The 53,414-nt window shown below is 38.8% G+C and overlaps 6 protein-coding genes across 12 annotated transcripts in view; 4 read left to right on the forward strand and 2 right to left on the reverse strand.

The window, feature by feature from the left end:
- The window catches only part of tpo (thyroid peroxidase), a 15,023-nt gene extending 8,923 nt beyond the window's left edge, over positions 1 to 6,100 (forward strand). The window contains exons 7-12 of the mRNA XM_068339272.1: positions 380 to 638; positions 3,583 to 3,753; positions 4,522 to 4,759; positions 4,842 to 5,050; positions 5,162 to 5,335; positions 5,975 to 6,100. Coding sequence (XP_068195373.1) covers positions 380 to 638; positions 3,583 to 3,753; positions 4,522 to 4,759; positions 4,842 to 5,050; positions 5,162 to 5,335; positions 5,975 to 5,988 — 1,065 coding nt within the window. The 3' untranslated portion in view covers positions 5,989 to 6,100. The remainder of the gene's footprint in view (positions 1 to 379; positions 639 to 3,582; positions 3,754 to 4,521; positions 4,760 to 4,841; positions 5,051 to 5,161; positions 5,336 to 5,974) is intronic.
- A 2,389-nt stretch (positions 6,101 to 8,489) lies between these two features.
- On the reverse strand, positions 8,490 to 19,335 carry LOC137611059 (calpain-1 catalytic subunit-like). Its single transcript, XM_068339049.1, has 23 exons — positions 19,268 to 19,335; positions 18,890 to 18,919; positions 17,700 to 17,959; positions 16,953 to 17,022; positions 16,543 to 16,661; positions 16,308 to 16,441; positions 16,058 to 16,232; positions 14,795 to 14,869; positions 14,488 to 14,573; positions 13,325 to 13,399; positions 12,994 to 13,154; positions 12,558 to 12,724; positions 12,382 to 12,393; positions 11,554 to 11,762; positions 11,438 to 11,480; positions 11,266 to 11,334; positions 10,936 to 10,993; positions 10,782 to 10,843; positions 10,562 to 10,630; positions 10,397 to 10,475; positions 9,556 to 9,672; positions 9,312 to 9,364; positions 8,490 to 9,117 (listed from the first exon to the last, which is right to left on the reverse strand). The coding sequence occupies exons 3-23, from the start codon at positions 17,943 to 17,945 to the stop codon at positions 9,091 to 9,093; spliced, it is 2,106 nt and encodes a 701-aa protein (XP_068195150.1). The 5' UTR covers positions 17,946 to 17,959; positions 18,890 to 18,919; positions 19,268 to 19,335; the 3' UTR covers positions 8,490 to 9,090.
- A 1,801-nt stretch (positions 19,336 to 21,136) lies between these two features.
- Positions 21,137 to 35,547, reverse strand: LOC137610715 (calpain-1 catalytic subunit-like). Of its 7 annotated transcripts, none has more exons than XM_068338483.1 (23): positions 35,340 to 35,547; positions 35,193 to 35,223; positions 34,731 to 34,886; positions 32,717 to 32,786; positions 32,519 to 32,637; positions 31,793 to 31,926; positions 31,518 to 31,692; positions 30,948 to 31,022; positions 30,677 to 30,762; positions 30,118 to 30,192; positions 29,442 to 29,602; positions 27,607 to 27,764; positions 26,896 to 26,907; positions 26,586 to 26,794; positions 25,466 to 25,505; positions 25,243 to 25,302; positions 23,689 to 23,746; positions 23,519 to 23,580; positions 23,141 to 23,209; positions 22,922 to 23,000; positions 21,996 to 22,112; positions 21,794 to 21,846; positions 21,137 to 21,394 (listed from the first exon to the last, which is right to left on the reverse strand). In XM_068338483.1, the coding sequence occupies exons 1-23, from the start codon at positions 35,399 to 35,401 to the stop codon at positions 21,368 to 21,370; spliced, it is 2,088 nt and encodes a 695-aa protein (XP_068194584.1). In that variant the 5' UTR covers positions 35,402 to 35,547; the 3' UTR covers positions 21,137 to 21,367. The 7 variants fall into 7 exon arrangements, 4 of the variants coding, with proteins under 4 accessions (XP_068194584.1, XP_068194583.1, XP_068194585.1 ...); XM_068338482.1 differs by having other exon boundaries at positions 34,731 to 34,889; XM_068338484.1 differs by having other exon boundaries at positions 34,634 to 34,886; positions 35,193 to 35,350.
- A 1,433-nt stretch (positions 35,548 to 36,980) lies between these two features.
- Positions 36,981 to 40,720, forward strand: LOC137610717 (complement component C1q receptor). Its single transcript, XM_068338486.1, has 2 exons — positions 36,981 to 40,532; positions 40,615 to 40,720. Exon 1 carries the CDS (start codon positions 37,205 to 37,207, stop codon positions 38,909 to 38,911), a length of 1,707 nt encoding a protein of 568 aa, XP_068194587.1. The 5' UTR covers positions 36,981 to 37,204; the 3' UTR covers positions 38,912 to 40,532; positions 40,615 to 40,720.
- LOC137610718 (complement component C1q receptor-like) lies at positions 37,599 to 42,940 on the forward strand. Its single transcript, XM_068338488.1, has 2 exons — positions 37,599 to 37,679; positions 40,447 to 42,940. The coding sequence occupies exons 1-2, from the start codon at positions 37,644 to 37,646 to the stop codon at positions 41,629 to 41,631; spliced, it is 1,221 nt and encodes a 406-aa protein (XP_068194589.1). The 5' UTR covers positions 37,599 to 37,643; the 3' UTR covers positions 41,632 to 42,940.
- A 2,472-nt stretch (positions 42,941 to 45,412) lies between these two features.
- On the forward strand, positions 45,413 to 52,865 carry gnmt (glycine N-methyltransferase). The gene is made up of 6 exons (XM_068338535.1): positions 45,413 to 45,766; positions 47,607 to 47,734; positions 47,888 to 48,001; positions 48,146 to 48,288; positions 49,185 to 49,306; positions 50,152 to 52,865. The coding sequence occupies exons 1-6, from the start codon at positions 45,534 to 45,536 to the stop codon at positions 50,321 to 50,323; spliced, it is 912 nt and encodes a 303-aa protein (XP_068194636.1). The 5' UTR covers positions 45,413 to 45,533; the 3' UTR covers positions 50,324 to 52,865.
- The last annotated feature ends 549 nt before the right edge of the window (positions 52,866 to 53,414 follow it).

Genomic DNA, 53,414 nt, shown 5'->3' on the forward strand with positions numbered 1-53,414 from the left:
ATATGAGCTCAGTGTGTGTGTGTGTGTGTGTGTGTGTGTGTGTGTGTGTGTGTGTGTGTGTGTGTGTGTGTGTGTGTGTGTGTGTGTGTGTGTGTGTGTGTGTCTTTCTCCATTACTGCATATGTTTTTGTGACTTGTTGTAAGGACCAGGTGGTGAACACATACAGTGATCAGGACAGATGGAATTGTTTGCAGTGAACTGTGAGGGGAACAAATGTGAGGCATCAAACGTTCCAGCTTGGGATGTTACACAAAGAGTGGAACTCCTATGGGGATGTGGTTAAACACAATTGCTGCTAATAATGCGCAAAATCCTTAGAATTGAGATTTTATTTTATGCTTGTAGAATTTGTTTGTGATTCTCCGTTTTGACTTCCAGATCATAACAATGAGGGATTACGTCCCAAAGATTATCGGCCCGGAGTCTTTCGAGCGTTACATCGGACCGTACAGAGGATACGATCCAACGACGGACCCATCAGCCTCCAACGTGTTCGCCACCGCCGCGTTCAGGTTCGGCCACGCTACCATCTCCCCCATCCTCAGGAGGCTGAATGACAGCTTCCAGGAACACGAACGCTTCCCCCACCTGAGACTGCACCAGACTTTCTTCAGTCCTTGGAGAATAGTCAAAGAAGGTCAGCACAGTCCTGTGAAGCTGTCGATTGGAACTAATAAAATATCCTTCAAGCACACTAAACAGGGCATAACGAGTGAAGGAATGAAAAAAATAATAATTTAGGTCAGCCTCGGCACTGGATGTCTGTTTGTTAGTGTGATAATTAGGTGCAGGAAATTCAAATGATCCGTATAAGCTAGTCCACCATAAAGGCAGCATGAAATAGAAGCATGAAATCCTGCATCAGTGCATCATGTTTCCTACATGACTTACAAAGAGTACAGACCCAAGAGACTCATTACACATCCAACACATTCCATTTGCTAATAATACATTACTTATTTAGTATTTTATTAAGTAATTGTGTAGAATGCACTACAGTACTTCATTTGTCAAATGCAGATGCTGTGATGAAGGTGCTCCATCAGACCACACAACAACTTTCCTCAAACTGTGGCACTCTATGATTCATTCTTCATTGTCCATTTATTTTATTTTATTTATTTTTTTATGACTACTTCTTTAATTATTTTATCATATACATGTTGTTTCGTGAGAAACATAAAAGGACAACAGCTAACATTTGGTTACACAACCCTGTGTGGAAACGTAAATGCTAATCGGCCTATGTTGACATTATTGTGACCCTTATTCTGCACAGATTTCGGGGACTGCATCAGAAGAACATATAAACAACAAGAACAAATGTAAAATTTAGCAAATGGTACAAAAGTATAAAATCTTTTTAATAACTACATAAAAAACACTTCCTCGGATGTAGCTTTACTGTATAGCATGAGGATCTTCTGAAACTGACCTTAAATCTGAGATTATGACCAGATATAGACCAGCAGAATTTTATGACCCTGATACCTGTAGTATGGATGATATTCATATGAATAGATTTCAGTGATTGATGAAGTTTTATAAGTAACTAAACTAGTGCCCTTTAAGGCTTACTGACATTGGTCCATTGGTTCAATCATTTTAAATACCTATCTTGACATTAATTCACATAATACGTCAAATATCAGACTTGATTTTACTTGGTTTTCCTTTATTGTTCCATGAATCCTTCTGAAAGATTCATAAAAATCACAACATAAAGGATCAAGGATTTACATTGAGGAGATAGTTGGAAGGTCATTTTAGACCCATTTAGCTATATTAGTTTCCCCTGCCAGTGTCAATAGTGATTCTATAACTTCACGTTATGTAAGACAGTTTGAAAAATTTGAGATTAGTGCAGCTGAATGACTCGTCTCACCCCCAAAATCCGGGTCTTCCACATAGCCAGTGTCAAGCTTTCCAGACAGAGGTCTTTGACTGAACTGCTCATTCTGTGGGGCCAACGTCCCTCCTGAGAAACGTTTCCTTGATCCCATTCTGGTAACTGACATAAGATCAGGACTTAAGGTGAGGGTTGAAGTAAAGTGTAGACTCAGCTTCGCAGCACAGCCGCCACTTCATTACTGCAGCCACTTGCTCACATCAAAACTCAATCACACAATAAAGATCCAAATCCCAAAACACAGATACACTGAATTACTGTTAAAAATGTGTCAGTGTACTTCCTTATTACTAAAGCCCAATACAGTTCCCCCCCTTTCGCCCTAGCCTTCCTTCCAGTGAGGGGAATTGTTCTGTTTCTTAAGAGGTTGAAGCGGTAGAGGTTGTCTAACCCTCCAAATGAAGTGTTTTCAGATTGGAACACAGTATGAATCACAGATGGCTACCTTACTGGTGAAAGAAGTGCATACATGCAATGTAACCTTGCAAAAGAATTTCATATGAACATCTGATTAATGTTTTTGGATTGCTGTAACATGTACCTTATAAACATTAAATATCTATCCACATGATTTACCCACAGGAACCTCACATAGTTTCGTACAACGAAACTTGTATTTTATGCATGTAGTTTTCACCTATTCTTTTGTTCTGTCCTGTACATGAGGTCAAATTTGCCAGTAATCCATAATGATAACAACAGTTTGCATAAATATCTGTGACAAGTGTCTTATAATGTCACTTCTATGCTGGTGATACAACGAGAGGTGTCTTTTTCCCCTGATAAAACCACTGCCCCTCGTCGGGGGTAAGTCAAAAAGCAAGGGGCATTTGAAGACGAGGGTTGGGGTCATTTATATGGATGCCAGTATTATTCAAATGCCCCTTCCACCGGGCACAACACAGGACTCAACAGATCTGCTTCCCACACACCATAAGAAAGTCCCCAGAGGTCTGGTGCTGATTCCCAGACATGTAAAGGTGGCTTTGGCATCGAATGTGGGTCTACCTCATATTAGCAGGTGGTTTTCGTGTTGCGACTGATAGAGTTCACTCTTTCTTTGACAGAAATGTTGGTCTCACACACCAGCTGCAAATCACTTGAGTACACATGGCAGGTTTGAGTCTGAAGGCATTCGGTGAAACACCATTTTTTTATTCATAACATTGTTCACACGTAAAGTTCACATTAAAATGGATTAGCCCGCATCGTGCACCCCGTTGGCCTCCCATGAGGGTTTTCACCTTGCTGCAGTGAAACAGAAAGTCATTTTCAACAGTCTCACCTCTAACAGGAGCGTATCACTTTAATGCAACCATGAGTTGTTTTGTTGAGCAGCGCATTCATCCCCAACAGTCCAAAGCTCGGCCTGTTTGCTGAAATTAAATTGTTTGGCTGCCTTCAAGCTCGGGAGTAGCAGCAAATCCTAGTTTTGGAGGGAAACGTGTTGGAAGTCAAGACAGAAAGCAAAAGCATTGAGAAAAAACTGCTCTCACTCATGTTTTGGTGAGTGAGAGCAATGAAAAAAAAAGCTTCCTGGTGACGGTTTGTTTTTGACATCGAGCATCATGATATCAGAAATACAGGGATTTCAAAGTATTAGAACAATTTCTTTACAGGGATAGTTCGACTTGTGCTCTTTGATGATTCCTGCTACTCTGTCCTTGCCCAGGCGGTATTGAACCAGTCCTCAGAGGTTTAATTGGAACTGCAGCGACATCTCTTAGTGCAGACATGGTGCTGACAGATGAGCTGACAGAGAGACTGGTTGTCCTGAACGTACCTCATCATGTGGACCTGGCTTCACTGAACCTTCAGAGAGGACGGGATCATGGCCTCCCAGGTACGCGAAGCGCGGGAATGCAGCATATCCACCGCCTCGCAAAGCCTTGACATTCTATAATTTAATATGTTTTCAAAACTGCAATATGTATTTTACAGAGTTTGTTTCTACCAGTCTTATATTATCCTTATGATTCTACTTTCTTTCTCCCAGTACTGCTCATATAAATCAGTTTTTATGCAATCACATTTTCCACCTGTGCTGTTTCCCAGTGAAAACTCTGCCCTGAGGTTTCAGCAAGTGAATCCTTCTGCTCGGGTTTTGAGTTTGCAATACTGGTCAGACACTTGGAGACACCTTGAAACCGTAGCTTGAGAACTGCAGTACATACACAGTAATCAAGCTTTCCTGTGAATTGATTGGAGGCTGGATCATTTTGCTTACCAAGCTAAAGCTAACTAGCACTTACTACACTATTGTTTCAGATGTTAGATGTTGTGCTTTAAAGTTTGTATTTTAGAAACCAACTGCAACAAAGACAAAATGGATTTAGACAAAGAAATTAAAATTTCATTATTTGCACTGGTCCCTATGGCAACTGAGAAGGATCTTACATTGGAAATTAAATTTACAGATGCACTACATAAACATGTTGTTGAAATCTTTCTCAAATAAAAACAAAAGGAAGATGGATTTGTCTTCAAATGAGCATCTTTTGTTTGTTTGATCCGTGCTCCTGCTGCGGTTTGCCTCGGTGGAACTGATCTTGGAGATTTCACTCTTGATAAGACGACACGATGTGAATCATATTGCAAAATGACTTTTCAGGTTACAACCACTGGAGATCATTCTGTGGCCTGAAGACCATTAAGACGAGGGATGATTTCACAGATGCTGTGAGGGATTGCCAAGTTGCTGAGAAGATACTGGAACTATACAAACATCCTGATAATATTGATGTGTGGCTTGGAGGGCTTGTTGAAAACTTCTTGCCCGGCTCCCGAACTGGTCCCCTGTTTGCTTGTCTGATTGGAATGCAGATGAAAGTGCTCCGCGATGGTGATAGGTGCGTTATTGTTGACGGAACTTTAATGAAAGTTATCCATCAATATCACAATCGAGGCTTGTGATCCGGTGGTGTCTTTTAGGTTTTGGTGGGAGGCTGAAGGTGTCTTCACCCAGCAGCAGAAGGATGAACTTTTAAAGGCTTCTGTGTCTCGGATCATCTGCGACAACAGTGACATAAAGGAAGTCCCTCGGGATTCTTTCAGGTTCAGCAAACACCCCTCTGGCTACATCCCCTGTGATCAGACACCGTCCATTAATCTGGAAGCCTGGAGAGAGGAACGCAGTCGAGGTGAGCTTGAACCATTTAGGGGTTGTACTGGACTTTAGAACAATCATGTTCCCTTGAGTTTTACTGTCTCACTAAACATTAATGTGAAAAATCGTTATCTCTTTATTCTAGATTTAGAACAGTGTGGCACTCCAAGAGCGATAAAGAATGGGGATTTTATTTTGTCCTCTGCATCTGACAAACTGGTCGCTCACTATTCTTGTTACCATGGTTTCAAGTTAAAGGGTGCCACCACAATAGTCTGCGAAGGAAATCGATGGAGTGATCAACCCCCACAATGTGCAGGTATGCACATATTTTTGTAATACTTACAACATTTGTGTTACTATTTAATGAGGAGTCTGGGATGTTATGAAAGGATGATCCTTCTGGAAGCTGACATTCCTAAATGCATGCACTGCTGCATGCAGATTCATACAGATCTGTCTTTGAAAGATTTACTCATGATCCAGAACATGTGAACTCTTGAATATGTAGTCAGTATTGTAGAGTTCTATCTGACTGGAGCTTTACTGCTACCTGCTGGTACTACATGAGAAAGGAATTTAGTCCAACAAGAATTATACCTGGAAAAATGATTCCTTTAGAGTTTAAACCTGCCGGTGACTCAAATAAATTGTTGAGATATATTTTGTTTTGACTGAAAAGAGTTTGTTCTTTTTTTTTTTTCCTGATACGTTCACAAACATTTTTGGCTGTCATCCAAAAGATTGGTTGCATTATTGATCTATGAGGGCTGATTGGAATGATGACCCAAAGTTCAGGGACCGTAGCGTTATCTTACAACTGTTATAAGAAAAATAATTTTAAACACACAATTGAGATTTTGATTTCTCAGGATGGTGAGAGGTTCAGCTGCGCAGCTCGACTATCTTTGTCTTGTGAAAGGTGTGACATTAAAAATATCATCTTGTTTGTTTATAGGGAATCAACACTAAGCTCAAGAGAAGATCGAGAGATTTCTTCAGGCTCAGGGAAATATCACAAGCTTTACTTTGTTTCTTTATGTCTTTAATAATTTTGCTGATCTTTTTTAAAATGTATAAGACACTGAAATGAAAATATCTTTCTAATTATTTCATGATAATTACATAATGGTGTTATGATGCTCCTAAACTGCAAGTTGTTGTTAAATAAAACTCTTACATTTGGAAATTTAATAGTACATATATTAAATATAAGAAAAAAGTTGGAAATGTATAATTTTCGGGAAAATCATGTAAAATGTGTAATAATAATAATAATCAAGTTTTTTTCTCAGTCTATTACTCCTCTCTGTTTTAAACTTGTTTTGTTTTTCTGGTTTTCTTTTCCAAATGTAAATTTAAGTTTCAACACAAACAACTTTTTGATCACGTCATAGTATCAAATAAATTCAACAAAAATGCTAGAGCAACAGAAAAAAAAACCCTCTAACAAATTAATGACAGTGACTAATATCTCTAATCTGTCAACTGAACCCTTCAAATTAAATTGGAGGAAGGAAGATGTATTTTTCATTGCATTTAGTCAATAAATAAAATAAGGCACTCTTTTGATTTACTATGTCTTATCGTTTTATGACCCTATGTGGAAATCATGGGATGTGTGAACGGCCGTTTGGTCCATGATCGTCTACAGGGGTCTCCAAATTGAGACTGATGAGGAGGGTGGGGTCGCCTGGATCATGACCTACGTCTGCCTCCCAGTTCCTCTGACTGTGGCCTTTTTTTGACTCCCTATCGCCACCTGCAGGCTGCAGCTTCTTCTGTTAAAATTAATTTCTGTTTTGCCAAGTTTAACCTAAATAATTACTATTATTAGTGAATCCAGTTACATCTCCATCCTCCATCTGTATGTGGTTACCCGAGGCCATCAATTCTACATGTATCAACGATGATAAAACGATCTTGGAGGCCGAGTCTTCGATTCTCCAGATTCTCCCCACATGTAATGATTTCTCATCGGCCACAGGCTCAGTAAACACCTCGCTGTTGGGCGGCTGGGGGCTGCTGCTCAGGACTGGGTCACATGCAGAGAAAGAATTTCCCCGACATAACCTCACACAAATCAATTAAGGGTCGATGAGAAAGAAACATAATTACTGTAGATGTCACCCACACCGCTGCACCGAGTTCTTTTTCTGCTTTCACTTTTCCAAGTGATAGTGTTGCTTTTCAGGTGTTTCCAAGGTTTTAAGGATTTAGTCTGTGGTGTTTTTATGTTTTTAAGAGCATTTCAGTGGCAAAGAGAATAAATATCACCACTCTGTAATTACACAAAGTATTTATTTAGCATTCGCCACAAGAGGTGGTGCCATTTACTAATGCATTGTTCCACTTGGTGTCCAAATAATTGTATGAAACAAAAGTGCACATTATTAAAATACAACAGCAGATGGAACGACACTGCTAGTTGTTGACTGTTATAATAAACTGCAATCACCAGCAATCACTCACGGGCCAAAGGCATCCTTGATTTTCCTTACAGTGTTGACATGGCTTTTAAACAATCATACCACTCAACATGTGGGCATAGGATGCTAGATTACAGTTTAAGTATTGATCCAGGCCTTCAATCTGTACAGTGGAAATATACTCCTCATGATAACTCTAAATTCACGATTTAAAGCAAAAGAGAAAATTACAACTGAAGATAGATAATCTGCAGTAATATAATGTAACTTTTGCATCCTGACTTGCTTATACTGTCACTGCTAATGCTGATACGTAATTTGTTCAGTGAATATGGTCATTATCCTAGTTTAACATGCTAATACTTGTCATTACTACACGGAGTTGAGCTGAGAAAAATCTGGACTTTAAAATTCTGTTATGATGATGTTACTTTAATTTTGGTTTATTAAAATTTGTATTAAAAAAAACAGACTTTATTAAATGCAAAATGTAATGGTATTCCATCTAGTAATTCATCCATCCAATTTAATTTTGGAGAAAGGAATCAGACAGACCATAAGTATAGCAAACCTATTTAAAGCATGATAATATATCTACTTGAGCAGGCGAATTGGTTCCATGACTTTGTGTCACATGACAGGTTCTAGTTTATTTACTATTACTGTTTCGTAATGCATTTTAATTCACCATAAAACTGTGATATAAATTTGTCGTGAAATCTAAAAATCTAACAGTCATCAGGAACTGAAGTGCAAATGCTTGTGAACAGCCCTCCAAGAGTGAAACTTAAACATAGTAAAGTAAGGAAAGCTGAGCCTCTTGGGAAGGTGAAAGAAAAATGCAGGAACAACAATTATTTGAAATAGACAAATTGAAATGAAAAACATTTGTAAGTGGGTAAATGGTTGCTAGTATTTAAGCAGTTTGAGTGGTAAATCACACTAGAAAGTTGTTGTATGAAGTTACTACACTATCATTCTTTACCTACAACTAATATCAGATAATATAAATACAGCATATTCAAATACAGTTTAAATCCTGTAAATGTACAGAAAGTTACTTACAAAACTTTTATTCATTCTGTTGTAAATATACAAGAATGTTAACTGCATGTTATATCATATAAATATATTATTATATAGTGTACTTATAAAATACAGAAAGAAAAAAATATTTGCCTGTTAAGCTGCTGCCAGTTAATTAATGCAAAGTTAGTGTGAAATGTGTACAGTAAACAATACGTGTCATTAATTGTTTAATATAATGTTTGTATTCACAATAACCCAGGTTCCTGATACCATGGTTAGGATTTTTTAACTTTTACTTCAAGTCGTACATTTTCATTCAAATCTATGCTTATTTCTAAAAATATCTATGAAACCTCAGTGAGAATGAAAACAGTCCTGGCGCGCAGCCCTTCTCTGCGTCGTCATGAATACCTGAATGCCAACAGTAAACCCACACATTGTTGCTTTAGTATGCAGGTTCCTACAATTTGATCTCCCCATGTACCGGAAAAAGGGAACGTACCATGACAGCATGCAACCTATCGTGCCACATATTACCATATTTACTAAAAGAAACAAATTTTGCATTTGTATTCTCTGCCATCCTCTGCTGCTGCGGTTCATCTTCTCTCTTAAGTCATGTGTAGATTGAAAGGTAGAGCCACTGCAAATTAGAGAAGGATAGATTGAACTTGAAATGCAGAATAATTTCTTCAATTCACTGGGCTAATGTCATTTGAAGCAAGTCAGTTCTTGTATTAAAGTACTCTTTATTTCAAAACAGCAGCTGTGCAGTTTTGGATAGACTGAAACTATATATTCTGTTTAGATGTCAGTGAAGTCTGAAAGTCTCATTACCTCTGATTCACGAAGGGTCATGGAGTTTCCATCGGATATCCGTTTGAAGATTTCTATTGAGAGAAAGGAAAATTGTTATTTCCCTTCAGCCTTCAGCACGTCAAGACAGATGATCTGTGTTAACATGTCTCTGCAGGTGTCACCTGTTCATAACAGTGTTGTTCTTCTAGTCAAGTCCAATCAGCACTCTGTATATTCATTATATATGTTCCTAAAATGTTGTCTGCTGTCCACATTGACTTACGGGTCATGCATTTGAAGCGAAGGGCTAGACTAATGAAGGATTCCAACGTTATGAGTCCAGCTTCGTTACTGTAACGCAGTCCCATCAGATTCAGCACGCCATCGCTCACTCGCAGTCCTGACCAATAGAGATTTGGAAGATTAGCCAATACATTACATACTTGCCAAAAAAAAATAAAAAATCTCTTTAACAGCTTAATATTGTCTATTGCAGAATAAAAATCTGAAGACAAATAACACACAAAAAAAACTGCAAACAAACAGAGGACTGAAAAGCAGGCACAGTGTTGTAGGTGTGCTGAAGGAAAACTGGGCCCACACATTTACAACTGGCTCCTCCTAAATGACTCAGAAGAACATTTTAGTTGCTTTTAGAGTATTTCTAAAATCAAAACTGATGTATAAAAACAACATAAATTGTTTCCCAACTGTTTCCCTCTCTAATCAACCATTTATTTTGCAAATCCCGTGTGAATTCTGGATCAATCACAATAATCAGCACAGCGACAGAGCAGAATAGGTTGTATAAGTTACACAATAAATGAATATAGGTAGATCAAATTAGCGAGTGTGGGAGATAAATTGTTATTTTGAAATTATCTCCCTGTCAATTGTTTGCCTCAAGAGAAATGAGAGACAAAAAAAGGAATGACATTTATTTCCCTGAAAAGCTGCTAATATAAAGAGAAGAATGAATACAGGGCAGCTTCACCAGCGACACCCTAACACACTACTAAATGGTGTCACCCTGAAGACGGTCTAAATATTTTCTTGGGATATTCCTATGTATAATGATTTTAAATTGCATTAAGGGAAGTGGTGTTGAAGTGGTTGACATCTACCTGTAGCCATGATAGCTTTCCTGAGCGTCATCAGAGTCAGCGCTCCTGTTTTTGAAACATCTGTGCGGTAAAAAATGTCCTGGTTACAGAAAAGAAGCTTCATGTTAGCTCAACAAAGCAACGACCATCTCAGAACAGTTCTGACTTTCACTTGGTTCCTTTTACCTTATATGTGACTATCGTGTTCCACAAACGATAAAACTCCTCACCATCCAGTTTTCCAGTGATATTTGTCTAATTCTTTGTTAAGTTGATAAACCAGTACGTGTTTCTTCATGTCCTCTGAATGGATTTCAGTTTGTCAAACCATTAAAAGGGCAGGCAGGTTATGGCAGGTACTTTGCACTTAAAAACACTTCACATTGAATATCCAGTGGAAGGATACATCCATCAGCGCAACCATACTGCGACAGGCGTCGATGCTAAAGCGTCCAGGTGTGACCGCTCCTAAGCAAGACAAACAAAATTAAACTGGACTCGAAGTTTACCCTGACAGAAGATTAATTTTCCATTCGTCCAACAATCATGTCCAAACAAACCATTCATGATTTTGTCATTTAGGAGCTTCTGGAGCGCCTCAGCATCCACCTCCTCATACTAGAAGTGGAATGAGGACAAAAAAAAGATATGTTTGTTGTTTTATGTCAAATGCAAGGATTTAAATTTCCTAATCCTAAAACTCCTTTTTTATTTCAATAAAAGGTATAAATGTTTGTGATCAGTCCTAGAGCTTCATTAGAGCATCGATACCAATGTATATAATTCCAGGAAGTGATTAGCTTAGTTTAGCATTTTATGATACCCTACATTCTGTGAGAATATCAGGCTGACATATTATTTTAAAACCAACATAAGAAATTTAGATTAACCTTTTCAGTGAGCTGATGATACACATCTCTCTTATATTCATCATCTGGTCCATTTCTGACTTCTGTGGACTGAAAAAGATTATTTTATTTCACTTGACAGATGAAGTGATGCATGTGGCGATATTAGCAAATTAGCAATACTTAAATTAAGAAGACACACAATCATGCACACCTCTTCTTCTGTATGTCTGTAATTATTGGCACCGGAATTGTCACTGAAAAGAAAGACAAAGTCAGTGTGAGAACCGAAATAAATGTAAGATAATTAATAGGTTGTGGCTGACTCACTGGACGTGTATCTCTGCCTTGGAGAGGATGGTGAGGATGAACGAGGCCGTCTCATTTGGATCATAGGTGGATGGAACAATCAGGTATTCCCCAGCCTCTAGCTTTACCAGCTCCATCACCTCTCGTGCATTCATGTACATTTTAGATTGGGCAACAGACGTGTGGCTGTTGAAGAACGAGGCTGGGAGCTTCCCCTTGTGATCCCTGTACTGTAACACCCATACACACACACACACACACACACACACACACACACACACACACACACACACACACACACACACACACACACACACACACACACACACACACACACACACACATATATAAATATATACAGTATATACAGTATATATACACACAAACACAAACATTACATACAGTAATCCCTCGCTTATTCGTGCTTCAAGATGCACGGCTTCACTACACTGCCGATTTTTAGTAGGTAGTCATGTGATTCCGTACGCGCATTCTATTGGCTGACAGCATCAGCATTGGCTGTGTGCGCTGCCTTCTGTGACTCACGGAGGAGAACGCCCTTCCGGGTATTAAACAAACACTTTTCTTCATACAAAAGTCTTTTAAACAGTGTCATACAAGAGTGTAATTCAGGTAATACAGATATAAGGTGGTTTAATATCAGTATGGGGAGGGTTCATAAACATTTCAATTATCGTAAATAATAAAAGAAATAGTTTGTCGCTCTATCGCAGAATTTCGTTTTTCACGGGTGGTCCTAGAACGCATTAACCGTGAGTAACGAGGGATTAAGACAGACAGACAGACAGACAGAGGGACAGATGGGTGTTGGGTGAATATGTTACTTACCTCTCCAGTTAGCTTGAAGGAAATGAGAGGAAAACGTATGTTAGATTGGAAACAAAATTGAGCTTTAGTCGATGACAATGCAAATACAAAAAATAAAAATAAAAACATCGTAATGAAAACAGTATCATTTACTCAAATTTGCAATGGTTTAAGTACCAAATAACAATAATCGGTACCTCAAATATAGAGAATCCAATGTAGAGGTTTTTGACCAGACGTCTGTTCCTCTTGTCAGGTTTTTGCATGAGAGACACCAGCATGTTATATTTACCCTGAGCTGAAGAACATTCATCTTTTAAACGGTCGATCTTGACCCGATACTGTGGATTTTTCCAGAAGCTGTCTGGAAGTCAAAAAGGGGGAAAAAAAATTCACATGAAGATAATTTTTTTCATCTGTCTTTGCCACATGTCAATGTTCGTGAAATATTAAGGAATAACTGGAAAATAGAACTATTGATTTACAAAGTCCACCCTACAGGCTCCATGTACTGTTTATCAGGGGAAATCAGAAGGATTTTAAGTTCCAAAGATGACATGTATGACATGTATTTGCTATAAATGACATAGTAATTGCAGTTTGTTAATTCAAGTCCAGTTACCCGTACATTACCTTTGTTATTGATGCATCCTCCAGCACTGGTTCCTGCCACCCATCTGCCATCATAGAAGGAACTCTTCCAATGGCAAGAGCTGCCCCCATCAAGGAAGTCTGGACACAGGCAGCAGATGTCGAGATCTTCATAGAACTTACAGAAGTCGTCCATCGTCATCCTGTTATCATCGAAGTTTGAAAGCCGGTTTATGTAAAAATTCAAATTCATTCATTTTTCTTCATTAGAATGTAGAATGTAAAAACCAATAGAAATGAGTCAAACATTTTATCACTCAGAATCCATAGAAATATGGGGGTGGGGTGGGGGTGGGGGTTTCAACATGCTCACCAAAACTCTCCATCACTTCGCACAGAATGACACATCTCACGGTCCTGAGGACTCACAGTTTCCCACAAATAAGACCTTCAGATACAAATAATCACAAGAAGGAAAAGGTCAAACTTGATTTGACAGTACCGGTTTATAATGATAACCACTCCAACTTCTCCCAACCTATTTGTTGCTTAGATGCTTTTAATCACAAACTGGTTTTGGCAGTTTCCAGTCCAGGCCTGTAGGGGGTAATTACTGACACAAAATGGAGTGAAGAAACTAGTGAGGTAGTTCTGCTGCACACATGCAGATGACGGCCTCATCCTCCTCAAATGTCAACACACACATGTTGGAGTTGGAAAGACAAACAAGCCAAACTCTCCCTATGCCTGTCAACGCTGAGGTTCCAAGTGTTTATTGCCGCCGCACATTCAGGCAATTCAGGAAAATTTCTGATGGCAACCGTATGAACATATCCACAGAGAGTGATTAGGTTTGACACTAGATGACAAAATTCTAAGTATGTTCTGCTGTTGATATAATAGATTAATATGCTAATGTGATATATATTTAAAATCCTTATTTGTCTTACTGAACTGAAACAAAACTAAAATGGAAAATGTCATAAAGCTTTATCTTCATCCTAGACTGAAATGTGCCAAAACCAGTTTGCATTTGTTTAGATTATGTGATGTCAATGTATGAGAAACCAGCATAAACAGGATACATGTTTTTACCTCATGCTCCTACTTCAGAATTTTGTTTAAATTAGTGAAGAAATTCTTTGGTTGAGGTTAGAAGAGGTTTTCTGTTTCGGTCATTCAGCTAAATTGATAAACAACATTATACCAGAGTAGTTTGGCATTGACACTTGACTTTTTTTTTTTTTAAATACAAAACAAATTTTCAGTAAGTCCCATATGCCAAAGCCCGACTGGCCTTTCCCACTGGCTTAACAATAATTAGAGGTTTATTATTGCAACATAACCTAAGAATGCCAGGGCTCTTTCTGAGAGATATAATTGTTCAGTATACCAGTTCAAAAGGTCATCAAGAAGCACACAGAAAAAGAGAGTAATAATATGTCTCTGTTTGTAACAGGGAGAAGAACTCTCATGAATTAAATTTTAAATATAAATTACTATCAATTGTGTCAGAGGAATCGTTTTTGTCCTTACTGATCACTCCAGTCTCCGTTCCACTCGCCTCGGCCCCAAGGATTCCATAAACGCACCAAGCTTACCACCTCCCCATTGCTCAACATCTAGCCAAAAATAACCAGAGTAAAATATTTCCTTTTTTCTTATAAAACAATATTATTATGCACGTATTATCATGCAGTAGAAGCCAATGTAAGGCTCTCATCATCCTAAATGAGTCTTTTGCAGAGGTGAGCTTTGGTAGAAGCTTAGGAACCTCATTCTAGCTTTTACAAGCCCAATAATTCAATAATTGAACTGATCATGTTTTAATGGAATACTTCACCTGTTTTACACCTGTGACTGCGTAGGCATGACCTTCGACCACTCCATTTGATAGTACAGTATTTTCAGATGTCTCCTAGAAGATGTAGATAGAATGGATGGTGTCACAGGAGCCACAAACATATGTCATAATATACGTTGCCAAAAACATACAGACGATGAGCACTGACTTATTTCATTTTCTTTGTCATTTAATTCAACTGTTATGGTCATAATGAATAAATACTTCTCCCGAAGCAATATATAATACAATGCAAATGGAAAATATATAAGGGGATATTCATCAATGCAACAAAAATATTAATACTTCTTGACAATACATCAGTTTTAATACATCAGTTTTTATTTCCTGTATTAGATACCAAAGTTATCTTTACGACCTCAAACAGCAGAAAAGCAGTTAAGGTCATGTAGATTTTGTTTTATCATTAAGGGTTCTTAATGTCCAACTAGCTAACGTCATTACCTATAAATGTCCAGCAGTCTTTCACAGTCATTTGTGCACCTTGAACCCTACTCTAACAGAATGTTTTCATCTCACTAATTTCTCTTGACCTCACATTTTAACACTATGACAAGTGAAATGTTCTGAAAATGTACTTCCTTCAGTTAATATTATCCTTGAAACATCTGGAGTAACATGTTTGTTAAGCCCTGTGCCTCCTCCTCCTCCTCTTCCTCCTCAGCAGTAGCCCCCTCTCCCTCTCTCTGTCTGGGTGTGTTGTGCTGAATTACAGGGGTAACTTTGGGTGTGCAGGAGCTGCACCGCAGCTCCAATCGATCAACGCTCACCTCAACTACAAGACCCTGGCTTCAACCTCCATTCCCTGCCGGCTCGTAGACTCTGTGAAAGTCGGTCTAAGCTGGCCAACTCTGACCCTGGGTTTCTTGCCTTTTGAGTGAAAGATGAGTAACTCTCCTCTCCTGTGTCTGTGATCTGTGTCTGAGCGGTGCTCAGCCCAGACCTGGCTATGCCCTGGCTTCTTGCATCTCTCCTACTCCACTGTTCAGCACACTTCCCTCAATCTCTCGACTCAACTCACTTTTTCTGCCTGCCTCACCAAAAAAACTCCCTTTGCGTCTAGGACCTGCCTCAGTGTCTGTGTCTGCATACGGGTTCATGAACTAGCTCCAAACCGGACACTCTCAGCCTTTACTAAACACTTGCTGGTCTGTCAGACAAACATATTAAGTTTGTCTCAGATTGTAAAAGCAGAAATTAAAGGTTATTACGTGGGTTTTTTCATGTTGTTTTAGTGCTCACCCCCTGTGGAGTACCACAACTCATCAGTGACTTGGATTGACCAGCTCTGAACATCAGCTCCCACAGGTTTGAAGGAGGGTCTGACAGCTGGATACACATGTGAATGCCACCAGTGAAGTCCACCATCGCCTCTGCAGGGGTTCCGGCATTCATATCGGTGTAGGATCCACACACCCTGACACAAATCAGTGTGAAATTACTTCATACTAAGCATTTAGTTGTTAAAGAACAACCCATTTGTTTTCCATACTTTGCATAGGCTTTCTCCAGCAAAGCAGGCCAGAACTCCGTAGGATCTTTAGAATGAACAAAGATTAGTTCCCCATTGATCGTTGGCAGCTTGTCGTCAATGACAACGTCAACCCATCTTCCGAATCTCCAGAACTGAATTGTTGAGTAGGGAGAGAACAGGAGGATTCCTTACAAAATGATGTGTACATTTCTAGAATTTAGACTTTTGGGAAATATGTATGACTTTTCTTTACCCTAAAGTGAAACATCCCACAGTAGTCCTGATCAAATGTTTGCTCATGGGGTATAACCTGTGCAAGGATATCCCTCTGGAACGTCAGTGCTCCAATAGAGGCAAGAAACCAGCAGTCTCCTGGGCGACAAAATGGGCAATGAATTGTCAGACAGGAATACTAAGCAGGCAAGGGAGTTGAAGTGATTTATTGTTAACCCAAAGGTAAATTTGTTGTGCAGATGGGAGATTCAGCAACCCAAGTATTACAGCAATATAATTACAGGAGAGATGTGCCATGGCTGCAGGTACAAAGGAATCTATCTCTCTACGTGTTTCCTGCTTTAATACATTTTCAGACAATGGGCACATTGTCTGAAATTGCACCCAAAAATGCCTAGAAATTGTTGTAAATCAAATTGACATTCATACCAATCATGCCCTGACCAAAGTCAAACCTGGAAATCCCTTCAACAGTAAAAGACGGATTGGGAACAAGTTTCTGAAAGAGAGAAAAACAACATTACATGTTAAATGTTAACCTGTCAGACAGCAAAAAAGTAACGCAAAGTAAAAGTTTCTGCCTTGCTCTGCTAGATATGGGTGGTTGGTTGGTTCATTGGTTGGTTGATTGGTTGGGTGGTTGGTTGGTTGGTTGGTTGGTTGGTTGGTTGGTTGGTTGGTTGGTTGGTTGGGTGGTTGGTTGGTTGGTTGGTGTGAAATTGCCGCGAGTAATCCTAATAATATACATAATATATTTTGCATTGGTTCCCTCCCGAGATGATCGTCTGGTCTTATTATGGATGAATGAATGAACGAATGAATGAATGAATGAATGAATGAATGAATGAATGAATGAATGAATGAATGAATGAATGAATGAATGAATGAATGAATATTTGCATCATCCAAACACCACATAACAGAATTCAGCTTTCAACCATCTACAGTAGCAATTTTCACAAGGATCAGCATATTACAGCATAATACTCTAATGTTTGTCACTCTGATGGGTGTTATTATACTGATTATTGCAAATTTTCAAAGCCAAACATTTGCACTTGTTTTGTAATATGTCTATCATTTTGCTGTCATCAGTTTGCTCACACATATTTGTTGACCCATCAGTATTCTGATGACACGGGATCACTTCTGGAGATTTCAGCCCCAAGCACTCACCCCTGGTCTCCTCCACTCCACTCTTTGCAGTTCTTCGGGGCTCAGCACCCCCTGTCCGATGGACCTCTTGTCTGGAGGAAACATCTCGTCGATGTACCTTACCCTTTGGAAGAGACAGTACTGCTTCAGCTGTTGGAAGTCTTGATTTAGGAACCTGACGGGATTGGCCATAGTCCCAAAGCCATCAAATGAAGCCATCTTCTGACGCTCATTCATGATGCTGCTACAGACACCCGGTAGAGGCATTGTGGTCCTAAGCACTGCACAGGAGACCAAGGACTGTCATGTCAGTTTCTTTGTTTGATTTAATTCATTTTAAATTTCATAAATACTGAGACACGCACTTAATCCGTCCAGCTACACTTTCTTTCTTTTTCATTAGCAGTGGACTTTGGTTACATTCTTAACCTAAACAGCTGAAACAATATAATAATACACTAATAGTTTTCACCTGAGGTCTATATAGGAATATTTTTCTTCAACAGACGTTTTTTAAATTTTTATTCTGAATGAGGTCTTTAAATAATTGTCAAGGTATGTGGAGTCTATTTGGTGCAGCAAAATGGTCAGAATTATTTCTGTAAATCACTGGATGACACAGCAACACATCAAAAAAGCATCAAAAAGATCATTTCTCTAGTTACCACATTTAGCTTTGTCCAAAATATATAAGAAATATGTGCTGTTAATTTTTTGTGTCTGAATTTAGAAGTCAGTGCATGGCCATCTTATTATTGGAAGGGCCTGAAGTCTGTGTTTGTGTGAATGCCCCTTTTTGTGAGTGATATCATCAAATACAGAGTAGATATTTTAAATCCACAGTCATCCTACTGTGAGTACAGTAAGTTACTCTTCAAACCAATTTGTATTCTGTATTAATTTTGCAAGAAAACAGCAATGAACTGTACATATTTTGAAAATACTGAAATTGTAAGATGCACTACAAAACCGTAAAAATACATTTCAGTACTTTGCAGGTAAAACTTCTGACACTCATTTGAAATTGGCTTGGAAAAAGACATTGTTGTCAGTCGTGGCTGTAATGTCTGACTGTTACAGACAGCAGAGTATTTTTCACTCTCCAAATTCTAACAACATGCAGTCCATAGTTGAACCTGGAAACAGAGTCATGACATTATGGAAAGTTGCTAAACTATTTTGTTTTATACACATGAGGACCTTCGTCTTACCTTAACATCCAAAGAGACGAGCTGTTGAACCTGGCAGATCGGCACATGAGAGTAAGAGTTTCAGATCTGTTTTTATACCTGGATATGCCCAAAGGCTACTCCTGTTACCACTGCATCATGTGGAGTTCCTGCAAATTATATAACCTGGGAATTTGATTGGTACAACTAAGAGAGGTGGGGGGGGGGGGCATGCTGCTTACATAAGGACTGTTTCCAAATTATGTTACTGCAAATATTAAAAATCATCATTGTCTTAACAAATTCAGTAAAGTTTAAAAATTTAACAGGTGATCTCTTTTACTCCTCCTAACAGACAAACACCAACAAAACATTTCCTCCTGGTCTGAAAAGAAGGGAAATTGTTTCCACACAACTCACAGGTAAGATCCCACTGAAAAACTTGTGTTCAAGCTGCAAACACGTCTCTCACTCAGGGGTGTTGGCCGTCGCACAACTAACCACGAGGGCAACAAACACGACTACATAATGGAGAGCCAGCCTATTGGTGATGATGGAATATTATTTATTCAAGCAAATGGCAGGCGTGGTGTACCCACAGGTGCTTCTGTGACCTTGTACTGAAAAGCCTACAATGTTAAAATGAAGCTGACAGACACTGACGTGCAGACCCAGACACACAATGAAAGCAGATGTTCCAACAAGCCCAGCCTGAATGCATCAGATAGAGGACACACAGGGGTAATATGCAAACCGCCACCTTAGTGCAACCAGGAATGCATGAAATGCCAAAGGGGCGACAGAAGAAATGTCTGCACTTGTTTGATACAGCCTAGAGACATTCTGGAGTCAATATTTGTGAAATTATTTTTCAAAGAACATATCATGGTCTAGTGTTGTGAGGTGTTTAGTAGTTTTTGTCGTTTTTGAGGGTGACAGGCAGAAGCAAGGCTGGATCAATTATCAGATTAAAAAGTCAGCCAAAGACAAAAAACATCACCTGACATGAACCAAACCGGGAGAGAGAGAGAGCACTACTGAAGCTGGATGTTGTCAACGCTCAATAAATTACTGTGAACCAATTGAAAACAACAGCAGTTCTCCATCTGGAGTTAGAACAGCATTTCTGAAACATTTTATTAAAAGTCACATTAATTTTTTAGACCATATTGTCAACCTGTGTTTTAAATGTTTATACACGCATCAATCATGACATGTAGTGATGTCTTTGGCTGCTGTCAGATTTTTTTCATGCTTTTTATCCGATATGCATTTAATAAGAATTACAGATAAGAGAAAAACCTTTGCACCTCACCACATTGGTAAATTTCCCAGTTTGGGATCTTCCTTCCATGCAGTCTGAGACCGAGTTAGCTGGAACTTTGAGTTTGTTAGCACACTTTTCTGAGGCACTTGTTCTCTTTCATGTCTCCTTTGTGTCCCTATTAAGTCTCCTGGTCCTATTAGCCTTCTGTTTGTGTTTGACTTGCTGACTTCCTGCAATAATCTCCCTCATTTATTCTCTGAAATTCAATTTTATTGTCTCCTTTTTGTTTGTGCTTATGTTTGCATTTGTCCTAAGTCTCACATTGCTGAAATGTAATATTGGGACATTATATTTTATAAATGTCACAACAGTATTTTAAATCTGCCACACTAAAAGCTTAGCGGGCATCGCATCAGTGCAGTCGGGATGGTAACAACCTCGTCTGGTCATTCCAGCTGACTGCTGTTTATATCACAGGCTATCAGTGGAACTGATTAGACGCCTGAACAATGAGGCTCTCCGGTTCCTCACTGAGCTGTGTTCATCCAGCAGAGGGCATCTTAAATCATCCAAATGGATTTGTGAGTATGTGGCTGGAAACTAATTGTACAGCGATCCAGTCTGACATGGAAAAAGTTGCATCTATAATTATTAATTTGTTCCAATCTTCGACCTTTGAATTCTACATAATGAGTACTAATTTCAAAGAGGTTCCAGAGTTCAGTGACACAAATATATAACGTTTCTCATATACAACATTTTACATTGTTGAATAAATAATATTTACCATGAATTTGGCAAGAGTTTATTGTTGAGTAAACTTGCAGAAATGGTAAAACTGTCACTATGTAACATGTGATGTGGAACTTGGGGAATATTAACAAAGGTTGTAGTATACATAGACTAAAAATTCAGATTATGAACTGTTAGTAATAGTAAAGGTAATAACACATGAAACGGCAGCAAATAGGACAGAAATATAGAATAAAGACACTAATCAAACAATAACCACAGGAACATAATTTCATTTTGATGCCATTGTATTTATTTTTATGAAAATGTTGAAAAAAAAGTTTCAAACCAACAGTATACTTTGATTTTAAATTCAAAATTCATTCAAGCACAAAAGAAAGTCATAACAATGATTAAAAAACACAACACATGTTACAACCTAATGACTCCTATGCAGGACAAAACATCTTTCACTCTGCAAACCGTCCAGGAGCATTGTGTCGTACATCTGCCTTGTTGGTTTAAGTGTACATTGAAATGTATAGCCACTGAAAATAAAAAGGGACAGGAGTTATTTATATAATACAAACATCATGCTTCATCTTTTATAAAGAAAACAAAAACCTTTCAATCAGTTATTATAGTGGTATAGAAATGCATTGTGTAACTTGACTTTCTTCTACTGGTTCTGCTTGTTTCAGCTTAAGTCGTCTGCAGGTTTTGAGGTTGTGTTGAAAGATGACGCCCGTGTTGAGGCTATGTGTGTATGCAGCGCTGCTCAAGTTGTCTGCTTCTACTGACTTGTAAGCTTTTGCTCGATTTTAAAGTGCTACCAGAGACAATCAGAGGGCTTGTTGTGTGTGAGACAGTGAGACTGACCTCTGATGTGTGTAATGAAGTACAGTTTGCAAACATGAACTGCTGATGGGAAGAAAGTGTTCATTTACCTCGGCCTCATAAAGAGTCATGACTTTTCTATCAGACAGATGTTTGAAGATTTCTGCAACAAAGTGAAATCAAAAAGTGTCATAAATTTACGGGACTACAAAGATGCATTTTGATCAATCACTCAGCATGTGAGTGACAGACAGTTACATGTTAGAGGCAGTAGCGGTTTTGGTATTATTGCTGCTAAATGGCCTCCCTTACTGTGCATGCAGTCAAAACGAAGGATGAGCATGATGAAGCTCTCCAGCGTCATGTTTCCAGAGGAGGTGCCGTAACGCAGAGCCATCAGATTGAGCATTTCATCACTGATCGTCATTCCTGTTCAACACACACACACACACACACACAAACACACACACAAACACACACACAAAGTTTAGAAAATTAACATTTTGGTGTGATGTTAGAACTTTAATCAATTTATTCGTCAAAAAAAGGCAGGGTCAAAATCCAAGAAAAATCATAAGCTTCTAATTCTCACAATAGAGTCACAGGCTCGTCTCTCTCACGTGGTGGTCTGGTGACAACAATACAAAACGTGATGATCTGACCGAATGAACTCAAAAAGCACGGTTCAAATACTCAACTAACAACCTAAAAAAAGAACAGAAGAAATGCAGGAAGTTGCCAAAAAAAAAAAAAAACAGACACTGGTGTGACTTTGGACACATGACAAACACAGGGCTGCAAAAAGCAATCCGAGTCCAGAATGATCACACTCCAGCAGGTAGAGGGAGACAGAAACAACAGTCCAGACGAGGATCCCGACAAAACCATCTCTCTATTTTCTTGTATCGTCTCATCTGCAGCTGTTTATACGAATTGCGGGTCACGCTTCTGCTGAAGCCTGTCCGAGCCAGCTACGGCCGAGAGGCAGGTTACACCCCAGATAAGATTCCAGCTCATTGCAGGGCCACACAGACGACAAACAAACACTCACACTCGCAGCTACGGACGATTTGTTGTGACCTAAACTGACCTCGACTTCCATCTCCTGCGTGTTTTTGCAGGTGGAAGCCAGAGGAGAGTCCAGAGAGAATCCACACAGACACGGGGAGGAGATACCAACTCCACTCAGAAAGGAACTGAACCAACAACCTTCTTGCTAGGAGGCAACTTTGCAATACCTGAAGATGTGAATGCAGACCTCAACTGATTCAGGGATAGCCTTCCTGTTCGTGAAACATCAGCATGGTAGAAAATATCCTAAAAAAGAAAAAACTTCAAATAAAGTCTGGAAAAACATCAGTATTTATTTAGGTGGATTTATATGAATGACAGAATGAAGTCAGTACACTTTAATGTATTTAAAGTAAGTATAAAATATTTGCACCGGTTCCTTTTACCTTGTAGGAGATGATCTTATTCCACAAATAGACAAATTCCTCACCGTTTAGTTTTCCAGTGATTGATGTCTTTTTCAGGAACCATTAAGGTAAATACACAGGTGAACAGGAGTGTTTGTGTGTGTGTGTGTGTGTACTGTTGTTAACTTATGTGTTGTCTTTAGTCTTGACTTCTTTTGTCCTTTCTTCTTCGCTCATTCTTTTCTCTGTTTGTCTTTCTTTCAGACCGTAGCACTGACTTTCTCCAAAAATGTAATCTCTTTAGTTACAACACCTATTCTGCCTCAGTTGTTTACATTTGGGTCTTTTGTTTCCACCCATTTCCTATTTCTCACACAATAGTGACCCTAAATCAAAATGATTCTCACACCAGGATACATCCATCAGAGCAACCATGCTGCGACAGGCATCGATGCTGAAGCCTCCAGACTTTAAGTCTCCTAAAAGGAAACAGAAAAACCTCAATTATACGTAATTCATTCTAAACCCTGCGAACCAAAGGTACACGGTTCATCAGTGAAGGCTGTTGATATGATTAAAGTCCAAACCTTTCAGGATTTTGTCATTCAGAAGACCCTGGAGCTGCTCAGCATCCACTTCTCCAAACTGGAAAATGAAGCGACAAGAAGTGATGAAGAACTGATGAAGAACTGTGGCTGCATGAACAACTTGTCTGTCAGACACACACGTCGAGTTCTATTTTAGTTTTCCTATCAGCGTCCATCCAATGCGGTTAACATTTTGATTGTAAATACACATGTGAATATCTTTTTATCGATGAGTGTGTCGGCCATAAAATGAAGTGTGACCACACACACATTGTTGGCACTGTGCTATCTGGAGCAGCAGAAAGGAATTACTCCACTGATCAGCACAAAGCTGGCAGCGAGTCAAAGGCAGTGTTTTCCTGCTATTTAAAGGGTTCATGACTTACAGTGCTGTGAATAAGTATTTGCTTAATGACTTCTTCTGGGTTTGCTTGTTTCTCACATTTAAATGTCGCAGGTCAAAAATGGTAAAAAAATTTAAAAAAAAAATCTTTATTCTATTCAATGTAAAAATGTTATTTAAAATGCCGCTGAGTCTTTCCAGTCAATATGGAGGATGTTTGGCCCAGTTTCCTCCGCAAAGTTGTTATATTTCGGACAGATTGGTGGGTTTTGAACATGAGCTGCATGTTCTTTGTCATGCCACAGCATCTCAGATGGATTTTATTTTTATGTTTTTATTTTTTTACCCATTGGTGTTCTACTGCAGAAGTGTACTTGAGCTTTTGTGGTCACTCGGTTATTTATAAGTCATCATTTAATAAACTATTCTCTGTGTAAACTTGTTAAATTGTTTACTATTAAAAAAATTTTGTATGAAATATTTAAGTGTGACAAATAAGCAAAAAAAAAAAAGAGAGATATCAAGTAGGGGACAAATACTGTGTTTTTTTATGTTTGTATGTATGTATGTGTGTGTGTGTGTGTGTGTGTGTGTGTGTGTGTGTGTGTGTGTGTGTGTGTGTGTGTGTGTGTGCGTGTGTGCGTGCGTGCGTGCGTGCGTGTGTGCGTGTGTGTGAGAGAGAGAGAGAGTTGAAGCTATATGCTCTCCTGTCTAAGAGACACAGGTGTGTACAGTAATGAATAACAATAACACGACATTCACAGTTTTCTATACACAGCATGTTTCACCTCCTGCTCCTTGATTTTAATCATCTGGACACCTTTACTTATTTCACTGAAGTGTGCCATCAGTTAGTCGCCTCTGTCGAAGTACAAACATGCGGTGCCACGTGTAGAGACAGCTGGTTATCAAAGGAATGGGACACCCAATGCATAGCAATGGTAATGGGAGAATAAAGCCATTTTTTCTCATGCATGTTATGTTGTTCGAGTGAAGCTGTTAACTAAGTTTGATACACCTTTGTGCACCCACAATAAGAGTGTTAGATCCATATTGGATTAAGATTGAATATATGACCTGAAAATCATTCATTTCCCTGTAATCATCTTGCAAATCCAGACTTTACCTACTGTATGTGTCATCGCTACATATTTTAGCTGATAATAGCTATAATTACTCTCATATGTCCATGCCAATGAGATCAATATTACCTTGTCAGAGTGTTGATGGAAAAACCTTGTCTTGTTTTCATCATCCTTTTCATTTGTGGCCTTTTTAAGAAGTGAAAGAGAAATTAATTCATTTAACACTCAATAACGCTCCACTGCAAAATCATATTTCATCCAGACATGTAATAATCAAACATAGTAGAGACCGCAATGTCAGAATAACGTCAGCACCAACAGCACTGTGACACTGTAAAATCTTTCATACCTTTTCAATGGGCTCATGTTTATTGTCACCAGTGTTTTCACTGTGGGGAAGACCAGAGACTCATATTATTAGTTTGATTGGTCATTTGCTGACATAAAACACCATTAGGTGTGATATATGGCATGTAGAGTAGTATCGGTGCTGATAAAAAGTCATGTACCTGCTCCACATTTACTCAGTTGTGCCAGATCCTCAAGCAAAATTTAGCATACAACACACAAACTATTTAAACTTGGAGTTTTTAAAAGCAGCTTTTTCTACCACATTTAAACAGTTAGACAATGTGTAATTCATCAACAAAATGAAACAAAACTAACTAAATTAAATTACATTAATGCTGGTCACAGCTCTACTAGACACACCCAGGCCTGATTGCTACGAGGCCAACTCAATCATCACTGAGATAGAAGCATCTCACTGTCTTACAGCTCTCACCAGTAGAAAACTGTTAACCTAGAATAACATTAAACCTGATAAAGGACTGATAATTCATGAGTTCGAATAGAGTGTTCCCCTCTGCTTTAAACCAAATACAGCATTCTACCAAAACAACAGCATGGAGGTGTCAATGTCCTGTTATCTGGACACTTTGCTTCTTCAGGCCCTGGATATAATTCCGTCATACCATTATTCTATCCTTCAATTTTCAACCGCTAATCTTGTCATGAAGACAACAATGTAAGCAGGGATGTCCAGACTTCCCTCTCTCTAGACACCTCATCCAGCTCTTCTTAGGGAATCCTGAGGTGTTCCCAGGCCAGCTGGGAAATATACTCCCTCCAGCATGTCCTAAGTCCCCCCCAAGGCCTCTTCCTGACATGCCTGGAACACCTCCCCAGAGAGGCGTTAAGGAGACCATAGGTGACAGTAGGAACATACTGTAGATCAAGAGCTTTGTCTTTTGACTCAGCTCTTTCTTCACCATGACAGACCCATACAACGACTGCATCACTGCAGAAACTGCTCCAATCCGTCTGTCAATCTCACATTCTGTCCCTGGAGATACACCACAACAGACTGTCTTTATATGGGAGATGTTTGGTTGCAGTTAAGTTTGAACGTGCCTTTTGGAAACACGTTTGAAGTGTTCAAAAGACGTGGAGGGAGCGAGTGAGCATACTAGCCATGGGTCTCTGTTTTGGAGATGATGGTGAGGAGGAAGGAGGCCGTCTCGTTAGGATTGAAGGTGGATGGTACGATCAGGTATTCACCAGGCTTTAGCGAAAGAAACTCCATCACCTCTCGGGCATTCGTGAAGGTTTTAGTTTGGCTGACAGGTGCATGGCTCCGGAAGAAAGACGCTGGGAACTTCCCCTTGTGATTCCTGTCCTGTAATAAGAAATAAACATCTCTCTTCAGTTTGTATTGTTTTTCAGATAAGAGTGTGTTTTTGAATGGAGAGTGTTTGTGGTGAGGGATAAAACTCTTACTTCTTCTGTGACCTTGATGGGAATCAGTGGATGAGTTCATGTTAGAGACAAAAAGCATATTAGTTAGTATTAATATTTCAGTCAAAACAGTGTAGTCCTACTACGTGATTGTGGTTTCTTGCCTCAATCGTACTTTAACGATTAATATCTACTGCTCATTTCCTTAGATTGTTCTTTGGAAAGGTTGTACTTATTGGCAGTGGTTGGGGATTGGCTTATTTGGACTACAACACCACCAAGAACTGAGTTACCCTGACCTGTGTTACCTGATTGTAGTCTCACATACAAGTCTTGGGCCCTCTAGCTGCCCTGGTATAGCAGTGCCCACACATCCTTTCAGCATGATGCAGCACAGAGTAGTGATAGGACGTTCTAGCATCCCACACTGAGGTAGTTTGGGTACAGTCGTAGATATGGAACTCCATTGGTATTCTATTGAAACTGTCAGTATCTCAGCAATATGGAGGCTTTAGACTTTACTTCATCCCTCATGTAGGCATGAAGACAAGAAAGTAGTTGATACTGGTTTATTTTTTTGACTGGGACTGTATACTGGGATCCATTTGTTGTGTTCATCTCAAGGAAACAGAATCAATTTCATAGTCCAGAAATAGCAAATTAAACAAAGTTTGTTATGGTAAGTGTCTAAAATACAGGAAGTTTGAATGATAAACATTTCAGCACATTTATCCTGAGGAATGTTGCATTCACCTCGTACACAGAGAATCCAATGTGTCGATTTTGGAACAGTCCTCTGTGCCTCTTGTCAGGCTTTTGCATGAGAGAAAGTAGAACGTTTTTCTCACTGGGTTTCCCAGAATGTTCCCCTTCAATCTTGACTTGATACTGTGGATTAGTCCAGAAAGTGTCTGGAATGCAAAAAGAAAGCATGAACTAAATGAAACATATATGGTGAAAATAAATGAATAAATAAATACATGATAAAATACGTTTTTTTAATGAGAAACATATGGTGTTTACGCATGTGGTGTAAATACATTATGGAAATGGCACAAGAAAATGGTGCTGCAAAGAACTTGAGCAGCCTAAAATTCTGGAATGAGGTGTCATCAAGGACAATTTTAGTCTTAAATAATTTTCTAGTCTGTTCTTGTGTAGTGGGTTCTGAATTTTCTCCGATGAAGACAGTTTTTCATAGGTAAGTTCCTGCAAATAGCATTAACATCTTCATATGAATTCAAGATAAAATAAATTAAACTAAAATAAATTAATAAATTAAATGAAATAAATAAATAAAATAGAATAATAAGTAATCAATAATAAATTAATAAAAATAATAATAAATTAATTTAAAAATAAATTAAACTAAAATAAATAAACTAAATTAAACTAAAATTTATTAAACTAAATTAAACTAAATTCTTTTCCTGTTTATGGATATCTCAGTGGTAAAGGCAGGTGTTGTATGGGTGGGAAGAAAGGAATAACAAATCCAAATATCATTGTTGGTGGTTTCAGAGAAGCACGTGTGTGATTGTGCGCGCTGGAGATTTTTGAAGGGTACTCTATTCACATGTATTTAATGTTAGTACCCCTAAAGATTGTATTAATCATTAGTTATTAGTTTTACATTTTCCTGACAGGTTTAGACAAAAAATAACGGAACATGTTTTCAAGTTTAAAAGAAAGGATTATGATGTACTATTACCATACTAAATACTCCCTCCATTTAGACTTCTGAAGATAACATTTTTTAGATGACTGGGGTTTCCAAAAGCAAACGTTCTTGAATTCTTTAGAAAAGTCCATGTCCCATTTTTATGACAAATTAAAGCATAAAGTGATGGAAAGTGTTCATATTACATTTTATTTAGTAAAATGGGTGATTTTTCATGTAAAACTTGTCTACATAACATTTACATTCAGCTGACTGCAAGCAGTGAAGTTGTTTTGAAGCTGCGTTGCATCAGTTTTATTGCTCCTTTTACTTAATGGTGCAACTTAATTACAGGTTTGAGTACTAAATTCTAGATAAGGAATCATGTAAACCAATGTTACTGCTCCTCCTATCTTATCTTATCTAACACATTCATCAATGTTTGTTGTGATGTTGCCACATGACGTTTTCCTGTATCAGCTTCTCTGACTGCTGTGTTTGTGACCAAGCTGAACCTACAAGTATAAATGACCTGCTTGTTGTGACAGAATATAATTTTTAAAAGATTAAATTTACAAAATTCAATGTTTGAAGATAGACTGTGGATAAAACCTCAAACGATGGGTTGATTCTGAACACTGTGTGCTGAAGCAAGGCCATGACACACACAATCTACGTTGATGCTGCTTTGTTCTTTATATCCTCTGGATGTTTCCAACAGGTAAGCATGCCCTTTGACCTTAAAGAGCATGCATACATGTTACATTATTACACTTTTTTGTTCCTCAATCCACTCTGGCTAAATTTAGCTATCCCCTGCATCTAAAATGGAATTACTGCAGTTGTTTATGCTAAAATAATACCTGCAATATTTTGACATATTTGTCTCTTCGGGGCTTGTTACTTTAAGCCAGATATCCTTGAATACCTCTGTTATTCATGCATCCTCCTGCAGTGATTCCTGCCACCCATCGGCCCTGATATGAAGACGTCTTCCACTGACAGGAAGAATCTCCATCAAGGAAGTCAGGAGACGTGCAGCATATGTCGAGTTCTGAGAAGCATTTACAAAATTCCTCCAGGGTCATCCTGTTGATCGGAGTTTCATTAAAAAAAAAAAAAAAAATATATATATATATATATATATATATATATATATATATATATATATATATATATATATCGATGGATGGATGGATGGATGGATGGATAGATAGGATAGATAGATAGATAGATAGATAGATAGATAGATAGATAGATAGATAGATAGATAGATAGATAGATAGATAGATAGATAGATAGATAGATAGATAGATAGATAGATAGATAGATAGATAGATAGATAGATAGATAGATAGTACAAGATATATTTATATTTCACCTGTATCAGTAAATCAAGTAAATCAGGTCAATTAATTTTTTTATGCTGCGCTTTATTAATTGAAATACTGTACAAAGCTCACCCCCAAATTACAACACCCATTCAGCCCTCTTATTTATTTGTAAATGAATAATGTTAACAAGCCATGTGTTAACAATCCTACACTCAATAGGACAGGCCTGTTCAAACCTCTCAAAGTCTCACATGAACGTACACATCTTACCAAAACTCTCCATCATCAGCCACACAGAGACACATTTCTCGATCTTGAGCGCTCACAGCATTCCACAGAGGTGACCTTAAGGACAATTTTTTTTTTTGTTAGAAGACATTAAGTGATTATCTGTGGTTTTCTTTGTTCAGAGACAAGTTCCAACACATGTTTGGAGAGTTCCTGTTGACTTTCTACACCAAGTATATATTCTCATACACCTCTTGTGAGAGATGGCCCACATGTAACCCTCACTGTGCGTTATCTAACTTGCAAAACTAGTTTAGGGAGCTCAGGGGTGACGTCAGCTTAAGGATTCCTTATCTCTTCTACAAACATCTTTGTACAGCTGCCTGAGTGACTGAATGCCACTGAAGAGACTTTATGACGCCTGGCTGGCGGCTACCTTTGGGTTCCACTTAAGCCAGGTGTCGTATTTATAAATGTTGATTGCCTGCATGCCTGACAACAAATATCTATTTCTTTCAAAGGGAGATAGTATAAATGTTCCTGTAGCAGGAAAGAAGAAGGATATGTTGCCACACACTCACTGATACGGAGTCATTCTCACCGATCACTCCAGTCTCCCTTCCACTCCTGCTTTCCCCAGGGATTCCACAAACGCACCAGCTTCACTAGCGCCCCTTGGCTAATCATCTGACGTTGGATCATAAATGGAGTGGTTGGTGTTCATCATAACGTGCCATACATGAAAAAATGGAATGAATTACTAAATGAATCATTTTAACTGCTAGCATCAAAAGAAGATGATGTGTCTGCTATAGTTAATTCAACATTTATAATAGTGTTGATAGAGATATGTTCCAAATGTATTTCCTTACCTCTTTCACACCTGTAACCGTGTAAGCGTGGTCTTGGATCAATCCATTTGGCAAAACAGTGTTGGAAGGCTGATTCTACAATTCAAAGATATGAATCATTACTTAAAGTTCACTGATAGAAAGTCCTGTCCATATGTACACAATGTACAGCACAGACTCGAAACAAAAACTTTGGGTAAACTGCCAGGTGTTTGATATTTGTATTACTGCCGTGTACTCAGCAGAGTAGAGTAGCCAGCCCCCCTGGGACGGGCACTGGATTTTCTCCAACTGGGGACTCCATTGTTTTTCTGGAGGACTTCAGAAGACAGTCTATTCCACGAGGATTAGACCGATAGTCAAACCTGGATTCAGGACCAATGCAGATTTTGTTCTAGTGGTAAAACACTGGATCAACTCTACACTGCTAGAGTTCAGTCAGTCTATACTGTATCTGCTATGTGGATTTGGAGAAGGTATTTATCGGCATCCCTCAAGCTGTCTTATGGGTAGTACTTGTGAAGTATGTGAGAAGTATTCAGGGTTCTCTGCTAAGGGACGTCCGTGTGTTTTTCTTCCTACAGTACTTACCGTTCCTGGTGTGCCACAGCCCATTAGTGATCTGGATTTTCCAGCTCTGAACATCAGCTCCCACAGATCTGGAGGAGGGTCTGAGAGCTGGATAGACATGTGAACACCTCCAGTGAAGTCCACCATCGCCTCTGCAGGAGTTCCAGCTTTCATGTCGGAGTACGAGCCACACACCCTGACATGAGTGGATGTGATATCATTTTTATATAAATAAGGAAAAACCCATAATAAGATATAATTTATGTTAGATTAACACTGTATTTTTCTTTCCATACTTGGCATAGGCTTTCTCCAGCAATGGAGGCCAGAACTCATTCTGGTTTTTGGCATGAGCAAAGATTAGGTTCCCATTGATTGTTGGTAGTTTATCATCAATGACAACATCGACCCACCTTCCAAATCTCCAGAACTGAACGTATGAAAAATAAGAGTTAAACATGACCAAGCTCAAAAATTAAAACAATATCAGCTCTGTATCAATAAACTGACAGTAATGATTATTAATTATGAATATTCCAGTTATTTCATCATGGATCTACGGATACAGTACCTGACTTTAACAAGGAATGGTGGATTCTATTTGATTTGATTCTTGTTACGCTCAAAACTCACCGATGAAAATGAAAGGATCAAACTGCTCAGTTGCATTGATTTATTTCTATTTAACTTTAAAAGGGAGCAGGACACACCCTAAATGCACTCATGCAGTGAACTTTAGACCACAATGGTTTATAAAAGGCCCAAAGTGGTTTGTGTGTAAAACAAGTGACCTCCTTGAACCGAGTTCATTCTGGAGCTTGTTAACTGAGGTTTACTGGACAGTTTCTGCTCACTCTGCTACTCAACACACATTGAGGTGATCTTGTTTAGTCAGGGGAAATGGTTTCGTATCATTAGAGTGTCCAGTGTATGACAGACTCTATGACTGTGGTCAGTTCTTAATGTTTAATCCAATAATAACCAGCCGTGCTGTTGTTCGATAATCGATATTCAGCACTTACCCTGAAATGGAACAGCCCACAGTAGTGCTCATCAAATGTTTGTTTAGGGGGAACTACTTGTCTGAGGATGTCGATCTGGAATGTCAGAGCTCCTATTGATGCAAGAAACCAGCAGTTTCCTGAAAACACAAGTTATTGAGTTATCACAAATACAATGTGGCTCGAAAGTAGAGCAGGAAAGAAGAAGCTTCATCCCACCGAGTATTCCTTGAGCAAAATCAAACCTGGAGACCCCATCGATTACGAAGGATGGGTTAGGGACAATTTTCTGAAATACAAACAAGAAAAAATTAGCAATAAAAGCTTTAAGTATATTACACCAGTTTTAAATCTCTGCATTGGCTCCCCGTCCGCTTCAGGATGGATTTTAAGGTTCTCTTATTAGTTTTTAAATGTCTTAACAGTCTTGGACCGTCTTATCTATCTGACCTGCTTTTATCATATCAACCCTCGCGGACCCTGAGGTCCTCTGGCACCGGCCTTTTAACCATACCACCAGTAATAACAAAAACCCACGGTGAGGCTGCATTCAGCCATTATGGCCCTTATCTGTGGAACAGCCCCCCAGAGAACCTCCGGGCCTCAGACTGTTGCTATTTTAAAAAGGAAGCTCAAAACTCACCTTTTAATTTGGCTTGTAACTATTTTCTTTTACTCTCTTATTTCCCATCTCTTACTACTTTTATGCCTTTAATCATTTTTATTTTATTTATTTCTATTGTTATTTATTTTATTTTAAGCCTTGTGCATTTTATTACTTTAAAATTTTCTAAACCCCAACATTTTTATACATTTCATCATTATTGTCTGTTTTTATTCCACTGTTTCCTCGTGGGGGCCCTCCACACCGGGAGTCGTGTCTCGTCTGCCCACGGGGACGTCGCCCTGGGGATCCCTCGGGCCTGGGGGACTGGGGTGGCTCTGCAGTTGGTGTGGTGTCTGCCCTGGTCTGTCGAGGTTGAGGGGGGGTCTCTGTGCCGGTGCTTCCTGTGGCTGCGGACTGTGGTGCCTCTCGGTGTGGATGGCCCCCCATGGGTGGCTTCTCCTCACCTGGATCCTCAGTGCCAAGCCATGTTAACAGTCTGCTTACTGTATGTGTGCAGATGTGTGTGTTTGTGTGTGTGTGTGTGTGTGTGTGTGTGTGTGTGTGTGTGTGTGTGTGTGTGTGTGTGTGTGTGTGTGTGTGTGTGTGTGTGTGTGTGTGTGTGTGTGTGTGTGTGTGTGTGTGTGTGTGTGTGAGTGTGAATGGGGGCGTGGAGGGGGCTATATGTGTCACTTTTTATTGTTGTATGTTTCATTATTTTATCACGTTTTATCTTGTGAAGCACTTTGAGTTGCATTTTTTACGTATGAAAAGTGTTATATAAATAAAGTTTGATTTGATTTGATTTGATTTGATTTGATTTGATTTGATTTGATTTGATTTGATTTGATTTGATTTGATTTGATTTGATTTGATTTGATTTGACTCTACAGGCTCGTGTTTTTCATCTCTGTTCTAATACAGAACTGAAAGACTCAGAAATGTTCCCTGTACTTGAACTACAATACCTGCTGGTTACCGTACTCATTCCTACAATGTTAACTTGAGTCTTTAGCAATCTGACAAAGTTTAGGTGAGAATTCTCCAAAGGGAACTGTGCAAAAACTAACCTTTTGTTGTGTCCCAGCAAATAACTGAGCTACCCTGAAGAATACTGGCTATGAAGGAGTCAAAGGAAGACAGATCACCGCTCTGCAGTACATACTGTACACACTGGTGGTGGGGGCGGTTGAGCAGCATTCCCTTATGATATTGACTGACACTGACTGCGATAATCTTTATGAACATATAATTCACATGAGAGCCCTCTGGGGTCAAAGGTCACCTCAACATGAACTCTAATTGTAACCCTGATCCAGTGTGTTTTCAGGCTCAGAAGGTTAATTCAATAATCGGTTCATAATTACCCATAATCCCACCTGTACATATATCAGTTATCTGTAAGCTCTTATCACCACTGTGGGTAATCTCAGTCATCAGTCTACTATTACACATTGCATTTTTTCATCAATTTTATTCCAGCCTGTCAGCCACATCGAACCTCAGTTAGAAGGGCTGCAAAGAACACTCACCCTGGGTCGGAGCCACTCCACACGGTCCATGTCGGGGGGGCTCAGCAGCCCACCGCCAATGGAAGTCTTACAAGGCAGGAACATGTCATCTAAGTACCTTCCATTTGCGATGCAGTACTGTTTCAGCTGTTGGTAGTCTTGGTTGAAGAACTTCTCCGGGTTGTTTGGACTCCCGTAACCGTCTCGCTTGAAACGAGTTTCCACAATGTTCCGACACACACCAGACGAAGGCATCATCGCAGCTTTTCAGTCTCTGCTGAGATAAATGAGTATGATAAACATTTTACTATTAATACAGTCTTAAACCATATTTTAAAAAAATACTACCGTGCAATTAAAATACAATATTTAAAAAATATATAGCATTCAAAAAAACATACCACAATGAAGTCAAAATGAGCGAAGCATTGTACTAAAACATAGGTTTGCTACAGGAGAACATACATACACTCTAATCTGTACAAATGTAAACTAGAACATGTGTAAGAAAAAAATAAAATAAAATAAAAAATTTTAGCTTCTAAATTGTGATTTCTGTGTCGGTGTTTTGAAATCTTACCTCAACAGCCTGAGAGAGAGAGTTGTGTGATCTGAAGGAGAGCGTTGAGGATCTGTGACTTATAATGACTGTAAAATGCCTGAAGCTACCTGAGCAAACATAGTGTTGCTTAGAAAGACAATAATGAGTCCTTGTTCACGTACGTACCTCTGAATGGCACACAGACTGACAGTTTCACATTCATTGGAAAGACCTGCAGAGGTTTGCATGTTCCTGATCTTTTTAATGATTAATCGAGTGTGTATAAAGCTGGTGTGTCAGGAGCACCAGCTGCTGCCATCTGGCTGTGTATTAAGGAGTCCTGAAAGTTCGACTGTCAGTGTTTATTTTTACACGTATATCTTTGAAATCTTGCGCTGCCTTTATGTTATCATCAAAAAAATCATTTCTTACCTAGCTTGCTGTCCTTTTCTGATAATGTTCAGATGGAATTGGTCCCAAGATGTTAAAAAACAAAAAATACACAACGTGAAATCTCAAAGAAATGACCGTCATGCATATGATAAAAATAACTCCCACATTAAAAACCAAGTAACAATTCATGCTTATTTTATTGTAAATATTAACTTATTCCAAATTCCAACCTCAGCCGCCGCTGGAGGGAAGAACTGGTTCTGTCACTGCTAATATGAATACTGAATACTGGTTACCTGAGTGTTGAGGAGCTTATCCAGTCACAGTATTTTACATAAACTGCAACTAAACCCGACTATTCTTCTGCTCTCCTTTCTCAGTTAAACTCCACCAACATCAGTGGATCGTACACTTAATATTATTTTTGCTCCGTCTGCCGACACTGCAGATTCACTGGAGAGTTATAATGTTGTCCTGTCCTACTGGTTTGTTATAATTTTGTGTGCAAAAACATCAAACTATCATGTAGTTCAACTACAATTCTGTTAGAATGATGTCATTCAGTTGATTCACTTGATAATCCCATCAAATAGAAATGGAATCAACTGTTTAGGGACTTGTTTGAAGTGGCTTCTGTTTGGCAGCTGGTCTGAGCTCAGGGGCCGGGGGCCCGTCTTTATTTCCTGTGATTGTGCTTAGGGAATGTCCTGTGGTAAACAGAATAAAGGAAATGTTGAGATGTCTGGATCCATGTGAGTGTTCTCAACACTTAGCATCCACATTCGAACCGTCACGCCGCTTAAACACAGAAAGGTGACACAGACTTGTGCGCAAATCCATTGTGCAACATAAACACCACTTTAAATCACTCCTCCTGCTTATAGAGGTCAATATATCAACTCCACTGAATGGAAAACATGATTTTCACATGGAAGTAGCAGCACAAAGTGATACATGGGCAAACTGCATTCATAATTACAATCTGTCTATTTTAATTTGATAAGTTTTTTTTTTTTAACTTTCTTGACACATTTATGGAGACTGTTTTTTTTTTACAGGCTTTCACCGTTTGTTTCTCATCATTCCTACATTCCACAGGTAAAAAATAAATTTGAATAAAAATGAAGTCTTGTCTTTTGCAAGAATCTGGTTTGTCAAACATTACAGCTATAAATGATGATGTTTTTCACGTTTCTTTGGCAGCAGAATGCTAATCATCACACGCTCACGCCCCACAGCAGCTATTGTGCGTCCATCCACAGGGTCCATTAATGTCGAAGTTCCTCTGAGACTCTGACCCTTGTATTGTAAGGCACCACAATTAAGGGAGTCAGCTTAAAAGCCTAAAGCCTACTATGGCCGGAAACATCTGGAGAAGCAGTCAAAACACAACCAAGTCAGCCATTGTTTTCTATTTCCAGACAGAACAGGTCGGTGGGAGAGAGAAAAAAAATGAAGCCATAATTGCGACTAAACGTGGTTTCCGTCTTTAGTTTGTGTCTCAAACAGGATGCAGGAGCATGAGTGTTAGTTTTCAGACCCATGCCATGAAACTTTGTAATTGGCTGAGAATGGACAACCACATTGGTCACATTTTACCTCAAATCTCACAAGGAGCATCTGGATTTCAACGATTTTGTTGATCTCTTGTGGCAAGTATGGTGTTAATTCTTCTACTGCTGCTCGTCAACAGCTTTGAGGGGGTTTCTGGAGCCGGGCGTGAGACGCTGTGCACCTCCAGTGTCTGCTTCACCCTTCACACGGACAGGATGGGCTTTGAGAAAGCCCGGCAGAGCTGCGTCCACAACGGAGGTTACCTGATGACTGTGAGGGACAGAGAAGAAGAGGATGCGCTGCGTTCTCTTCTCACGCAGATCCAAAGACGTCAGGACAGGGTGCTCAAATTTTGGATTGGGTTAAAACTGCAAAGAGGGAACTGTGTGTCCGCCAAAAAGACTCTCAGGGGGTTTAAGTGGGTGTCGGGTGAGGAAGACTCCGGCTATTCCAACTGGGAAAAAGAACCTGTCATCACATGCATAGAGGAGAGATGTGTGAGGATTCATTACACCTCATCAGGGGAGAACAATCTGAAGTGGCATGCTGGACCCTGCAAAAGCCCCAGTTTCTATGTATGTAAGTTTTATTTTAAAGGAATGTGCAAACCTTTGGCTCTACTGGGGCCGGGGAAAATAACCTACACCGCACCCTTCTCAGAGGAGCCGCAAAGAAATGAGATGCAATCGTTTCCACTTGGAACTTACGCTGAAATTCTATGCGCTGACCAACAGTCTCACTACTCGGTTTGCATGGGAGCGGACGACGTCTACCGCTGGAACGTACCTGGTCCGTTTTGCAAAACGGGAAAGCAGAATTGTTCGATTAACAACGGCGGATGTGAGCATCTGTGTCGTCAGGATGCGGATGAGGTTCGATGCTTTTGCAAAGAAGGTTACGACCTGGGTGAGGAGGGCCTCTTATGCTCCATACAGGACTTGTGTGGCGTTGACACCTGTGAGCATCAGTGCATTATGGGAGAGTCTGGGTATTCCTGTAAGTGTCCACATGGCTTCAAACTGCACGCAAACCAACGCAACTGCACCGACCTCAACGAGTGTCAATCGCAAGCCTGCGGGCTTCATTTGTGTGTGAATACGTACGGTAGTTACGTGTGTGTGTGCAGAGACGGCTACCGGATGGTGTCTGGGGAGTGCAGTGATATCAACGAGTGTTTGGATTCCGGATGTGAGCACGGCTGCTCCAACAGCGTCGGGTCCTTCTCGTGTCACTGTGATCAGGGGTTCACTTTGGTGAACGGCCGCTCGTGCGTCGACGTAGACGAATGCGTCAGTAGTCGCTGCCAGTTTGGCTGCATCAATACTGAAGGCAGCTTCCTGTGCACGTGCCCCCCAGGGTTTCTCATGCAGAACAATGGATCGTCCTGTACCCCGGACGAGACGGAATCGTCTTCTGGTGCATCGGAGAGCCCAGCTGACCAGGAAACACAAGAGAACATCACAGAATCTTTAACCAGAACCACAGTGGAGGTGCAACACCAGTCCCCTCACATGGACGCGTCGCTCCCTGACCCGGTGAACATCACGCATGAAGACCAGCAAGCCAACATGACCTCAGTGACGAGCGTCCCTAAAACAGTCAACAGCAGGGTGTTGATCTGTGTTCTGGGTTCAGTCATTCCTCTGCTCTTTTTAATCGCAGTGACTCTGGCTATTGCAATTTTCCGATGTAGCCGCACCAAAAAAGAAGAAAAGAAAAATGCCACTACGGATGGATACTGTTGGGTCTCCAGCGGCTTGGATCCACGTTTAGAGAAACTCTATGAGTCCATCTTGACTGATGATCTATGACCTGTTGGGATGGTGGAGACTTCTTGTTTATTTATGTTATTTATGTCATTGGGACATCCTCAGGTTAGAGGATGTGCTGTTTTAAGATACATATCAAACCATAAATTAGGAGCAACAATAAATCAGAAATAATTTGTCTTGAAAGTAAAATTATATAATTAAAATTATATCTAGGAATGGATCAATATTTACTTGGAATCGTTATGAAGGCGATGTGGGTGTTCCAGGTTTTATTTGACTTTTACATAGAGAACATTGTTCCATGATTTAATGATAAAAATGAGCATTATTCATTTTAATCTGTGTTTTGTCCGATTTTAAATGCCCTCATTCTATTCCCATTTTAACAAGACTTAATCCAGTCATGTATGTACTATTACCTGTCCACTAGACGTGTGATCCTGAGCCCAGAACATGTCGTCTCCTGTCAGTGATGTCACCATCAACCTGACCTGACATCAAATGATCATGTTTGAGAAATAAATAGGAACCCTTTACTGAGATTACCAACAACAGGATTAGGAATACCACTCCTGGTTGGTGCATTAAAATATATAAACTAAAAAAAGATGGAAAAATACAAGGGTGTAAAAATAGATATATAACGTACAGATAAATAGATAAACTGTAAAAGAAGAGAATGCACTTGAGTAATGTTATATTACATTTAAGTGATACTTGATTTGTCAAAGTTTGTAAATGTTCTTTACAATAAATTCACAAAGTTGGTAGATTGGGGTTTGAATCAGTATTCAGGAAGTGCAGATACTACTGTTCCGTTTTGTCAGCAGGTGTGGCGTTGAAAGGGTTTAACCACACCGGAGCTTATTCTATAAGACTGGAATAAGAGCAAACAACAAATTTGCCCTTAGCTCCTTCAGGGTCACTGATTTTGTTCTACGTGTTGTACTCATCTTTTTATACCACATGGAACTGGTGGGAGAAATATTCCTCGACTGTTTTTTTTTGTTTTTTTTTAATTTCCCTCACCTCGGCTGCATCAGAAGTTAATCTACAGCATGAACTGGCATCTGCTTGTCCACCATCATGTTTGTCTCTTAGCTGTCTCCTCCACTTCCAAGAGGGGGGATTTATTCGTCTGTGTCACCTTCAATAAATACATAAATAACAGAGACGAAGCTCACTATATTGTTCTTTAAAGCTGGGGGTGCTTCACATTCCGGGAACACTTAAATTACAGTCGAATTCTTCGGGTCTTCACTGTTTGAGTATATTGGAGCAACTCAAAACAGCTCCTGACAAATGCATAATGTTCCCACATTTGCTGCAGGCTCCGCTGGTATTTGTGCACAAAATAGCAAAACACACTTCTTTTCCTGGATGCAGTTTTTTTTTTCTTCTTTAAATATGATATCATGATAAAACATGTGTATGCTTTAAGATTAAAATAAATAAATGGTTCTGAATTAGGAGCTGTCTTGTATGTACAGAGTCATGATCGTTGCCTTTACCAACTGGGGAAAAAAATGTTTTAATCTCTTTTCCTTCCTGTCTTTAATGTTGTCATTGTCCAGAAGGGTGTTGCTTCCTGTGTAGGTAGCCACTGGGTCTACATTCACCACAACTTTACAGAAGATCTACTGCCCGACATCTCAATCCTGTTTGTACCAGTGAGCATAATGAATCATTTCACATGGCTTATTTTTGTATTGTCAGTAAAGATGTGCTTTTGCATGTTGCAGACTGGCATTTGTAGGCCGATTTGTACCGGCAGCGACTGCATTACTTTAAACAAAGACAGGGTGGATTTTAACGCAGCTGAAGGAGCGTGCCACCACAGGAATGGAGAGCTGGTGACATTTCAGCCTGAGATGGAGACGAACATCCTTGACATTTTGAGTCAAGAGTTGAATGGCGACTTCTGGATAGGACTGCGTTTACCGGCTGGGGCTTGCAGCAACCTTTCGGCTCCTCTGAGAGGCTACGAGTGGACCTCTTCTCATGTTCAAACAGGCTTCACACCATCATCCAGCACTTGGAAAGATAGCGTTAAAGTCTGTTCTCCACGCTGTGTGTCACTTTCTCTTGATGGAAAGTGGGTAGAGAGGCTGTGCTCAGACAAGACTGAAGGTTACCTTTGCAGAACAACGCACAAACATGCGTGCCAGGCACAAGAATTATCTGAATCGCATGTTTTCCAAAGCTCTGAGGGCTGCAAACCAGGTCCCTGTCAGCATGATTGTACAGACGTAAAAGGAGGCTATAAATGCTCTTGTTTCAAAGGATATATTCCAGACAGCAGGGACCCCAGGCAGTGCAAATTGCACTGTTCACAAAAGAGATGTCCTGTGATATGTGATAATCCCAACCAGTGCTTTTGTCCTGATGGCTTTTTAAATAGCGATACAATTTGTGAGGACATTGACGAATGTTCCATGGACAGTTGTGATCAAGATTGTAAAAACACCTTTGGAAGTTTTGTGTGCTCCTGCGCAGAAGGTTTTGTGCTTAAAAATGAAGTCAGATGCATCAAGTCAGCTCCCAGTGCGAAAGGAACTGTTCAACCCGCCGCCAACAATAACACGCTGAAGGCCTCGTCCGCTACTGCCGGCAGTTTTCTCTGGATATGGATTTGTGTTGTTGTGGCTGTCATTGTGTTTATATTTGTGTTGAGGCTTTATGTCGTCAAACGCCAGAAACAAAGAGAACAAAACTCCAATCAACAGCCTGCCGTTCCTGCGGACAACATTGAGTGCTAAATTTCAATCCAAAACTGATGAAAACAATCACTGCTCTTCTCAGTATTTACAGTTCGACAGACTTTTCTACGCAGTTACACCATATATGTCTAATGATCGCAGAGAGTGTAGAATATAACGGGCTGGAACGTAAGTAACGCATTGTAAAAATATGTTTAGCATCAATTAACATGAACACATTAAACTTGCAACACTTTCAAACAGCTTCAATATTTCATTGTTCAGAATGTGTCTAAGGAGAAGCTTGGAGGTTATCATGAAAAATTGATCATGAAAAGTATTTCTCACTATTTTACATTAATATTTTAGTTTCATGTGTAAAATTGTCAATTTTAAAGTAATTATCAAGTTATTTAAAGTAATTCTTCAAAACAAAAGGGGCTTTCACCAGAGCAGATGAAAACATTGGTGATCAGAAGTGCTGTGGAGTTGGCAAAATATGATCAATAAGGTATGACCAAAAATAAAATCTGTTACTGGAGCACAGCAGAAAATAGCCTTCTATGTCTGATCTGAAGAAATGAAGAACCTTAAGCAGAGGACTGCTGAGGAACATTGTTTGGAGTAGATAACAGATCAACTTGTGGATCATGCCATGACTAACCTTAATTAACTTTTAGACCCTGATAATAATTTCTACTACAACAGGATGGACAACAGATGGATCGTCTATAATGTTAACAAACCTTGCTCTTAGGGACAATGCAAACATGGTTAGGCTCTAGGTTACATCTGGGATGAAGCCTAATATCTGGAGATGCAGACAATTGGATTTAAGACGTTATGACTACACTGATAAGGGAATGGAAGGTTGAGACAACAATGTGACACAATGATTGTTAAAATTCAATACATGAATTGGTTGAAAGACATTTTGTAATGAGAGAAGCGTTTAAATTGAATTCTGTGGACGGAGACTACACAAGCCACATGGCTTCTACCCGTCAGCCCTTTTTTGTATGTTGTTGATGTCGCAAATAAGATGAAGGTGGTGAAGATGGTTGTAATGACATGTCTGAAAAATAAATAAATAAAATAAATAAACAGTAAAACTGTAGAATGAACAACGAGCCCTTCTGCTGCTGCTTTCCTTCTAAATTCACTTTCAGGTTTACTTCTTGATATGAATGTTTGCGGCTGTGCATGTAAAATAGATTCATTGAACTGAAATCTGAAATGTACATAAAATTGTAACAGTTCATAGTGACCATTATTGTGAGCAGAGCACCATCTGCTGTTCAGCTGAACATAATGTTGAAAAAGGGAAACCAGCCGCTGTAAATAACACCCGCCCATGTGGATTCCTGATTCTTGACAAATCTTGAGTGAAAGAAATCAAAAGCTGTCAAAATAAATGTAAAAAAAAACCACTTTGAAACGTTGGACTATTCTCAATCAATAACTGGAACTGTAAAGAACTGTAAAATTACAATGTTAAGCATAATAAATAAATAAATAAATATATATATATTTTATATATATATATATATATATATATATATATATATATATATATATATATATATATATATATAGTAACTGTTAAAATAGAACAGGTAACTGAAAAAAGCCAATGTTTGAAACAATCCACAATAGACCTAGTCCATATATATATACAGTATATATATATACATATATATATATATATATATATATATATAGTACTATATATATATAGTACTATATATATACAGTACTATATATATATAGTACTGTATATATATACTGTGTATGTATGTATGTATGTATATGTATATATATGTGTGTGTGTGTGTGTGTGTGTGTGTGTGTGTGTGTGTGTGTGTGTGTGTGTGTGTGTGTATATATATATATACATTTTTGTTATTTGTTGCCATCTGATTTTGTCTTGTGATATGAACTTTCATTAGCCTCCTTTCGTAAAGGGAAATCAAGTCTGTTATTGCACCACTGAAATAAACTTCATATCAAAAACCAAATACCAAGACATGAGATACTTACCTTTGACAAGGAGGTTGTTTTCACTTTTGTCATTTGTTTGTTTGTTTCTACTTATATTTTTCAAAATGAGCCGTTTTCATAAAATTTGGTGGAGGAATGTTGAATAATACAGAAAAATTAAACATTAATAACAGATATGATTAGGACTTGGCAGAGGTATATACCCTCTGACTGCCAGTCTAGTTGTAAATGCACATTATCCATAATAAAGTGTAACAGTTCAAATATTACCTTAAGTAGTCTTTTTTTATTTGCCATACACTGTATAACAATTAAAAATGAAAAGAATCCATTAGGCTTCTGCTACTAACATTGGGTATTGCAATCCTGGTTGTACATGATGCATTCCAACAGTCTGTACATTAAAGTTCTTACAGCCGCTGAGCGGAAGCAACAATCACAACTCTGAATCATTTTCAGCTCCACTTTTCAGTCTTTTGACTGTTGTATTATTCATCTAATCCCAGGAAAAGCATCATTCACCTACCGTTATAGCTTCAAACATCAATTTAACGCTGTTTTTTTTATTGAACTTGTGCTTGTCTTGGGGCAGCTGTACTAATTCCAGTACAACCAAGTTTATTTTGTGCAGTACATTGTTTACTGGTTGCTGGACTTTTTTACTGCATGTTAAATCCTGTAGATCTACTCTTTAGATCCTGTTTTCTACGCTGGACCAAATCTCTCCCCAGAGGAGAGAGCAGAGCAGACATATCACTCACATATTTCCAGAAACAAACATGACTGAGAATCTGCTTTATGCAACAATCATTAGCAACAGTGAACTCGAGGTTAAACTAGTTAAATGGCTTATACCATAACAAGTCTGAACCGGAAAATCCCCAAACCATTTCCATGATTAACTTCTGACTTTATCTCTTTCAGCCTGTGAGGTTCCTCTGAAAATAAACCCACCACATAAGACTGCTTTCTGATAGACGCTCCAGCACGTAGACTGCAGTCACATTTTCACTGTTTTACTCTGGTGCTCATGATGTACCTAACTGAGTTTACATCACTGAGCTTTAATTTAAGAACATATAAAAGTAATGTAAAGTGATATAATTGTTAATCCTCCCAAGAATCAACTGTGCTAACAATAAATATTTCAGATTGATCTCTCAGAGTTGTGTGTGTGGACTAAGACTGTGTGTATAATAAAGTAGGTGAGTGAGATATGAGACTGGGTATTACAACCCAGACCCGGATTTCACCGGTTGTAACTGATAAGCTCACCTTTGACGGTAAATACAGGATCATCAATTTAATCAGCCAATCACAGCAGGAGGAGTTCACCTTAGGGCGGGACCTCAGACAGAAAACTGATGTGTGGCTGACAGACAATATCTCTTTGACTACAGTTGAAATACTTTTTCATTTGTATATGGTTTAAACCTCATAGTCGTAATATAATGGGGGCATTCTTCCGAAAAGAAATATTTTTGTCGATTAAAATAGAAAAACTATAAATAAATAAATAAAATAAATATTTTTATGATAAATTATAATTGTTTTTTTTATTTTTAATAAAATTTTTGCTGTCATTATTGAACAAGCAGTGTATGGTCAACTTTTAGGATAAAATGGTAAACTTAAAAACACATCTACATATTATTCGATCATCGTCATTAATTCAATCGTGCGTACTGTTTACTGCAACGAGCTACGAATGGACACGAATATCAACACGGAAGTGGGAGGGGTCACCATTTCTGTTTCAACCAATCAGAAAGTGGGTGTCACATATAGCGTAGTGTCATTGGGTTAAAGTTTGAAGCCTCCGCTTTGTTGATATAAATAACAAGTGAACTAGCATGTGGCTACACATCGTGACAGATAAGCAGCTGTCTGTTTACACACAGTTGTGACGTGTTTGCGCCATAACTTCGCCTTCTGCCGCGTCCAGCAGCTAACAGTAAAACATGGCAGCTAATTCCAGCAGCACCATGTCGGTCGACAGCGTTTTCAGGACCCGATCTCTCGGCGTGGGAGCCGAGGGTCTCCCTGACCAGTATGCCGACGGTAAAGCTGCCAAAGTGTGGGAGCTTTACATCGGAGACACAAAGAGTAGGACGCAGGAGTATAAGAGCTGGGTGGTGTCCCTGCTGAAGGAGCAGGGCGTGCGGAGGGTGCTGGATGTAGCCTGCGGAACGGGGTAATGTTCAACGGGGAGGGCTAAGACAAGCACCAGGCTCTCACTGAAGTCCATCAAAATTTAGGTCGATTTAAGAAATTCCTTTTAATCAGGAAACATTTCAGTGGTACAGCAGAGATTTAAGAAAATTTCTCTATTTGCGCATCAAATCTTTAATTCGGCATCGTTTCCACACACCTAATCTATCCAGGGTAAAATCTGCTAATTTTGTTTTTTATGTTTATTTGATGGATAAATTTAAACATGATTTAGCTGATAGATTTCTTTTTTTTTTAAAGTTTTATCAATACATTTTTGCAAAGTAATGTAAATTACTATTTTATTCTTGTATAAATACATCATCAGGTAAGTTTTAGCTGAAATTTCAACTAGCCGACTCTTTAAAAACAGGACAAAATCCGGATTAGTCCACAGACTTAATGAATGAAAGTGCAGAGTTGCAGAGCAGCCACTGTTCCAAGTCTGTGAGCATGAATGTAAGCTCAGACATTACTTCCGGCAAATGTGTTCACCAGCAAAAACAGAAATCTTTTTTTCTTTTTAAATGACATTGATTTCCATAAACAAGAATTGGGCAAAACGTATTACATTTATGTGGTTCGGAGCAAAGTAGATGAACATAAGCAAGCTTTTTTCTTTTCTTTTCTTTTCTTTTTTTTTGATAGATTGTGTTGATACCTAATCGTGCCAAAATGGAATTGAACACGTGACTGGTGAGACATAGTCCACAAAAGCTGAATGTGTGTGTGTATCTGGGGTTAGATCTGTGATCTACTCATCCAGATAAGCTGAACTAGATGTTTTCACACATCAGTACGAACAGATGTGGGGGGTGGGGGGGGTGGTTCTGTGTGGCTGCAGGGAGCTTCAACTGGTTCCCAGCCTGTTTACTGTTCATTTGCTGATTATGTATCTGGGACAAGGTCAAGGCTAATCTTTGATCCCGGACAAGAAGACGAGTTACAATATCTTGTTTGCCTTGCCCCTCAATTTGCCTCAATTGCTGTTTTTTTTTTTTTTTTTTGTCGAGAGGAACTTGTGAAGGATACATTTGTAAAATATTACCATTTATTGACTTCATTGCATGTTCGGTGGTATATGTTGATGTATCTACAAAAATCACTCACTTTGCTCACATACTATATAAATGTCACACAGTTAAAGAAATTATATGATAATTATCTTTTTTTTTTCACCTTAAGATTTAGCAGAATAACCATTCAGTGCAATTTGTGTTCCTCAGAAGCAAAGGTTTATTTCACTCAGCTCTGGCTGCTGGGGTTTATGTTCATACAGTATGGAAGAAGTCTTCTCACTCTGAGCTTAATGTCATACCGTGTCGCAGTAGCATGGCCATCTCAGGCTACACTAACACGCTCACCGTGGAATGAGGTTCCAAATAGCCTATTTTTGGCTGCCTAAATGTGCCTCTATTAACAAACACTCCTGTCTTCAGATTTCACGAGCATCAGAGCACACTGATTGAAGTTATGACACTTACTATGACGACTTTTTGGTCTGAACCGTAGATGATTTCCTGTAGCTTTTGTCCTGCTTTTAACTCATAATTGTAAGATAACTGATGCTTGTAAGAGTGTTGCTGTTTCCTTATATAAAATCAGCTTTTATTTGAGACAATTAATTACTTGGTGGTGAAGGACACTAGAACTGCTGATATGACAGTTGATTCAGTCGTACTCTTTCATGCAGCATCTTAAGTCAGCGAACATCACCATTGTGAATTATTTTAGAAATACTGACACTGAAGATTATTAAGTTGTCAGCACGGCAATTGATAGCAGACAGTATTTGTGTTTACTGATCACGTTTTATTTTGCAGGGTGGATTCCATCATGTTGGTGGAGGAGGGCTTTAGCATGGTGAGCGTGGATGCTAGTGACAAAATGCTCAAATATGCATTGAAGTCCAGATGGGAAAGGAGAAAAGAGCCAGCGTTCGATCAGTGGGGTAATGCATCCTTCTTTCTGTCAAGACTGAGTTGTGTTTGAATGAAAACGTGTTTTTGTTTTAACGTCGGAAATCCTGCTGTGCTCATCGGCGTCGACATGCTCAAATAAACATCTTCATCTTTATCTCTTTTTTACTTCTTCCTCTTCACAGTGATTGAAGAGGCCAACTGGTTGACGTTACCAGAGGACATTCAGAAACCAGGAGCTGGATTTGATGCGGTTATCTGCCTTGGCAACTCCTTCGCCCACTTGCCCGACTTTAAAGGTACGTGAGAGATAGAAAGGCTTTCAACCAAACGTATTTTCTGAGATTCGATGCTTCTTAAGTTTGGCTTGACCCCGAACAGATGTGATCTGACAGAAAGTCGTTTTGTTGATGGTGGTTGTGCTTGTTCTGCATTGTTTTCAGGGGACCAGAGCGATCACAAGTTGGCCCTTCAGAACATCGCCAGTATGGTCAGACCAGGTGGGATCTTCATCATCGACCACCGCAATTACGACTACATCCTGGAGACCGGCCGAGCGCCTCAAGGCAAAAACATCTACTATAAGGTATGAATTTAAAGGGAGATTATGTGATATGTTTCTGACAGAGTGAGATTCCTTATTAACCAAACATCTGCTGCAGTCCTTCATCTTGAATATTTTAATTCTTGGCTGTAAATCATGTGGGTTTACATTAAAATTGGCCTTAAAGATAATGAGCACAGAATTATCAGATTTTAAGACAATTTAAAGGGAGAAACGCACGTACGGTATGAGGGATAGACAGATCAATGCAGAGATGGACCATAGTTCAGACTTCCAAACTTGAACAAATAGCTGCCATCAGAAATGTGGCTTTTGGGCAACAGAAATAGGTGACTCCCCCTCTCTTTCCCCCATAATGTTTTCCGTTTTCTTCCACCAGTCAAGCGGAGGCCCACCCCCCCCAGAACCGGGGTCTGCCTGACTTTTCTGCCTGTTAAAAGGCTTCACAGGGTAATTGGTGTGTATTTGTTGAATAAAGAGAGTGGTGTAGTCCAGCTCTGTTGGAAAGTTATGTGAGATAACTTTGGTTGTGGTTTGCCATCTAACAAATGAAAGTGACTTGATTTAATATAGAAACATAAAGACAAAACAGCAGGTGCAAAGATCTATGAGCCATATTTGATTTACTTAATTTTTCTGCAAGCATAAGTCCAAATTCCTTAATCCAACAAGAGTAGGCGCTCTGCAGATGGAAGGCGTAAGTACGAATACTAAGTCAACAATCATGAGCTGGAGATAATTCCACTTCATAAAGCTCCATAGTCCCACAGTCTGCTCTGGTGGTCTCAGTAAGAGTCAGTGGTTCTGTTCACTTCTTCCAGTCGGTTTTCAGCTACGCTTACTGAGGTCGTTGTACCACGGAACAGCAAAGATAGTCATTGTTTTATTGTTGTGTTTTCACACGTTGTCTTTTGCAGAGTGATCTAACCCAGGACATCTCCACCTCAGTGCTGTGGGTCAACAGTAAACCTCATATGATCACTCTGGACTACACCATCCATGTGCCCAAGGCCTCCCTCAACAACCTTCCTGAAGTAAGGTAGGTCAGCGCTCAGGGGCGCAGAACCCACTGGGATGTCCTCTGTGGGAAACAACAGTTTAAAGCAGGAAGGTTGAACCGAAACAAACAGATACCGAACAAGACATTGAGTACATTTAAACCTCTTCTTTAGTCATAGATGCCTTTTTTACAAATGTTTTAGCTAAAAATAATGTTTTATATAGAAATTAGAGACAGAAAAAAAACAAAACTCTTTTCCCAACCAGACTGACAATCAAAAGGAAATAAAGATAAATATTAATTGGAGCAGAAATTAACAATCAGCATCAGAATGTGATGAGAGAACAGAGGACGGGCTGATGTACTCATGTCTAGGATTGTTTGTTAGCAGGCAGCTACAGCGTTTTGCACCAGTTAAAGGTGACTCCTGGAGGACTGGGAGGCTCTAATATGAATATAATATATCTAATATATCCAGTCTTGAACTGATAAAATAATGAATGGGTTTCACAAAGTCAGGATGGTTTAGAAAGGGCTCCACTTTGACTAGAAGATGTGTCTGAAAATTTAAAATAAGCGTAGTGTTGTAATAACTAGTCTGATGGGAGTTAAACGTATTCTGATATATTTCCTTTGCACTATTCTCAAGTGACTGAGTGTCTAAGAGGATTAGATATGATCACATACTGAATTGTCTCATTGTGTGTTATTACACATTACCATAAATTAAATATTTGCCTTGAATGTTTATTGAATGTTTTTACTGTTTGTCTCACTCTCTGTACTGTTTAGCCACTGATTAGACTTTTTTTGTAATATTTACCTTCATTTACATATTGAATGGACTGTCATTGTCATGTGTGTGTGTCATTTATTCTTCTTAGTAAATTCCGCCTGTCCTACTACCCTCATCGCCTGGAGAACTTTAAGAGCCTGTTGAACGAGGCCTTTGACGGAAAACTGGAGCACAGCGTCTACGGAGACTTCAAGACGTACGTCCCTGGACAGACGCAGGCGCCGTGCTACTTCATCCACGTCTGCAAGAAGAAAGCCTGAGCCCCACCCATTGGCTTGATACACACACACACACACACACACACATACACATACACACACAGAAATGCAAAATGTGTGGAAGATAATAGCAATTTTATTTTAACAATCCACATGTTTTAATTAAATTCTATTTAAATCATAAATTATATTAGATTTTTACCCAAAAAACAAGTATTTCTTCCTGCCAGTATGTAATTATATTTATCCATCTAAATTGTGAGGATCCAATTCCCTCGGGATGAATATGCAGAAAGAAGTGTTTAATAAGAGGCGTGTGTTTATTCATACCAACTGCACCTACAAAACAAACTATACTAAAGACAAAACGATTCCACGGTTTAATTTCTCAACAAGATTCGTGGATTGAGGTAGCAAGTTGTGTGGGTGTCAAGGATTCATTTGGGGTTTTTTGATTTCCTTAAAAGTGCCATCCCTAAAGAAAACGTCTCTTCTGATATCTCCTAACCTCAGCGACACAATAAAACAAGATGGAGAAATAAGTTGACGAGTCAGAGAAAAAAAAACTGTATTTTAAATTTTAGAATGAAATGTCCCTTTAGTGTGATAACAGTTATGGTGGTGCCAACAGATAATATAAATTACAATTGTGTAAAATGTGTAGTTTTTCACGTCTTAAAGTTGTAATTCATTTAATTAGCTTAATGTTATAGCAACAGACCATCTTTGACTTCGTTAGGAACTGTCTTCCTGAAACTCACACAAACTAACCCATAAAGTCAAACCCAGGTTGGAATGTATTCCAGATTCACAGGACCACTGTTTTACTCATGTGTTGCTTGTGTTCTGTTGTTTTAAATGTGCTGTTTTTATGTTTTCCTTGTCTCCATTTTCTCCTCATCTTCTTCACAGTTAACATATTCTTATATATATACTGTATATATATATTCTTATATATATTATTAATCTTTCTTCAAAACTTTCTGACAAAAGAGTCTTAAGCATCTTTGTTCTGTGAATTTTATTTGAATCTGTGAACAAGATGAGGTTAAAAAAATCTACCTATATTGTGATAGTACTTCATCTCATTACAGGTCCTTACAGTTTTGTTTCACTCAGTTGAGATCCCTGTTCATTATAGGATAAGAGACTGGGAAATAAAAATGTTAATTAGACCTGAATAACCACTTTGGAGCGTGACAGTTGCTGTCAGGCCAGTTACGTCAGCTCTGTCCTGGAGCGTTGTTGGCTACCTCACAACATCCCCACCAGACTCACCACTCGATCACCTCTGACCTCTGGTTCAGGAGACTATCCAAAGCCAACTCTTCAGAAAATGTCTTTTATGTGGCATTTTAGTTTTTCTAAAGAGGATCTCTAAGTTCCTCTTATTTTGTAGTAAAATTCATGTTTTCAGTCTTAGCCTGCAATGCACCTACAGCAGCCACTCTGAGTATCAGCCACTGTAAGTGATAATAAACACTGAAGAGGCAACCATACAAGAAAACAATCACTTTAGATCTATTCATTATCCAGTGGCTGATGGAACTGGTTCAACGGTTACACCTAAATAACAGGTAGAAACCCAACAGAAAAATGCATGAACCAAAGATGTTTGAATGTTTTTTATTTTCAATTATTTTCTTTTTACTCAAAGGTAAGTAAACTTGAATGTAATTCAAATGTGCTCGATATTCTGTGACTTAAATAACTTGGTTTACCTGTAAAATGGGAGAAACAAGGTGGAGGAAGGCTTTATTTCTCGCTATTATCCATCGTCAAATTGGCTTTGATACCAAATCAAAAATGTGGTTTTCCCTGAAATAAAAGGAGTTGTGTGAGAGAGAGATCAAATATTGTCTTTTCTCCCTGAGAATACACGGTGTATTCAGATGATTTTCAGTGCCTCTTGTAGAACACTGGTACAAAGTAGTTCCCTGCTTAAAAATCACATGTCTAATTTTTTTATTTATCAGATTTCCACGAAGAATGGACTGAATTGACCATCAATTTTGGGTGCTAATCTGAATTTTACTTTCTTCACGTTCAATTTTTTTTTCTCAGGGCATGACAGATGAATTTTCACATTTTAAATAAAATCAAACATCTTTAGAAGGTTGATGTGAAGTTTTGTTAGTATCCAAATAAAAATATAGAACCACCAAATTTAAAAAGGGTTAGTTGTTACAAATCCAGTATAAATAAATCTGCTATGAATTGTGTAACAATGGTTACAGGATAAAGAGACTGGCGGTGGTGTGTTGTCTGCTGATGTTGTCCAGTGTGTGACTGGATGTTTGTATGGGTCTGAATGTTGATGTAAAAATAAAGTTGTCTGTCTCTTAAAAAGTATAAGAAGCTAAACTGTAAAAACAAATGATCATTGATAATGATTATGTATTGGAATTCTTCGCACAAAATAAAACATTTTGAAATAATTGACTAATTTTTATTTTCAGAGTATGTTTGCGATGTGACCCAGTTTTTCTGTTTTAAATTAATCGGGTAATGTGTGTTTACATAGTGATGTCAATTTTTTTAAAATAATTTTGTTTGTATAATATAATTAGAGCTGCTGTTGTTGGAGCATATGGGTTGATTTGACATGGTGGACGTTATTATGTTAATATAATAAAATGTCCATGTTTACAGGTCTCTACTTTGTCCTACACCTTATGCCTTTATTCACAATAATAAAACACTGAAAAATAATGCAGTGTTTCTAAAAGCTTGTAATGTATAGTGAAAAAAATAACCATCTGTTTACATCAGATGCCTGCTCTGCAATTGAAATCACTTTTGTTTGATTTTCTGCAAAATTTCCCAAAAATGCATTGATGGGTTCATTTTTGTTAAGGATTGACACCCAGGACCAACAAAAACTAGGTTACATTTTGGAGGGAGATTTGAAACCACTTGTACATCCAGGAGTTTATTAATGTTTATTTGTTTTTCAGAAACTTTATTTTAACATGCAATGGCTTAATAGGGGATGATGAGTGGCCATTCGCATAGGTTTGTGCTCTGTGAGTGCTGTCTAATTTTTGGATTTTATCCATTGTCTGTATTAATATTTTAGGATTTGGCCTATTTTAATCTTTTCAAAAATGCCTTTAATATTTAAGATCTTTGT

This window comes from Antennarius striatus, chromosome 17 (assembly GCF_040054535.1).
Source record: "Antennarius striatus isolate MH-2024 chromosome 17, ASM4005453v1, whole genome shotgun sequence".
Lineage (NCBI taxonomy): Eukaryota > Metazoa > Chordata > Actinopteri > Lophiiformes > Antennariidae > Antennarius > Antennarius striatus.

Bases quoted from the DNA above. Each gene is read 5' to 3' on its own strand.
- LOC137611059 (XM_068339049.1), bottom strand. From the start codon at position 17,945: ATGCCTCTACCGGGTGTCTGTAGCAGCATCATGAATGAGCGTCAGAAG. The intron at 16,442-16,542 runs GTAAAGAAAAGT...TCAACAATTCAG, and splicing joins GTGGGATGTTTCACTTTAGG to TTCTGGAGATTCGGAAGATG. The intron at 11,481-11,553 runs GTGAGTCAGCCA...CTTTCTTTTCAG, and splicing joins AAGGCAGAGATACACGTCCA to TGACAATTCCGGTGCCAATA.
- LOC137610715 (XM_068338482.1), bottom strand. From the start codon at position 35,401: ATGCAAACCTCTGCAGGTCTTTCCAATGAATGTGAAACTGTCAGTCTG. The intron at 30,193-30,676 runs GTGAGAATGACT...ATTGTCCTTAAG, and splicing joins AAGGGAGACTGGAGTGATCG to GTCACCTCTGTGGAATGCTG. The intron at 23,747-25,242 runs GTAATATTGATC...TTCATTTTCCAG, and splicing joins TCCATCAACACTCTGACAAG to TTTGGAGAAGTGGATGCTGA.
- LOC137610717 (XM_068338486.1), top strand. From the start codon at position 37,205: ATGGTGTTAATTCTTCTACTGCTGCTCGTCAACAGCTTTGAGGGGGTT.
- LOC137610718 (XM_068338488.1), top strand. From the start codon at position 37,644: ATGCTGGACCCTGCAAAAGCCCCAGTTTCTATGTAT. The intron at 37,680-40,446 runs GTAAGTTTTATT...GTCATTGTCCAG, and splicing joins AAGCCCCAGTTTCTATGTAT to AAGGGTGTTGCTTCCTGTGT.
- gnmt (XM_068338535.1), top strand. From the start codon at position 45,534: ATGGCAGCTAATTCCAGCAGCACCATGTCGGTCGACAGCGTTTTCAGG. The intron at 48,002-48,145 runs GTACGTGAGAGA...CATTGTTTTCAG, and splicing joins CCACTTGCCCGACTTTAAAG to GGGACCAGAGCGATCACAAG. The intron at 48,289-49,184 runs GTATGAATTTAA...TGTCTTTTGCAG, and splicing joins GCAAAAACATCTACTATAAG to AGTGATCTAACCCAGGACAT.